Source organism: Myotis lucifugus, unplaced genomic scaffold, assembly GCF_000147115.1.
Source record: "Myotis lucifugus unplaced genomic scaffold, Myoluc2.0 scaffold_101, whole genome shotgun sequence".
NCBI lineage: Eukaryota > Metazoa > Chordata > Mammalia > Chiroptera > Vespertilionidae > Myotis > Myotis lucifugus.
In genome coordinates this window covers 3,383,420-3,453,430 of record NW_005871149.1, presented here as the reverse complement: position 1 = coordinate 3,453,430, position 70,011 = coordinate 3,383,420, and the positions used below count along the sequence as shown (strand labels likewise).

At 48.5% G+C, this 70,011-nt stretch overlaps 3 protein-coding genes and 1 non-coding gene across 4 annotated transcripts in view; 2 read left to right on the top strand and 2 right to left on the bottom strand.

Moving 5' to 3' along the window:
• Window positions 1–18,541: 18,541 nt before the first annotated feature.
• GPR61 (G protein-coupled receptor 61) lies at window positions 18,542–20,018 on the top strand. Its single transcript, XM_023757125.1, has one exon. It carries the CDS (start codon window positions 18,605–18,607, stop codon window positions 19,958–19,960), a length of 1,356 nt encoding a protein of 451 aa, XP_023612893.1. The 5' UTR covers window positions 18,542–18,604; the 3' UTR covers window positions 19,961–20,018.
• Window positions 20,019–24,270: 4,252 nt separating this feature from the next.
• Window positions 24,271–61,723, top strand: GNAI3 (G protein subunit alpha i3). The gene is made up of 9 exons (XM_006092582.3): window positions 24,271–24,506; window positions 44,093–44,135; window positions 44,251–44,392; window positions 47,044–47,201; window positions 49,831–49,959; window positions 53,968–54,097; window positions 54,524–54,677; window positions 59,358–59,570; window positions 59,658–61,723. Exons 1-8 carry the CDS (start codon window positions 24,389–24,391, stop codon window positions 59,546–59,548), a joined length of 1,065 nt encoding a protein of 354 aa, XP_006092644.1. The 5' UTR covers window positions 24,271–24,388; the 3' UTR covers window positions 59,549–59,570; window positions 59,658–61,723.
• A 4,407-nt stretch (window positions 61,724–66,130) lies between these two features.
• On the bottom strand, window positions 66,131–66,264 carry LOC111826781. Its single transcript, XR_002830180.1, has one exon. It is a non-coding gene; the product is annotated as a U11 spliceosomal RNA (small nuclear RNA).
• Window positions 66,265–67,450: 1,186 nt separating this feature from the next.
• GNAT2 (G protein subunit alpha transducin 2) overlaps window positions 67,451–70,011 on the bottom strand; it is a 7,387-nt gene continuing 4,826 nt past the window's right edge. Inside the window, exons 5-8 of the mRNA XM_006092580.3 lie at window positions 69,693–69,821; window positions 69,371–69,500; window positions 68,375–68,528; window positions 67,451–67,729 (exon numbers count right to left, since the gene is read on the bottom strand). Of these exons, the coding sequence (XP_006092642.1) occupies window positions 67,539–67,729; window positions 68,375–68,528; window positions 69,371–69,500; window positions 69,693–69,821 (604 nt within the window). The 3' untranslated portion in view covers window positions 67,451–67,538. The remainder of the gene's footprint in view (window positions 67,730–68,374; window positions 68,529–69,370; window positions 69,501–69,692; window positions 69,822–70,011) is intronic.

Genomic DNA, 70,011 nt, shown 5'->3' with positions numbered 1-70,011 from the left:
TCTCTCTCTCTTCCTTACTCTCTCTCTAAAAATCAATAAGTAAAAAAAATATTTAAAAACTTAAAACATTCTTGCATTTTGTGGAGACTCCGGTGATGTTACTAACATCAGGACAGATCTGTAGTCCCTGGAGTATCTCCACAGAGAGGGGGCTCTAGCAGGAAGCTGGTCTGGGAGGGGCCGCAGTAAAGATGAGCCCTTTGCGAAGATTTGCTTAAATCGCTGGAAGGTAAACCCTTACCATTGGATGGAGCCCTTTCTACAGAGTTCACCCGTGTTTCCATTTTTGGTTTGTCCCTGCAGGTGCTCAGTCTGGAAGATTCCTGTTGCCATTCCCCCACCCCCACCTCCATAAACCGTCACTCCCTTCCCTGACCCTTTAACATTGAACGTGCCCTTCAGCACGCTCACCCATTATTTACTCCCCAGGAGGCACATGTTTCATCTTTGGGGACAACTGACCTCTGGCACCCTGTGGGCTACTTCTGACCCCTGCCCACCTCAGCCCTGCTCACTGGACCTGCAGAAAGCGCCTGGTGTGGGTGTGAGCTGGGGCAGAGGAGGAGTCACCGCAGGGGGAGGGGTGCCATGGACACCTCTCCGTGTCCTGGGCTCTTCAGGTTTGTCAAACCGCAAGGCACCTTGTTGAATCTGCAGCTCACGTTCACGGTCGGGCTATTCTGCTTCCACAGAGGTGATCATTCCTGATGACTGAATCGTGAGCGCTTTCTTGACTTCTGACGCCCACGTATGGTCATCTCAAAGCACTCCCGCGCTGAGTCATCAGGGTGACGCGCCCTCAAAATACTGCTGACAAATGCCTGGTTCACAATGTTCTTCCAGCCTTCGGGGGCGGCTCCAACGCCACAGTCAGCCTGCAGCTGACCAGACATCCCGGGATGAAGGCTGGTTCCGAGGCCCCGCAACCAACAAGACTCCCCTGCTGCGCCCGCAGTGTGGTGTGGGCGACCAGGCTAGTTGGGATCGAATCCTGGTTGTGCGGCTCCTTTCACCAAAGGTGACTCGAGTCAGTTACTTAACCTGTAAAATGGGCGTTTCAACTGTCCTTCCAATCATGGACCTCTCTCATCTTGACGTCATGAATTCACTATCACCGGGAGCATTCAAGCTGAGGCTGGGTGGCCACTTTGTACAGATGCCCCTCCATTTGTGTGTTCATTCATTCTATCACACACACACACACACACACACACACACACACCATTCACATAGAACAAGAACTTTTCTGAGTGTTTAGGAGTGAAATGCAAACACAGACACAGGAAACTGTCTCTGTTCTCAGGTGCCATGATTTGGTGACGGAAACCGAGACACAGATCATGGCAGCGCATGTGACAGGTGACAGAGAGCCTGTGTAAAGGGCTTTGGAGGCTGGGGAGAGAAGGGAGCACACTTGTGGAGGAGCCTGTGTAGGGCTAGAGGTGGACAAGATGGCCCCCAAGTCCTCTTCCGACTTTGGTGTCCTGGGCAGTGTTGGGGCCAAGGAGTGGCTTGGGAGGCCTTTATCCAAGCCACTCCAAACAGCTGTGCCATATATATAAGAACCCCAATGGCCTGGCTGGTGTGGCCCAGTGGTTGAGCGTCGATCCAGGAACCAAGAGGTCACGGTTCCATTCCCAGTCAGGGCACCTGCCCCAGTTGGGGGCTCGATCCTTAGTAGCGGGTGTGCAGGAGGCAGGCAATCGATGATGTTCCTCTCCCATCGATGTTTCAATCTCTCTATCCCTCTCCCTTCCTGTCACTAAAAACAAAAAAACAAAACAAAACAAAAAAACAATGGACTTGCTATACTTCCAACCGCATGGCAGTCTCTTAGTTTGTTCTACTTAGAAACTCTGGGGCTGCTGCTCATGCTGAGGGTCTCTATTTTGCAAAGCTATCAAGTCACAGGTCTGAGCCCTTCCCAGAGCGTGTCCCCTGAATGGACCGCCTTCAGTCTACGATTTGGGCAGGAGAGGCGGGGTCTGCCAGTGGGGAGGGCTGGCGAGGAGGAGGAAGGGGGCAGGGGGAGCGCGTGGAGCCGTCCTCACACCCAGGGCTGTCTCCCCGTGGCTCTCCCGACAACCCTGACGTTGGAAAGCATTGCAGGTTTTCCTTGTTTTCTTTCCGGCGTCCACAGCCAGGGCACCTGCCCTCGCTCCCTCCCACCAAGGTCACCCTCAGCAGGCTGTGATAAATGTCATCTTTTTTCGAAAGTCGCCTTGGAAAAAGGCAATTTGACTGCAGTGAGGCAGAACAGGGAGCCGCAGGGCAGCCCTTTATCGACCAGAGCCCAATCCCGAGAACAAAGCCAAGAGGAGTAGGGAGCTGCCTGGGCTCCTGGTGAACGGCCACCTCCCCCTGGGACCTGTGTGCAGGCCTGGGCCCTGGGGTGGGTCTCCTCCTCCCTCTTTTCCTCTCCCTGCCCTTGTCTTCTGCTACTTGTTTCCTGGCTGGTAACTCAAGGTCCCCGAGAACCCCCACAGCTCTGGGGGTGGGAGCCCTCTCACCGTGGGCTGCTGATTAGTGCAGGGAATAAATAACAGCAAGCTAATTACCTCCTGATTGCCGCTCGCCTCACTAACGAGGCCGGGCTGGAGTGGAGATGCTGCAGCTGGTCCTACTCCAAGCATGCGTCAGGGTTCAGGGAAATTTCCATGCCTTCCCGCCCGGAGACACCTTCCCTTCCCTTCCCGCCGCCGGAGGTCCGCGTGGAGGCGTTCCCACGCCTGCTTCACTTGGGATTCAGAGACTCGCCCCAGACACTGTTGGTACCAGACCTTCGTGGGCGATGGAGCGGGCTTCTCGCAGAAGCAGGGAGAGGCTTTCCTGGAGGCTCGGGGGTAGGCCAAGGTCATGGGGAGATGGGTCCTCAGGGACCGCACTCTCGAGCACTTAGTATCCTAATTGCATCTGCTGCTCCAGCTGCCGGAGCTGAGCGGTTCCCATCACACTTGCAAGCAGAGGGGAGAAGTGAGGGCACTGGCTTTGGACTCGGCGGGTCTGGCTTCTAGTCTTACCCCGCTACCTCCGTGACCTTGACCACGCCCTTTAATCACTCTGGTCCTCGATTGCCTCTCTACGAAATGAAGGTTAAGCAAACCTTGGGCTTCACTGTCATAGAACTCACGACAAACACAGAACCTGGCTCGGTGGGCGTGGCTCAGTGGTTCAGCATCGACCTACGAACCAGGAGGTCATAGTTCTATTCCCGGTCAGGGCACATGCCTGGGGTGTGGGCTCCATCCCCAGTGTGGGGTGTGCAGGAGGCAGCCGATCCATGAGTCTCTCTCTTCATTGATGTTTCTCTTTCTCTCTCTCTCGCTCCTTCTCCTTTCCTCTCTGAAATCAATAAAAATATATTTACCACCCCGCCCCCCCCAGGACCCGGATCCTCTTGTAACGAAACAGCAGCCAAGCCCAAGTTGAGGAATATTCTGCAACGTAACTGGGCCTCCTCTTCCAAATCCCAAGACCACAGAAGCCAGGAAGGCCGAGACTGCTCCAGCTTCAGAGACTGAAAGGACAAGGCAAGTACACTCGACCCATGGTCCAGGGTTGGCTCCTGGCTCATCAGCAGTGTTATTAGAATCATCGGTGACATGTGAATGGGGTCTTTGGACTAGACGGTGGTTTTGTATCAGTGTCCGCTTCCTGATTGTCGTGTTGTTCTGTGGTTAAGTGGGAGAATGCCATGCTTTTAGGAAACACACACTGAGGTGTTAAGAGCTAATGGGGCAACCCTCCTAAATGGATCAGAAATGACACACAGTGTACATGGTGGGGGGCAGAGGGAGCGAGGGGACCGTACCAGGAGGCAAGAGTGTTCCAATCTGAAACGTAAGACATTGAGGAACTCGGTGAAAGGTGTTCTGGAGCTCGTTGGACCCTTCTTGCAGTTTTTCTCTAAATTTGAAATTATTGCAAGGGGAAAAGTTTAAAAAGGTCATAGATTGTTTAGCGTACAGAACAGCTGTGCCTTCGGACAGGGCAGGAGAGACCCGTGGTGAGAGCTGGGAGGTAAGGAGAGGCGAGAGGCCCGGAAGTGTCATGGGGAGCTCAGGGGTTGGGGCTCCGGGAAAAGGCACTCCGTCTCGAGCCTCTGATGATAGTGTGCGCCTCACCAGAGAGTCACGTGGCTCAAATCAACGCAGGTGACAGCTCCTTGTAAGTCATAAAACAGAAGCTGAATATGATCACTCGTCGTCTCTCCTTCCTCCCGGGAACTACAACGAATGATCGTGAGACGTCTCTCCCGTCCTCCATTCCTCTCCGTTCTCTAGTTCCATCCGGACGTGGTTATTCTCAGAGGTTGTTCCCTTTAAGGACTGGGAACCCCGAGGCCCCACGCCCAGGACCGGAGAGTTGATGGCAAAGCCGCCAGGACTGCCGTGGTGCGTGTCTGCGTCCCTGTGTGCATGTGTGTGTGCGCGCGTGTGCCCGAGTGTGCATGTGTGTGCTCGTGTGTGTGCGTGCATGTGTGTCCTGGAAGCCTCGATTTCAGGCGCTTCTCTGTGAGCAGAGAGACCCCTGGGGACGGATGGGTGCGGCTGCAAATCCATGACCACCTGCTGGGGGGTCTGGGTGGTCTCTTCGGGGAGGAAGGCCCTTCGTCCGTCCCTCCTGGAGCAATGCTGTGTGCGCGGCAGCACAAACCGTGGGGTCCTCGCGCCACAGAGCGCAGCCGAGCTGATAGCCAGACGGCAGGGCGAGGTCATCAAAGCCTTCGCTGCTGCTTACACCCTTTCCGAAGCCTCTCGCCGACATGCCCTCCCGGGAGCCTTAACACCACAGCAACCCCCGCTCCCGGCACCTCTCACAGCTCAGAGCAGCCTAGCGGCCAGGGAGACAGGCCTGGCCCCGTGCACAGGGCTGTGAGGTCCCCGTGGGACCCCCAGCCCGAGGCTAACAGCACTCCCACAGGAGATGGTCTGTCATCGGCACCTTGCACTTCCCTTTCCTGCCTCCAGGGGTCGCTGCTCCCGGTGCCCTGGCTTCTCAAGGGCATCCCTACTGAAGCCCCCTCTGCTGGGCTCCCTCTCCCGGTGGCCTGGCTACCACGCTCCCCCCACACTCTGCCCACACCCCCCGGGGGTCAGCCCCTGAGCCCCTGCTGCTCCAGGCTGCTCTGGAGCCAAGAGAGGGGACCGTGAGGGTGAGGCCTCCCGCCCACGGCCTGGAGGAGCTGGCCCAGGAATCATGCACGGCTTCTCTGATTCCCAGGCCCGCTGCCCTGTCACCTAGTCCGTGTGCACATTTCTTTTTTTGTTTTTGTCTTTTTTAATATGTTTTGGTTGATTTCAGAGAGGGAGAGAGAGAGAGAAACATCAATGATGAGAGAGAATCATGGATGGGCTGCCTCCTGCTCGCCCCACCCTGGGGATTGAGCTTACAACCCGGGCATGTGCCCCGACCCGGAATGGAACCGTGACCTCCTGGTTCATAGGTCGATGCTCAACCCCTGAGCCACGAGCCCATTCATCCGTTAACTCTGCCAGGGGGCCTCCTGGGGTCGGCCGCAGGGACCGCTTTCCCTGCCTCAGGTGCTGCCCAGCTGATCTGCTTCCTGGGCCAGGGAAAGGGAGAAAGAGAGTGAGAACTGTCGTCTCTTTCCTCCCTCCTTCCACCATTGGCCATGCCCCCAAGGGTTGGAGCATCCCCTACCATCTCCCCACCCTCAGGAAACCAAACCGCCCACCGCAGGGGGCAGAGCCAGGGGGCAGAGCGTGGGCTGGGGGCCAGCAGAGCAGCTGCCTTCGGTGTCATCTTGCCGTGGGGGTGGGGAGGAGCCGGCCTTGCAAGGTCTCAGCTGAGACCAGGGGGGTAACCTGAACCTCTCTGCTGTCCTAATTCCCGGAGGGAGAGGATCCTGAGGGTCTGAGTGGGCCAGGTCAGGGTCAGCTCGGGAGCCGGGCTGCCCAGGCTGCAGGGCTGAAGGAGCTGAGCTCTCCTGTGTGAACTCCAGGCGGCTGAGCACAGGGCATCCCCAGAGAGGAGGGGAGCACAGCCCACAGCCAAAGGCGGCAGCCGCCAGGCCTGCCCCACAGACAGGCGGGTATTGATCCCCCACGCCCCTCCCTCTCTCCACTTCATGGCGCAGCTAATGGCCTGGAAAAAACTGGCCAGCTGTTCCTCAGCTGTGACATAACGAGCTCAGGACGATCAATGCCCCTTCCGGTCTCTAATTAGGCCTGGGAGCTGGCTGGGGCGAGTGTGGCCTGTTCCCTGAGGGCGCCGCTTCCACTCGGTCCCCAGCTGCTGTCTGCTGGCAGCCACCTGGGCCCCTGCATCTGCGCCCTGGAGGAGGGGACAGGCCCGGAGAGCGGCCCTGGGGAGTCTTCTGACGCAGGGCCCGTCTAGGCAGCAGAAGTAGGGACTCCGTAATCATGTCACGTGGGGGCAGACAGGCTGGTGGGGAGCGCCGGGCCTGCATGCGGAGCTCTGTACCCCCAGCTTGCGGCCACCTCCTCTCTCTGCCTGGGTCTGTCACTCTGCACAGTGGCCTTCAGTCCCAAGCCTCAAATCCCGGCCCCTGAGACCCTCCCACCACTGGTCCCGGAGGCCCCAGTCCCAGGCTGCAGGGAAGGGGCTGGTAGCGAGCGCGTTTGGCTCCCAGCCCGGCCTCCCTCTGCTATTTTTACCCTCAGTCCAGGGAGGGATGGATCGGATTCTCAATGTGCTCACTGCAGAGGAGGAAGTGAGGGTGGAGAGAGATGGAGAGGGGAAGGTGTGCACTGAGCAGAGAGACAGAGGGGCCAGGGAGCAGAGGCCCAGGCAAGGAGGCTGAGACTCGGCGAGTTCTGAGACCAGGACAGGAGAGCAGATGAGAGATCAAAGGAGTGATGCCAACTAAGAGACAGGAAAAGCGAGAAATGGGGCCACCAGGGAAGAAAGAGGAGCTGGGACGCAAGGAGCAGGACATGCCCGGTGCTGGGTGGGGTCAGGCCCCAGGTGCCCGATCAGATGCCCCAGTGGGGAAGCTGAGGTGCTGGGCAGAGTCCAGAGGCCTGGGTGAGATGACAGGAGTCCGGGCAGGACGCTGCGTCACAGGCACAGGGACCGGAGCTGTGTGGAGGGACGAGGGGTGTGTGTGTGGAGTCTAGAGATGGGGAGGCCCGGCAGGGACCCTCCCTGGGATCAAGCCTCTGGGATCTGCTTTCCGAGGAGAGGGTGCCGGCTGGGAGCTGGAAGCAGGAGCCAGGGCGATGCGGGGAGAAGAGGTGACTGCTGAGGGCGCTGGAGGGAAAGGCCGGTGAGAGGGGTCTAGGCTTTCTGCAGCCTCCAACCTCGGGCAGCCCAGCCTGGCCCTGGGCCTGAAGGGGACATTCTTCGTCCTGTTACCTGGCACACGGCCTCACACAAGCCAAGCAGATGGAGCCCCTTGAAGGGGTCTTTCCGGGGCCCATCCGACCCTGGTCATCCTTCCCGGTCCTAAGACTGGATTTCTTCCTGGTTGTGGTTCCCAGAGGAAAGGCCTGGTTTGCGGCGAGCAGAGGTGCCCACTGCTGTTTCCTGCCCCCATGCCCTGCCCCCCGGGCCTGAAACTGTCAAGCTGTCAGCACCCTGGAGAGAGAAGCCACTCAAGGTGTGGCTGACTCAGACTCCAAAGCCAGAGCCGCGGAGGACCTGAGCGAGCGTCCTCGGGCCTCGTCCAGTCCAACCCTCCTTGGAGCTGGGCTCCAGGTGCTCTGCTCACATAGGCGGACGCAGCCTCTGGACTCCAAGCTCAGTGCTCATTCCGGGACGCCTGCCTGCCCCTCTCTTCCCAACCACCTCCTAGGAGTAGGAGGGATCTTCTCTTGGGAGCCTTGGCCCTGTTGCCCGGCCCTCCCAGCAGGGATGGTGGGGGGTCAGAAGGTGAAATGTTGGGGCCCACAGGACAGCAAGTCCCCCAGGAGGGACAAACCCCGGGGATTTGGAAGGAGAAGCATCCCCCTCCCCGCCCCCTCCCGCAGGTGACTCTTTGTAGCTCATTGGCCAACACTGCCCTCTTGTGGCTGCTGGTTGTCAGGGCCGCCCAGGGGCCCTGAAATGGAGCAGTTGGCTCCGCTTTCTCACCCAGGTCCTCACCATCCAGGGACCCGCCGCTGCCCAGGGCTGATGTAGACCCTCCGGGGCTACCCTTCCAGGCCAGGCCGTCCCAGAGACCGAGCCTCCATTCACCGTTCTCCAGTACGTCCTCAGGTACACGGGCGAGGGCTGGCCATCGCCCCGCTCTGCAGGGCCACTCAGGAGCCATCTCTCCATCCCTAAGGAGCGCTGGGTCTGGGAGTCTGACCCTTCCTGAGACATAGGAGCATGAGAGTTGAAGGGGGGGGGAGTGTCCCGTTTTTAGGTGGGTCAGGAATTCAGGGAGGGGGCTGTGAGGACAGGACTGTCTGGGAGAGAGGCCACAGGCCCAGATCCCTGTGTCCAGGATACGGAAGGAAGGAGAGTCAGGCTGCCCAAGGGTGCAGAGGGCTGGCCGGGCTGAGGACGGGTCATTTTGAGGGGACCGTCCCAGAGATGCAGAGCAGGGGTTTCCCCTAGAGTCGGAGACCAGGCGTGCGGGGAGCGCCCGTGTAGGGAAAGCCAGCCCAGCTTGGCTCCCAGGCTGGAGCGGGGACCTGCGGGAGCTGGTGGCCGGTGCTGGAATGAGTCCTGGGTGGTCCGGGGTGCCATGTGCCTGCGGATCAGGCTGGGCAACTTCTCGTGACACCATGAATCTAGAGGGGAGAATTCCCAGACGCTCAAATGACCACTCCGCCCTTGGCCTCCTCCCCACAGGATGGACGTGCAGGTCACTCTTGGGGACCTGAGCTGGTGCTCCGGGAGCCCCACCCCTCTGAGCCCCCCCCCCGGGGGCGTGAGCCTCCTTCGATCTCTGTGTCCGTCATCCTGGCCTCCCCTTGCCTCTGAGTCCCTCTGACCGACGCGTGTTCAGAGGCACCATCTCCGAGGTGGCCCATATGTTTGCTCCCCTCGCTCTGGGCCTGAGGGACAAGGAACACTCCCAGCCTCGCGTTCACCCCCTCACTCTGGAGCTTGTGGGTTCAGTAAATATTTATTGAAAGACGGGAGGTGAGCACATCTGTGGCCCTACATTTCCCTGCTCAAAACACGGTACTGTGCTGACCTATCAGGCTGGCTTACCAGGCCTTCTGCAGTCCAGCCAGTCTACCTCTCTGTCCTCGTGTCTGCCCTACACACAGATAATTTCTCAGTCAAATGGGACAGCTCATGGTGCCCTGGTATTCCGTGAACTTGCCTGTCTGTCTCCATGTGTTTGCTAGGCCTGCTCCTTCCACCTGGGCCACTCTCCTTCAAAGTCTCACTTACAACCCTACCCTTCCTTTAAGACCTAGGACGCCTCCTTCATGAAGCCTGCCCAGATTTCCTGAGGGGGTGGGCTCACTTTTTCCTTTGAATCTCCACAGCACGGTGACTCTCCTTTGAAGATTATAACCCACGTCGTCTCTCTTCTAGATTATAAGCACCAAAAGGGCAAGGTTTGCATTTGTTTCATCTACGTATCCCTCCCTCTTACCCCCTGTACAGAGCTTTGCATATAGTAGGTGCTCAATAAACATATCTGGAATGGGGTGGCATGGGGTCTGCATGGGTGGCATCTGGGCTGCTGGAAGCTGAAGAAGGTGGGAAGGAGGTGCCCCGAGGAGTGTGCTCAGAAAGGGGAGGCCAGTCATGTTCCGGGAGGTGAGCAGGGCGTCTGGGTCTCCTCGGAGCCTTGGCAGGAGGAGGAGCACTTTGCTGAAGAGAAGAGGCAGCCGGGAGGGCCTTGGAGATGTGGGGGTTGAAGAAGGGCACCAGCCCTGGCCGGTGTGGCTCAGTGGATAGAGCGTCAGCCTGCGGACTGAAGGGTCCTGGTTTCGATTCCAGTCAAGGGCACATGCCCAGGTTGCCAGCTCGATCCCCAGGAGGGGGCGTGCAGGAGGCAGCCAATCAATGGTCCTCTCTCATCATTGATGTTTCTATCTCTCTCTTTCCCTCTCCCTTCCTCTCTGAAAGGCAATAAAAAATATATATTAAAAAAAAGAAGGGCACCAGGTGTTGGGGGGCTACAGGTGGGCTTCAGTGTCAAGTATGATGAACCCCAACAGCCTGCATCCTTAGTGACAGGCAAAAAATGGGTAGGGATCCGGAGGCTTGGATTCTGGTCACATCCGCTTCACCCTCTAGCTGTGTAGCCTTACTCCCCCTCTCTGGGCCTATTCATTTGTAATATAAGTATCTGACCTTCTATGACCCTTTCCGCTCTGCTCTCCTGACTCCATTTTGGGGTTCAGAAGTAGAGGGGTAAAGCTCCCTGGGGATTTCACCTCCCGCCCCAGGCCTGAGCACCCGGAATGATCCCACCTAGGTCCTGGAGGTGACAGAGTTCAAGGCCATGATGGGACACGTGGCTGAGTCAGCTGTGGCTGGGCTCAGAGGATGAGGAGGGGGCTGGCAGGGGGAGACAGCACTTCCAATGCAGAGCAAGTAAAGCGCCCAGTTCTCAGGCTCCAGGGAAGGGTTTCGGAGGCCCCCTTTCCTTTGCCATTTCTTGCCCTCTTCCTTGTCCCATTCCCAGACTCAGTAAACATAGACCTGGGATTTGATCCCCGCCGATCGGCTGTGTGTCTCTGAGAAAGTCACTTAACCTCTCTGAGCCTCAGCTGTAAATGGAGTTACTGAAACGGACTCAGAAGACCCTTATAAAACTACTCATGTGAAAGTGCCCAGTCCTGTGCCTACGGCGAGGTCTCCCTGTGAGTGGGGAGGAAGACGGTTGGGACAGACCGCCTGGCAGGTCACAGGACACGTGGCTCATGGTGCCTGGAGGTGGGGTGGGCATTCAGAAGCGCAGGCCGATGGGAGGGAGGTTGGATGGGAGGATGGGCAGAGGGCATTGTCCCAGCAGCCCCTGCCGCCAGGGAGGAAGGGCGGCTCCGCTGCAGGCCTCTCCACTCTGTAGCTCTCAAGGACCCAGGAGCTCTCTGGGAGTTTTTCTTTGGGGTCCAGCCTTGAGCCCCCGCTGGTGGATGGGGGCGGGCGGGCTGGGGAAGGCTCCCTGGTCTCACAGCGGCCTGGCCTGCACATGCAGGGTGGGTGTTCCTGCCACTCTTCTGAGCCCGGTTCATCTGAGGCCCCCAGTTTCTAATCTGGTTGGGAAGGTTTATTTTTGGGTCCCTGTAACCTAGCAATGGGCTCACATGACCAGTGGCAGCTGCAGGCTGAATATACCGTTGGATCTTGGCTCCTGGCAGGGGGTGTCGGCCAGACTGTGGGGGAATAAAGGGGAAGAAACGGCTCTCACCTCTGCTTTCCTCATCTCCCCTCATCCTCAGCCCGGCCCCCAGGTGGCGGGCGGCGGGGTGGGGCCTGGGCAGCTGGGGGCTGAGCTGCAGGGGGTGGTCCCAGCTGGGAGCCTGCTCTTGGCCGGGAGGGCTGGGTGTCCGTGGAGATGGAGTGGGTGCAGGGAGGAGCCGACGTTGGCATCCTGGGGGGAGGCCAGGCTGGGGAGGAGGCGTTTGAACAGACAGTCTGGGCCGTGGAGTCTCAGGGACACCCTGGTCGGGGCCGGGATCCCAGCATTCGCTCCGCCCTTCTGCCCCCTGATCAATGCTTGATATTAAATTGTTAATATTCCTGGGAGAGAGGACACCTTAGGCTGCTCAGTGTGGACGGATGTGTCAGCCTCCTTCCTGGGAGCAGGCTCTGGCCGAGGCCGAGAGAGCGGAGGGGGGTGTGGGTGCCTCCAGCTAGCGAGGGCAGGAGGGGGGGCTGTGGGCACACAAAGGGCGTTCCATAGGTATTTACTGAACAAATGGACGCGGAAGGATGAACTTGGTCCACTTCAGGGTCTCATCTGAGGGGACGGGAAAGGGTGAGGTGTGTGTGGGGGGGGTGGACATAGCCCTGTTAGGAGGTGCTGGTGGGCAGGGGCGGGCAGGGCTGGCCAGGAGGAAGTGGGGTGGAGAGAGCAGACCTCAGCCGAGGGCTGCCACCGCCCGGGCCTGTGACGGGCGCCCACTTCCGGGCGTGCGTGCAGTGCGGGCCATGGGTCTCTGGGTGGTTCTCCGCCTTGGTCTTTCCCCCTCCTCCCTGGCGAGGCGGGGTGGGGCGGCGGGTTGTAATTTCAATAGCTCTCCAGATGGAGGTAATTTAATGAGATACAGTCGGAGGGCCTCCCCAGATTGGGCCTCCAATGACTCGTGTCACCATCATCATCATGATCATCCTCATCCTCACTGGCACCAGCTGCCTCCAGGCCAGGATGGGCAGTGTTTCCTCCCGCCAACCCCCACCCTTGAGCCACTGAGAGGACCCTCTAGGTCAGCGGTTCTCAACCTTCCTAATGCCGCGACCCTTTAATACAGTTCCTCATGTCGTGGTGACCCCCAATTTCATTGTTGCAAATTGAACATAATTAAAGCATAGTGATTAATCACAAAAACAATATGTAATTAGATATGTGTTTTCCGATGGTCTTAGGTGACCCCTGTGAAAGGGTCGTTTGACCCCCAAAGGGGTCGCGACCCACAGGTTGAGAACCGCTGCTCTAGGCGGCCTCCTGGAGCCACCTGCCTTCCCGAGGGCTCCCTGGGCGGGACCTCAGGACCTGGAGGCTTTGTCTGGCCAGGGTGCCTGTCCCAGCTCCCCAAGGCCACCTTTGTACTGCAGGGTCCCTATCCCTATTAGATTAGCTGGAGAGCGAAGACCTTTGCCCATTTTATAGATAGAAAAACTAAGACACAGATGGCCACCCACCGAGAGAGGAGATCGAGATCAGAACCAAGGTGTTTCTGTTTGTTGGTTTGCTTTTAAAATACATTTCTATTGATTTCAGAGAAGAAGGGAGAGGGAGAGACGATGGAAACATCAGTGCCTACTGGGGATCATGTGCCCTGTGCAGAATTAAACCATGACCTCTAGGTTCATAGGTCAACACTCAACCACTGAGCCACACTGGCCAGGTCAGAAGCAAGGCGTTCTGACCGGCCCAGTGCCCTTCCTCTAATCCTGTTCCGATGAGCCTGAGTCCACTCTGTCCACTCTGGTCCTGCTGGACCCTTGGGAGGGGCCCTGCCAGTCCGGGCAGATGGTGCTGATCGGTGAGAGGCTTTCCATGACCCCAGAGGGTTTGATTGACACCAAGATGATCCTGCCAGCAGACAGCACAGGGTTCGATGAAAGTCTCTGCTGTCTGCAGGGTTTAACTGGACATTTCGATTGGATTTCCCCGCGCTCAGGCGTCTCCAGTTCTGGTGGAGGCTGTGCCCTGGACGGCAGCGGCACCGCAGGGCTTCAGCCGAGCCTCATGCCAGGCCCCCCGAGAGGCCTGGGGCGCGGGGGAAGGAGCAAATGCTTTGGCTTCAAACAGACCTGGGTTCAAATCCTGACTCTGGCATCTACCGCCGTGTGATGGGGGGAAGTCTCGTACCTCAGGCACCCGATTCCTCTTCTGGAAAACAAGGCGAGGAATGGCCGCTCATGGAACCGGCATGATCACTGGATGAACCGCATGGCCAGGGCCTGGCGCTCGGGAGGGCTCAGAAAGGACGCTGGGCACGAGGAGATCCCCGTGCAGGTCGGGGCTGACAGCGGCCGCTTTGCTGTTGGCCGGGCGCCTGGGCAGCTGCCTTGCCCCCCTGAGCTCCCTAGCGATTCGTTGTTCTCTGGCTCTGTGGGTTGGTCTGGGAAGTAATTCCGATTCCCCTCCTTTTCTGGTAGAGACGGGAGGAGGCTCTGGGTGGGCATGTCGAGGGCAGAGGGCTCCGGAGTGGGCATCGTGGCGATTCCTGTCTCAGCTCATGGCTCTGCCTGTGTGGCTCCGGGCAATCTCTTCACCTCTCCGGCCTCAGAGACATGGCCGCCTTGGCCGGAGGATGCCCGGGGGGTCAGTCCTGTACTGGGGGCGCTGACCCTTTTGTTCACAGCTGGGGAGCCACACCCCTTCCTCTCGCCTCCAGAGGCTCCTCACTGGGCCTGGGGCCCTCCCGTCCTACAGACCTAGACCCATCGGAGCCTCCTGCCTGTGTGCCGGCTCTGCCTTCAGGGAGCGGCTGGCCAGCACCACAGGGGGCTCCCAGGATGTCAGCTCCCCTATCCGTCAGCTCTCGCAGCCCCGCACCAAGTAACATACATCCCGAGAAAGCCATGATAACGTGCTGGTGAGGGGCAAGCTCAGAGCTAGGATGAGGCCTTGACACCCCCGCCACGCTGCCCGCCGCTGACCCCTGCCCTCTCCACCTATTCTGCAGCTTCCGCAGGAGCCAGCCCTGGGCCGCCCTGGAGCCTGGGCCCCGCCAGCCCTGGGCCGGGCTCTGCGCTGGCGCCTGCATTGACTGGCTTGCTTACTCAGAACCACGCCAACCCAGGGCTTCAGGAGCCTCGGGGAGCATCGCTCCTGCATCCCCTTGACCAGGCAGGAGACGCAGGCCCGGAGTGGGCGATGCCCAAGGTCACAGCGCCGGTCCGTGCCGGCACCAGGCCTTCCACGCGGCTTTTCCGATGCCAAATCCTCTCTTCACCTCGTCTGGCTGACGGGGCGGTCTCCCCTGCCTCCCATCGTGCGCCACACTGGGCTTTTGAGGTGCCACCCAGCAGCCCGAGAGAGGTGGGCAGGGCAGGGCCGGCTCCTGGGTGCCCTGCGGGGGGCACTGGCGCCCGAGTGGCTGTGAGGGGCTGGGTGCGAAGTGGGAGGCCATTAGGACCCAGAAGCTCTGGGAGCATCCTCGCTGCCGCTGCCTCTCACGCTCACTGCAGTGGCTCCGGCGGCAGCAGCCTTGGAGCAGCAGCCGGGAGGAGCTATCACATGGGACCCGGAGCTGCTGGGCAAAGGTAGGAGTTGCCGACTAGGCCAGGAACGGGGCAGCCGGGGGCCTGGGGCTGGGTGCCGAGGGTTCCTACGGGAGGTGGCTCTGTGTCCCGGGGACCAGCCCCCCCTACCTCATGCCAGGGATGGCTCCCAGGTACCCCGAAGGCAGTACTGGGGTGTGGGCATCTCCGAAGCCTAGAGATGGGGCTGACCTCCTGCCAACAGGGGTGCCCACATTCCGCAGGCAGAGAGGGTTCCCCATGTCCCTCCTCCCGTGTCACAGAGACATGTCCCCACGTCCCAGGAATGGGTCCCTGGGCATCCAGGCCGATGGGCAACTCTGCATCCTGGGTGTGGGCAGCCGTGCCAGGGAGAGGGCTTGCGGGTCCCCGGAAAGCCCCGTGGCCCAGGCGGGCGTGCCTGTCTGAAGGAAGGCCGGGCTCGGTGCTGGGGAGGGCAGCTCGGGCTGGGAGACAGGTGCCTGTGAAGCCCACAGTGCCCTGTGGCCTCGGGCTGGGCACTGCTGGGCGTCTTGCACCCAGAAATGAGGATGTTTGTGACTTGACCATGTCCTTGCTCGAGGCCCAGACCTCGGCCCCGGGGGTGGCAGAGCCCTCAGGTCCTGAGGTGAGGGCGGGGGCGGGAAGGGAGCGGTGGATGAGAGCCTCCGAGAGGCAGAACGATGTGAGCGAGGAGGGGACGGAGGCCGGCCTGCCTCCCACACCGGTGCCCCCAGCCCGCTGCTCCCATCAGCATCGGCGAGCGAGTGCTGGGCAGGTCCATCGCTCCATCTGTCAGGAGGGGGGCTCCTGGGACTCAGGAGTCAGTGTGGAGACCCTGGCGAGGCCGAGGGAGCCGTGGCAAAGAGAGATGCCCGCAGCTTTCTTGTCTAGGGCTCCATTACGTCTGCACGGCGCCCACCCCCTGCCCCCATCTCCACGTGGCAACCATGTCTGCTTCCCTCCGTCCGGGACCCAGGGGGGCCCTGCTGGCAGCCCCGATGTCCGTCAGCCCCGGGGGGCCTCTCCCCTTCGGCTCCCAGGGCCTCGGAGCCACGTCTCCTGGGCCCCTCTCCCAGGTGGAAGGGCTGGGAGTCATGGCCTGGGAGGAAGGGGCAAGGATGCCCCCTATCTTTCCTTCTGCATTTTTCCGGGGAGACTGTCTTACGAGAAGCTGATGTCTCCACTTCGGGGCCCTCTCTCCCCCTTCTCTGCAGCCTCGGAATCTCTGTGGCCATTTTAGCTGTGAACTGAGCTCTCGGAGGCCCCTGGGGACAGACGCGTCCGCAGGCAGTTGTCCCAAGTTGGGGCTGCCTTGCGTCCAGGAGCCCAGGGCACCCCTTCCCAGAGCGGCTCCTGGCTGCCACACAGCTCACTGAACCTTCTTGGAGGAGGCACTGGCGGCAGGGATCCAGACGATCGATTTGAGTTTGATTCCCTCCACAGATTGCACTGCGCACCCGGTGCCTGCGCAGCGTGCTGGCCGTCGAAGGGGTGCAAGGTTGGCGGCGATGCCCCAAACCAGGGGGGTGGAAACCCAGCTGTCCCATGTGGTCCTCTTTACTACAGTCAGAGAAATGATGGTGCTGGTGGTGTTTTTTAAATATTTTCAATCCTCACCCCAGGGTATGTTTTTATTGATGTTAGAGAGGAAGGGAGAGAGATTGAGAAACATGGATGTGAGAGAGAAACATCGATCAGTTGCCTCCCGTACACGCCCCGAACCAGAGACCTGGGTACATGCCCCGACCTGGAATCGAACCTGCGGCCTCCAATGTATGGGACAATCCTCCAACCACTGAGCCACCGGCCAGGGCCCGAATGATGGTGTTTTCACACTGGGCAACACCAGGCCCGCGGCAGCCCAGGAGCTCACAGTCATCACAGTTGTCGCATGTGGGAACCTGGGAGGTCGGCTGGCCCAGTCCTCCCTTTTCACAGACGAGGAAAGTGGGACCCGGGCAACTGGTGACTTGCCCACAGAAAGCCCGCCCGACGGCATGCCCACAGGCTGCGTCTCGGCTGCACACTCAGCACACTAGACCGAGGGGTCTGGACTGCGGGAATGGCATCTGGGGAGGAAAACAATGAAACTTACATCGGGCAACTATCCCAATTGTGTGCAAACACAGCAGGGCCAGGAGCACATGGAACCGCTCTGAGCTGCCCTTGGATCCGGAGGCAGGGGAGACGCTGAAACCCCAGACTCCCTCTCCCAGTTTCTTCTCTGCTTCATGCTCACCGACCGTCACCATCTAAGTCATCTGCCCACTCTCGCACCTACCCCCTGACCCAGATGCCTGCTCCCCCTTGTCCCCCCAGGTCTGTGATGTGGTAACAGTCCCGGAACAAGAGGGCTTTGGGCCTGGGGTCCTCCGGTGGTCATCTCCAGTGACCAGAGACCTGGGGCCCCGGGGGTTGGGCGGTTAGGGACAGCGCCCCTCCCACCTGCAGGGACACAGTGGCCTTGGGGAGTGACCGAGGGGGTGGGGAGGACAGCTTCCTAGTGACTTCTGCCCTTCCAGCTTTGGGGGTAACTCAAAGAGCTGAACGCCCAGCTTCCTTTTCTTTCTTTTTTTTTAATGTATTGATTTTAGACAGAGAAGAAGAGAGGGAGGGGGAGAGAGAGAGAGGTTTGTTGCTCCACCATTTCTGCATTCTCTGGTTGACTCTCCTATGTGCCCTGACTGGAGATCAAACCTGCAACCTTGGCGTATGGGGACGATGCTCCAACCAGCTGAGCTGCCCGGCCAGGGCCTGCTGCTCCTTCTTACCCTCCCCCAGTATCCGCCCTTTGTCTTGGGGCCGTCTGTCCCCTTCGGGGATCTCCTTCCAGCCCCAGAGCAGGGAGAGACGTTTTTAGAGACGGTTCCCATCTGACAGCTACTCGCTCAATGCCCACACGTTCCGGCCGCCGTGGAGGCACCACTGAACTCGGCGTGGCACCCGGCCTTGCCACGCGCTCCCTGTGTGACCTTCGGTGAGTCACCGACCCTCTCCAGGCCTCATGCCATCGACTGCAGAACGGAGATCAGAGTGACACCTCCCGGACAGGGTTGCGTGAGGAGCCACTCTACAGAGTGCTCAGCACAGGCCTGGCGGGCGGAAAGCCTCTTAGAACGTCATTGCTCATTCTCAGTCTTCTTATTACCGAAGCTCAGGGGCCTCGGGACACGGTTGTGACGTCGGTGTGATCCCTTCCTTTGCAGATGCCTTGACGAGGAGACCGAAGTTCGGAAGAGTCACTGCGTTAGCCGTTCCCAGACCTTGTGTTCTTTCTGCCCCCAACTGCACCTGCCGCTGCGAGGAGACGAGAAATCAGGAAACGTGTGTGAACAGCCTTAAACCCGGGCCATGGTCCCGGAGCGCAGCGGGACCCTGGGAACGGGGCACGGATCTCTCGGGATAAGGCGTCCTTGAAGCGTCTGGGCCACAGAGGAAAGCAGGTGGTGACGAAGGAGCCGGAGACCAGTCAGCGGGTGGAGTGTGGAGTGGGCGAGGCTCCCCCGTCCCTCACGTCTGTCTCCGCCGAGGTCATGGTCACCGAGGCAGACCCCGAGCTACCTCCTGGCGGAGAGATGAGCTCCTGAGCCTGTTACCGGCCCGGGGCTCCGCACAGCCGCCCGCCCCCCTCCAAGGCTGGCCCCCGGAGCGTGTCTGAGAGACTCCCGCAGGAGGGGCCCTCTCCCGCCACCCCCACTCACCGCGCTGGGAAGCCTGGGCCTGGGCTGGCCATCCCAGGGTCACTGGACTAGGATGGGGGATGGGCCTGTGACAGGAGGTGCCCTGGGTGTCCTCTTCCGGCCCCATGGAGTCCTCACCCATCCCCCAGTCATCAGGGAACTCTTCCGCCCTGGGGAGGGCTCCCCAGACCCCCGGCCCCTCTACCGCCAGCGGGGCCCCGGAGGTGGGGCTGCGGGACGTGGCCTCGGAGTCCGTGGCCCTCTTCTTCATGCTCCTGCTGGACCTGACCGCCGTGGCCGGCAATGCCGCCGTGATGGCCGTCATCGCCAAGACCCCCGCCCTCCGCAAATTCGTCTTCGTCTTCCACCTCTGCCTGGTGGACCTGCTGGCCGCCCTGACCCTCATGCCCCTGGCCATGCTCTCCAGCTCCGCCCTCTTTGACCATGACCTCTTCGGGGAGGTCGCCTGCCGCCTCTACGTGTTCCTGAGCGTGTGCTTTGTCAGCCTGGCCATTCTCTCCGTGTCGGCCATCAACGTGGAGCGCTACTATTACGTGGTCCACCCCATGCGCTACGAGGTGCGCATGACGCTGGGGCTGGTGGCCTCCGTGCTGGTGGGGGTGTGGGTGAAGGCCTTGGCCATGGCCGCCATGCCCGTGTTGGGGAGGGTCTCCCGGGAGGAGGGGGTGCCCAGCATCCCGCCAGGCTGCTCCCTCCAATGGAGCCGCAGTGCCTACTGCCAGCTGTTCGTGGTGGTCTTCGCTGTCCTCTACTTCCTGCTGCCCCTGCTCCTCATCCTGGTGGTCTACTGCAGCATGTTCCGGGTGGCCCGCGTGGCCGCCATGCAGCGCGGGCCGCTGCCCACGTGGATGGAGACGCCCCGGCAGCGCTCGGAGTCTCTCAGCAGCCGCTCCACCATGGTCACCAGCTCGGGGGCCCACCAGACCACCCCGCACCGGACGTTCGGCGGCGGGAAGGCGGCCGTGGTCCTCCTGGCCGTGGGGGGCCAGTTCCTGCTCTGCTGGTTGCCCTACTTTTCTTTCCACCTCTACGCGGCCCTGAGTGCTCAGCCCACGTCCACGCGGCAGGTGGAGAACGTGGTGACTTGGATCGGCTACTTCTGCTTCACTTCCAACCCCTTCTTCTACGGATGTCTCAACCGGCAGATCCGGGGGGAGCTCAGCAAGCAGTTCGTCTGCTTCTTCAAGCAGGCCCCCGAGGAGGAGCTGAGGCTGCCCAGCCGGGAGGGCTCCATCGAGGAGAACTTCCTGCAGTTCCTGCAGGGGACCGGCTGCTCCACGGAGTCCTGGGTGGCCCGGCCCCTCCCCAGCCCCAAGCAGGAGGCCGCGGCTGTGGACTTTCGAATCCCAGGCCAGATAGCTGAGGAGACCTCTGAGTTCCTGGAGCAGCAACTCACCAGCGACATCATCATGTCAGACAGCTACCTCCGTCCGGCCCCCTCGCCTCGACCTGAATCCTGATGGGCTGCTGGACTCGCGGAGGGAGGTGGGGCCGGGCCGGTCAGGACTGCGAGGAGCGCCTGGTGGCTCACCTCTCCCCAGCCGGCGGGGGCTGCGGGGGCTCCGCACACGGCCTCTGCTTCGTGTTTTCTGGGTCGGGAACAGAGCCAACAGGATGGACATGTTTGCCTTGGACATGGCTGTGATCCTTGACTACTGGGGGAGGGGACCTGGTGAGATGGTGACGAGAGTCAAGGGTCACGAAGGTGAGAAGGTTGATGTCTCTCCACCAGTGAACTTTCCCCGCCTCAGGAAGCAGGGATGCTGTGAGGGTAGGAGCGGGAGGAGGGGGGGCGGCAGGCCGGGTTTGGAGTAGTCCTGGGGACCCTTTAGGACATTTCATTTTTCAGGCTAACTGTCCAGGGCAGTAACTGTCCAAGCAAGGTAAGAAAATGACCCACGTGGTCTCCTCTCCTGGCTAGGTTTCAAAAGAACTCTCTCAGCCCCGTGTTTCGATGTGAGTAAATAGACCTTTTTCTAGTTTTAGGCCTGCGGTTTCCTTAAGGTGAGAGGACCAGCTGGGCATGACCCTTCCCTGCCAGAAGCAAAGGGAAACAGCAGTCGGGGTGCTGCTCTCTCCTGCCCTCTGGGAACAGCCCTTCTGTCCTGTTGCTCCGTCTCTCTCCCGCACGTGGGGCATCAAGCTGGGGCTTATCTCTGCAGAAGCAAGAACAGGACAGGATGGCTCTTCCTCCTTGTCTTTTAGGACGAAGAAGTGGAAAGATTGGGGGTTGGATGGCTGAAGGTGGGGGTTAGTATTTGAATTGCTAAGGTGGTTGGGTACAGAGAAGCTAGGTAATCTAATACCATAAATCTTTTTCCCCCCCTAGGACTGGCCTCCCTGATCTCTCTCCTCATGGCCGTGACCCACCTCCAGCCCCTGGACCATCGGGTACAGAGACTAAGGTTGGGAATGGGTTGGTCGGGTGGGGTTTCCGTGGTCCATTAAACGCCTCCCTGCTCCCATTCATCGCTCTCAAAATTAGCTTCAGTAACAAAGACTTAAATCTCTCTCCTATCGGCAGCCCTGGGTTGGAGAGAGGGCACAGGAGTGGGGCTCAGCTGTTCGCTGGTTGAGACTGTAGGAACGGTGTTGGTTGGCATTGGTGGCGGTATTCTCACGGGCGGGGGAAATCATTGCAGACTGGACAGGGCATCCACCTGGGACTACTTGTCCATCCACTTCCCTCAGCCGAATCAGGTAACATTACAGGGTTGAGGCAGGACCAAGGGGGTGGTGTGGTCTGTATTTGAACAAATGCCTGGCTCACTGAGCATCAAAGGGGAAGGTGGCCTGGTGGGAGTGGGACAGTTTCCCCTTTGAACAGCCAATAAATACTTTTTATTACAAAAGTTATACTGATATCAACATTGACTCCTTTGGTTGGATTCAGTGCATCGTAGTTGAATACCCACAGAGAGGATGTGAAGACACGGTTTTCAAGGAGTTCATAGTCTAATTTGACCAAGTACCTTGTATTTTTTTAAAATATATTTTATTGATGTTTTACAGAATGGAAGGGAGAGAGAGTTAGAAACATCGATGAGAGAGAAACATCGATCAGCTGTCTCCTACACACCCCCTATTGGGGATGTGCCTGCAACCAAGGTACATGCCCTTGACCGGAATCAAACCTGAGACCCTTCAGTCCGCAGGCTGACGCTCTATTCACTGAGCCAAACCGGTTAGGGCAGTACCTTGTATTTTTAAAGACCATTTACCATCTGGTAAAGCCTTATAGAGTTCTGTGAAAAATATACTGGAGGCTAGATGAACATGGTTCTAACTTCTGAAAGTTCTGTCCGTTGCAGCAAGATACTGGCACAGAGGTTTCCTGCCGATTATGGAAAGTGTGTGGGTTGTAAATGAAAACTTAGTTGAAAAAAAAAATAATTGATTAAATGAAAATGGGCAAACAGCTTTCCCCCTTTAGATCTAGGAAAATTTCCAGGTTTTTGTCTTCCTAGTCTAGCGCCTATTACATTGAAGAAATCCCTTAGATACTATATACACCCAGGAGTCTTTTGTGATTGCAAAACATATCCTCCTCTCCCTTCCCTTTTAAGATAAACTCCTAAGGGTGGAATCTCGTTCCTAGGTGAGGGAAAACCTCTTCCAACATCATGATCTGCAGTAGGCCCTGAGCACTGCCAGCAGGTGGCAGTGTGAGCCAGTGGAAATAGGAAAGGTGCCTCTGTGTGTGGCGGGGTGGGAGGGGGTGGTGCAGGGCCCAGGAGGGGGGCATTAAACATTGTCTGGGAGCCATCTTGTTCAATTATTTTGCCTTTTTCTTTGACTTTGCCCAGCAACCCTTCCTCCCCATACATCAAAGGAGAAAATTTTAAGTGCAAGGATGACTCTAATTCAGGCTGAAATTTCCTGACACCTGTGATCTCGCTGGCGTTTATTACAGACTTTGACATACAGACTTTGACATATGCTGGTTCGTTTGCCTTTTATTTTTCCCCAAGTGAATCATGAAGGAGATAAACATTTCTCTTCTCTTATGCTAAGAACTTTCCCAACAGTTTTTTGCCATGACCACCTTCCAGGAGTTTTCTCGTCGCCAGGATTGCTTGGCCAAGTTCCATATGTAATCCTTAGCTGGGAAAGTTGTTCCTGGAAACATTTGGCCCCTAATCCCCTGAGAATCAGCAGGTTGAGACAACCCTTCTGTCGCTGCTTTTTCCTGCACCCTGGTGGTGCTGGGGTAACTCTCGAGCCTAGATGAAGGCCTTCTGTTGTCAGGTGTCCCCAGGTAACACCTTACAGCGGCGTGAGAGAAAAGGGGTGAATCTGGGAGTCACACAGACCTACGTACTCACTGTGTGAACTTGGGAAAGATGCTTAACTTCTCTGAGCCTATTTCCTCATCTGCAAAAGTGGGGACAACATTACCTACCTCACAGGGTTGTTGTGAGGATTAAGAGATGACATATGGAAGCACCTAGCCATACCTGGCAAGTAGGTACTCAATAAATACTGGTTTTTCTTCCCTTTCCTCTTGCCCCTTTTCCCCATTAGTACTGATTATGGGAAAACATGTCCCTTTTATTCTAACAGTCATTAGGGAATGAATAGGAGTCTTGTCAAATTTCGAAAAAACTGGTATAAAGTTATGGGGGTGGAGGCTGTCTAAGGTGGCTCTCGTGGAACCTTTCTAATTATTGAATCATCACCATATAAACCTGTCTTATATTCTAAGGCTTAGGTTATGTTAGGGAAATAATTTTTAACCACAGGAAAAAGCTTTTGGGGCTACAAGAGTTCCCCTCCCTAGACTGTATGGTGGAGAGTAGGTGTGGGGCTCTTGGGAGAAGAGGTAATGTAGGGTCACCTTCGAGGTAGTACCCAGGATTATGAGTGGAAAAGGCTATCAGCCTGGGACTTTCATAGGGGATTTATTAATTTTCAAGTGATCCTAGAACTGAAAGGCCAGTTTTACTAGAACTTCCCTTTTTGTGTGGCACCGCAACAGGAAATTTTAGGAGATTCACAGGGTGCACTGGTTTGTTTCGGGTGTGGGGCTGAGGTTGACTAGTCCGGGTAGAAGTGCTAAGGCCCCTAGCTGCGGGGCGACGACGGGCTCATCCCGGGAAAGGCAGCTATGGAGGAACCACCCGCTTACCTTCCAGGGAGAGTCTGCCAGCGATTTCAAGGAGCCCTTTGCCAACAACGCAGTAGCTGGACAGTTCTCAGGTCCACACAAACCTGCACGTAACGGCCCAAGGACCAGGATCAGGAGGCGGCGGACGGAGGGGGAGAAAGGGATCGCTCAGGTCCCAGGCACGGTCGGCCTGACAGATCGCAGCGGTGAAGCGTGGCCAGGACCCGGCTCTGAAGTCTGCTCCCATCCCGTAGACCTGGCTGCGCAGACCCAGGTGGAGAACGTGTCCTACACTTGGCCAGGGACCCCGGGTTTGACCAGTGAGAAATTCCCAGGCGGGTTACAGGTTCTTATCAGGAGTCCACCCCCCAACCCTCATCCAAAGCGGGGATGTGCCCTGGGGAGGGCGCCAGGAACTGAAGCCAGTCCCCGGTTTTTCTGCATTTATTTAAAAATGACAACCGAAAACATGCAAAGGGACTAAGGCGAGTTCCACGGGACCGGGACAGCCTGCAGAACCATCGCCGGGATTCGCCATCCCCCACCCGTACTTCCGCTTCCGGTTGCTCCTCCAGTTTCCCCAGCAGGAACAGTTCTAGCCGTAACGACCGCGGGGCGTTTCCGGAAGTGTCGTAAACGCCGGATATCCGGTTTCTCCGGGCGCTCCTGGAGCTGACCGAGAGGGCCGCCGCCCAGCAGCAGACGCCGACTCGGCCGGCCGACCCGCAGTCTCCGCGGTGCGTGAGTGAGCCCGGGCCTGGTCCCCTCTCCCGCCGCCGCCATGGGCTGCACGTTGAGCGCCGAGGACAAGGCGGCGGTGGAGCGGAGCAAGATGATCGACCGCAACTTGCGTGAGGACGGGGAGAAAGCGGCGAAAGAAGTGAAGCTGCTGCTCCTCGGTGAGGGCCTGTGGGCGGGGCCGGCGGGGCTTGCGGGGAGTCCTGGGCACTTGGGGGCCGTGAGGGGCGTCCGGCCGGGCTGGCGGGGAGGACCCCGAAGCGGGCGGAGGGCGTAGCGGGCAGGGGCTCGGGGGTGGGGTCGGCGGCTGAGCCTCCGCCGGGCGGGGTGCGGGAATCGGGCTGGCGAGGGTGTGACTCCGAGCTGGGCTGCCTTTGGCGGAGAGTTGGGAGCGCGGGGAAATAGGACGGTCTTGGGTGCAGAGGAAAGGCTCCTACCGGAAGGGAAGGGGCTGGGGAAGGCTTGGCACGGGGGTTGGAAGGTGTGGGTAGCCAGGAGGACGGGGCACGGTGTGGGGGGCTTGCGAGTTCGGAGCGAGGTGATATACTTGATGGCGGGGCAGAGCCGGGGGGCTTGAGTGGTGAATGTAAATGGAGGGGCTGGGCCAGAGCGGTCGCAGCTGGCCCCGCGGGTGACAGAGAGGGGCCTCTGAGCAGCAGGGCAGGTGGAAGGCTTACCCAGTCAGCGAAGGTGTGCGGTCCAGCTAACTGACAAGTTCTCGGCATAAAGGGAGAGTTTGGTTGCAGAGGCTGTCTATGTTTTTCCACCCTTTTTACCCTCCTAAGGTTTTATCACCCCTTCCCTTGGTTTTGCAAAGGGGAGATGGTGTGAGCCGAGGAAGTGTAAGGGCTGCCTGGCCTGAGGTTGGTGTCCAAGGACGTGGTGGACAGTCCAGCCCGCGTTGGCGGGGCTGGTAGTGGGTAGGGATGTGGGTTATCTTAGGGTCCATTCAGGAGCCAGACACATTTACTGTCCAGACTGGGACAGACTTCTGGTGAGCCGTTTTCTCTCTCTCTCTCTCTCTCTCTCTCTCTCTCTCTCTCTCTCTCTTTCTCTTTTGGTCCCTTCAAACTAAAAACATTGATTTCAGGACTTCCTGTTTATTTTACCCCCACATTCGTTTTAAGTGGCTTTTAGGTACAGATGCATTTTACTCAGCGTGATTAGTTTAAAAAATGTCGGAGAGGCTGGCTTCTAGAGGTTCAGTAAACCCTATAAAGAACCCTAGCGTCAGCTTGTCAATAAATCAAGCCAGTTGTTTCTTTATAAGTATTTTCTAGGGATCTGTTGGAGAAGAAGTAGGAGTCGTGGTTTCTGTAAGCGGTAGAACTTTATTTTTTTAAAACAATTGATTTTTGAGGAAAAGAAGTTGTTTTAAGAGAGGTGCTCCACCATCACCTAATTCTGTGCTCCAGGCTGTGCTGGGTGCCCCGTTCCTCTCCTCCTGTTAACCTGTTTGGTGGTTTGTAGGTTGAGAAGCCCTGGTAACAGCTTTCTGGATGGTGGGGGCAAGTTACACATGAGAGCTTGAGCTTCCAGACTGCTGACCTGATCTTTCAGAAAGCATGAATTCACGTTGTAGTTCTAGACAGCCGCTCTCTGTCTAACAAGTATCGTTTGGGAATGAGCATGGTCCCTGGCACATGCTCTTTACATACTATTAATACTGGGCAGACCTTGCTACGTGGGGCTTTTCAGGTGTTTGATATAAATCACAATACTCAGGGCATTAGCATGGTCTGTATTGATCAGCTGGTTGTAAAATTAAAGGTGTCTCTCGTCTTCTGGGCGTGTTTTGATTTATATTGCCCATCAGAGATCCCCTCAGGGCATTAGCCTATTGTAATACAGTTGCAAACTGGGAGGCTTTCCTCCAAGTGGCTGGATTTGACAGGTGGAACTTGTCCAAATGTCTACAGAAATCTTTATTCAGGACCTTTAAATAGTGCATTTAATTAAGAACAAATTGAAACCTATGATGACTTAGGGAACCTCAAAAGCTGTAAGTAAAAATCGAAGTACTAAAGCATTTGCTTTCAATTTTTATCAATTTCATTGTTTTAAGTGAGATTTTTTAATATTCTTGAGCAAGTTTAATCAACCACTTCAAGTAGGTGACAGATACAGATGCTCTTGCTGGAACCATATCATGACGCACATATGAAATGCCAGTTTTCTCCCTTGCTGTTTCTATAAGCAAAATGCACCCATCACAGTATACAAAGGATTTTCCTTGTGCTGTAGAATACCTCCTGGATGTCCATGTAAGTCGTTTTTACTTCACTGTGAAGCTGTCAAGTGTAGTCTAAGTTGCGCTCTATTTACTTGCCCTTGTCTCTCCTGGCACATAATAGGTGTTCATTAAATATTACTGTATTTTCTTCCTCGCAGGGATATAGTTTAGCACAGTGATTAACAACATGGGCTCTGCAGTCAGGCTGTTTCATATTCTAATTCTCATTCACCAGCTCTAACCTTGGGAAAGTTTTTTACGCAATTCTCTCTCAGCTTCCCCATCTTTTAAAATGGAGAAAATAGAGGTATTTCATAGTATTGCTGTGAGGATTAAATATCGTAATAATGTGAAGTAGAACACAGCTTGGTACACTGTATTAGCTCAATGAATATTAGTTATTTTTGTTTTTAAGTCAAAATGAATGTTACAGATTACAGGTACTATGAAATTCAGATTAAGAAACTAGTGTGGGCTGAATTAGTTAAGGAACACTTCCGTGTTATAATTTTTTTTATTACCTTTTATTTGAATTTCCTTTAGATGTATTATTGGAAGGATCTTGATATGCCAGATGAGTGTTTAATCATAATATTCTATAGAAAGACAAAATTATATTTTGCAAAGCTTTCCAATCAGAGTGCAGTACATAGGATGGCAAACAGGTGTGCTGTTTGCAAACTTTTAAAATAGTTTTGAAATTTTAAATCATTTTTATAATTTTTCATTACAACAGTTGAAATGGTAATTTTGGTATGATTTCCTCTGTAAATTTTCTGAATTTGGTATTGAAAATATTTCATTTGGAAGATTTATACTAATTAGTATTTAATATCATCTGTAATACTTTGTGTTTGATTTTTCATGTCATAATTTTATGATATATAAAAAACATACCCAGCTTACCTCAATAAGCCTCACAAATATTATCATTTTCAGTGTGTGCCATGAGGTGGCACAGTTGGGACGCACTGGTATAATGGACAAGAGCACTGCTTTTGGAGTCACGTAAAACCAAACTCAATTCCCACCTCCATTTATTAGCTGTGAGACCCAGAGCATGTAACTTAACCATGTGTGTCTTAATTTTCACACATGTAAAGTGGGAATGATGATGTCTATTTTATAATATGAAATGAGATGATGTATGTAAAATGCTCAGCAAACAAATTTCAGTAAATGGTGACCTCTGTTATTACAGTGTGAAGCTTATCATTTTAGCTACTTTTTTCAAAGGTGTTTCAGGCAGATATCGAATTATTTTTCAAATATTAATATACCCTTTTTAAAGGTCTCCAAGGAAATTTAATAAATATCAATCCTTTATGGTGAAGAAATTAAATATTATCACTTAGTTTTGTAAGTTCTTGCCTGATCTACTCCTGTGCTATCTCCAGATTTTCATTTCTTGTAGTTCCTCTTAGCAGATCTTGAGCAAACATACAAAGTGAGGGTGATGCTTTATTCTTTAGGATTCTGCCAGTGGTGGCATGGCAGAAATTAAGTTGCATGCAGATAGTTGGAATCATCTAATTCACTTAAACCCGTGTTATACAATCGATGATTCACATTTAAATATCTGCGTATCACTGGCTGAATCTGCTCATTAAAACTTAGGCAGTCCTTTGATAAGTACCATATTACATTATGTCCTCATAGGATGATATCCTTTGCAGAGTTTGCCAATTTTTGGCATAAGATTCATAGACAGTTGTTAAATTTCTTGTGAGGATGCATCTTGTTTCTGAGAAAGAAAAAAAAACTGGCATAAAAAGTAGAAATTCACATTATAAAAATAGGTTTGTTTTTTTATAAGCACTTACTGTTCTTTGTGTCTTTTATTTAAATGCACTCATCATTCTGCAGTCTGACAATGAGGTCCTTTTTAGGAATTACAAGATTGTAATCTTCCCTGAAGAGGCTAATTCTGTAGTGATGACAGAGAGCAGGGTGCTTAGTACTTATTAGAATTTATAGGGTATGTAACCTTTTAATCAGGGCTGCATCTGTGTTGTTTTAAAAAGAATGTTTAGCCTATTAAACTTATGTGCAGTATTACCAAGAAGTCTTTTAGTTTTGTGGCAGTTGTCTCTATGAAAGTGGTTCCTCTTTTGGAGAAGGTTGTTGAAACCCGAAGACCTGTGTTCCTTACTCAGTTCCTCCCCATGGTGCTGAGCCTCATCCCCAGTTGCTGGGAAAGGAAAAAGGAGTGGATGGGTCTTGGCAGGTACTTCCTCTTTTCCCCCAACCCTCTCTTTTCCTTTCTGGTTTCTTCCATGGCATGCTTTAACAAACAAACAAACAAACAAACCTGGGGTTATATGATTTTCCTGGGGAGAGGAGCCATGGATTCGATCACAATACTTGTTCTTTTCCCACAATACTGTCTGCCCTCCATTCTTTAAAGTCCCTCATTGGGACCAGGAGAATCAGTAGCTGTGCAAAAATGGAAAGTTGAAAACGCAAAAGAAAAAACCTAGACACTGTGAAGAGTCTTTAGTTCCTCTTTTAGAGGACAGTTTTTTACTTGGAATTTTGAGAAATCTCTTTCCTGTACTTCAGATGGCTTGTCTTTCTCCTGTTCCCCCAATGAATTCGTTACCTACAGGCCACCGCTTCCCTCAGGTTGATAAACCCCATATAGAACTTACCTCCCCACGTCCCTTCTCTCCCCAAGTCCACCTGTTGGGAACTTGCCTGTTCTGGCATCATCGTTCTCAAGTCTTCTTGGCTGAAAACAGATCTAGATTTTTAACTCTCCTCTTGCTCTCATCCTCATAACCAGTCAATCACCAAGTCCTATGACTCATTTGTTAACCAGATATTGGAGTTACTGGACTGTAAAATGTTGTTGTTACTGACTGACTTAGGGTCTCATCATTTTCTTTTTCTTAGTAAATGCATTTTAAAAATATCCCAAAGTTCCATCTGTTATGATTACTATGCAGTTCCCTTTCCTCCATGAAACCTTTTTGATGTTCTGTCCATCTCTTTGAAATATCATAGTACTTTTTATGTCTCTTACAGTCTGTCTTCCTAATATTATGATTATTTTTATACTTACCTGCTCCTAACTACATGGTCCTTGAGGGCCAACAGGACTAGGTATTTCTCATCTTTATATTATAAATAATGCTAAGGTGTTTTGCCTGTAAGGAACAGGAACTTTCTCACACTTGTCCCAATCAAGGAGGAGTTTATTGAAAGGATACAGTGGGCAACTTCATAGGCATCAGACATCCAAAGATGGACAAGAAATGAATAGAGCCAGGTCCCGTGTGTAAGGATTGTGATGCGTGCTCTCTCCCTGATTTCTCCTAGGACAGAATAGTCATTTGTTCTCTTTTGTTGGTAAGTCACCTCTTCAGATCAGCTTTCTCTGCTCACTTATGACTTCTTTGGCCCTGCCCATCCCCACCCCCAATTTTCAGCTTTGGCTTACTCTGACACCTCTGGCTCACACACTGCCTGACCTGGTGGTTAAGTGCTTCATGTCATCCGAGTCAGGTTCCCATGATCCCCATTTCAGGTTCCTGGGAAAGAATGTCAGATTGGCTCAGCCATGTCAGGTGCCCACCACTGTCTAGCCAGCGGTAGTGGGAATATGGCAGGATTGATGAAGTATTATGAGTTCCGTAAGTCTTACCCTTTCCAAGACTGGGGGGGTCAATTTCTCTATTAAAAAGGCACTAGGGGCCCAGCGCAAAATTGCGGGAGACCCAGGACCCAGAGTCCTGCAGCTTGGTGGGACCCAGAAACCCGCCCTCGCCTCCGATCAAGTCCTCTAGAGTCGAGTCCCGCCCACCTGTGCCCACCCCGCGCGCACAGCCTCCTGCTGACTGCTCCTTATGGCGTGATGACCACAGGCTTTTTATATAATAGTTGGATAGAGAGTTAATGATTAATAGATGACAATCCTACGATGTAGTAGACACTCATTAAATACAAGTTGGAATGAGATGAAATATTGAAGAACTAACTGTATCCCTGCTTTAGCCCTAGCTGGTTGCCGAGTGGTTAGAGCATCAGCCCACAGACTAAAGGGTCGTGGGTTTGATTCTGGTCTAGGGCACATACCTCAATTGCAGGCTTGATCCCTGGCCTTGGTCAGGGTGTGTCCAGGAGGCAACCAGTTGATGTTTCTCTCTATCTCTACTCCTCCCTTCCACTCTCTCCCAAAATCAATGGAAAAAATATCCTGTTTTTCATTAATTCACAAGAACATGCCTGCTAATTCTCAATATTAAGTTGTCATTTTGTATGGTTGGCAGATGTAATTAAATTCAACTTGAGGTAGGGTGCAGGATTTTAAACTCCCATTATCAACACATCCAACTCAGAATAGTTATTTAATTACTATTAAATAACCGAATTCACCTTGATTTAATTACTTTCTATTTTAATTCAGGAGCTAATTTTTTAATGTGTATAATCAGTACAGGATCTGTGCTTCATCATCCCTGCTTTTTCCTTACTTTTTTCCCTACTATTTTTATGAGCACCAGAAAATTGTCCAAAACTAAGGGAAGAGGTAAAACAGACTATTTTGCTCCTTGTTAATAATCTTGCTTATAGGTTTTTTGTTTGTTTGTTTGTTTGTTTGTTTAGGGAGTAGGTAAAAACATGGCAGGGCAGATTGCTCATAGATTTGAGCCATCATGCTCTGTCTTATGTTTTGTTGGCTTAGTGTAGTTTTGTTTTATTAGGGATTGGGATTTGTCGGGGAAAGTGGGGAAGGGAAGAAGAGATGCTTTAAGTACCCAGGAGCGAGAATGTTAGCCACAGAGACAGATGTCTAGAGCAGTGGACTCTAAATTTGTTCAGATCACTGGAGTTTGTTTTAAAATTTAAACAGAATACAGAAATAAAGAGACTGAAAACTGGGAGCTCAGTCCTAATCGCTGAGCTTCAGTTTCCTTGTTCTGCATGAGGTCTGATCTCAGGGTCCTTTGTCTGTGGAGTTAATATTATCAACCAGGTGGGGTATTTTAGCAAATTATAAAGAGGGCTGTTTTTGCGTTGCTAGTTCTCTTATTCTTGAGTTTGATCAAACTTAGTTTAACATAAAGCTGTTTAGGAAGACAGTTAAAAACTGAGGTTAAAAACCTGAAAGACATAAATTACATAAAGTGCCCATAGTTTAAATGTTCAAGAGAATGTAAAGAAAAGAAATTGTTCTAGTATTTGATTTTAACCTCCAGTTTTTAAACTGTCTTACTTTTTGGTATATTTCTTTTTCAGTGTTTAGCAAGTTAGAGTTAGTTATCTTTAAGCATTTATCTATCCAGGCTATCCTGTTACCTGCTTAGCAATCATCTGTATCATTTCTGTAATTCAAGCTACTTGAACTGAGTAACATTGTGTTAGGATCCCTGTTTAATCATTCTGGTTTTGATACAGTGCTCTGTGTAAATGAAATATCCTATTTTCCATGATTTGCTATTAAGTTGTAACAGAAATGAATATATCTAATATGAACTAATCAAAGAAGGATTCCAAAAAGACCAAGTTTGTTTGACATGTCTATGAAAAATGGCCTAATGATCTTAGACAAGTTTCAGGAGGATGTAGACTTCAGACATGAATTCCCTTTGATTTCCAAGTTAGACTTGGAAGATACTTAAAAGTTTAAGAAAGATTGTTCAAGATTAGCTGAGGTATTAGTGTTTATTGTTTGCTTCTTTTTGTCACCAAGTCTATTCAAATGGTTAATGTTTTTAATATTCATACGAAAGTCTTAGGTTTTTGTTTTTTTAAGTGATGTTAGTATTTTACATCTCAGAATTGCTTAACTTAAAAGTAGACAGTGCTTTAAATTTTTTCTAGCTGCTCATGGTAACCTACAGCTGTAGAGTCAGGCATGTCTCACCATGATCAAAACATACACTCTATTTATATATTTAAATTGTGCTTGTATCTTCTGCTTTGTTCAGGTGGCCTGAGGTTGACACGTACTATACTGGTGATATAGGAACCTTTACATCAGAGTTCTTTAAAATTAGTGGGGTAGCTTGATTCTTGTCATCTTATAATGAATCTTTCTGTAATGGTTGGGTTTAAAACTAAAACAGTATTCCATTGAATTCCAAAAACTTATGATGGAAATGTTGCACTGTCCGTGGCTTTCGTTTTAGTCATGTATTGATATCCCTAGTTTTAATTTTTTTTTCTTATTAAATGGATAGTGTTGTATGGAAATGGATTTTGCCTGGGACCTTGGAAATTACATTTTACAAATTACCCTAAGTTATAGAAAGATGGTTTCAGAGTAACATACTTTTAGTAGAGCATGTTCCCTCTGTTTCCTGAAGTTAAAACATGGGAATCATTAACTTCAAAACAGGGCTCTGTTTGAGGCAATGCTGTAATTGCTACCATGATTTACATAGTTAATGTAGTTCTGATGTCTGCGATTGATAGTGCAGCCTTAAACACTCCATGGAAGTGATTTCAGTGTTGAGGTACGCATTTTGGGAAATAAAATATTGAACTCCTTCAGTTTAATGATGGAAATCTCTTACCATTTTGCAGCATTAATATAGCCTCACATATTTTAGTTCATTTTGGGTTGTTAAAAAATAATTTCGTTTCTTCCTCTACTTCTAAGAGAAGTATATTTCTTATTCTTTTAGTATTTGTGTTATGATGGTTGTAATTAAAATCCACATTCATGCCCTAACCGGTTTGGCTCAGTGGATAAAGCGTCGGCCTGCGGAGTCAAGGGTCCCAGGTTCGATTCCGGTCAAGGGCGTGTACCTTGGTTGTGGGCACATACCCAGTAGAGGGTGTGCAGGAGGCAGCTGATCGATGTCTCTCTCTCATCGATGTTTCCAACTCTCTATTCCTCTCCCTTCCTCTCTTTAAAAAGTCAATAAAATATATTAAAAAAAAATAAAATAAAATCCACATTCATGTCCTCATCAGTAATTGTAGTTCTTTCAACTTTTTCTAGACTACTTAAAAGTTTTTTTTAATACACTTTTTATTTTGGAATAATTTTAGATTTATAGAAAAGCCACAAGACGGTGCATAGAGTTCCCGTAGACTGTTCACCTGGTTTCCCTTAATGTTGACATCTTAACACAGCAGTGGTACGTTTGTCAACACTGAACTTCACACTTGATTGGGACTTTAGCAGTTTTCCACTAATGTTTTTTTTCTGCCCCAGGATCCAGTCCAGAGCACCGCATCGCACTTGTCAGGGCTGCTTTCCGTTGAGCTTTTTGGCTTTCGGTGTGGCACTGTCCAAAGGAGGCTTGTTTGTTAAGCTACTTATGATCAGCTATCTCTGATCGTCTTATATGTGCTCAGGTACTTTCCTAGCCTGGAGATTACAAATAACCGAGAAATAGAGCTCTGAAGCAATTCGAGCTGTGGAGATACACAGTAAACAGTGATAATACATGTGGAATGTGGTTACAGAAGGAGTAGCCAAGGTCTGGAAGGAGGTGGGGAAGAGACATATCAGGAAAGTCCTCCCAGAGGAGGCGATGTTCGAGATGGACCGTGAAGGGTAAATAGGAGCTCTTAAGGCAGAGACTGGAGAGAAGCGCACCCAGACAGAGGGGTAATAGTGCGCACAAAAGCTCAGTGATATCTGTGAGCCAATGACTAGGTTTGCCTGGAATGAAGGGTTGGTGTAAGAACGGAGGAGGTGAGGCTGGAGAGGTATGCAGGGATTAGAAGGGTGCTCATTTGAGTATTTTACTTTCCTATCTCACAAGAAAATTTTGAGGCGGGGCTAGTAAGAAATGTACCTTCGCAAAATTAGTGTTCAGTGATGTATGTGTACAAACCATATAATTTAGGGTTAACATCAAATGGCTTTTTGTTGACCTGCTTTCAAAGAAGTGAAAGGAAACTTACTCACCAGAAGCCAAAATTAGAATACTGAGGCAGCCAGAGGTTAATCCCCTCCTTGCTCACAAGCGCCTGCTCCCTCCAGCATTCTCTTTATATTCCGCAGAAGTGAGGAGGAACCACACTTGTCCCACTCACATGGCCAGTTGCCCAAGGAGAACACCGGATCTTTAGCAGCACTCAAGTTACTCGTTCATGTTCTCAAGTGATAGTGTTTTGAGGAGAGCTATTCGGCTAAGTGAGCTGCCTCTTTTTCTCTCTTAATCAAACCAACATCTTCCTTAGGTGATTTATGAACATTAAAGTGGCTGTTAGCTTTCTGCTTTATAGTTTACTAGTGGCCCGGTGCATGGATTCGTGCACATTGGAAGGAAATTAATTAGAAGGTGGCCAGCGGGGGGCCAGGCTAGCAGGGGCCAGACACACCCTGGAACCAACCTCCCACGGTCCCTCCCCCACCAGATTTGGGCAACAGTGCCCAGCAACAACATAACTCATGACCAAAGGTGGAATCGTGCGGCCCTGCGAGGAATCGGGCTCCCTCCTCTCTGGTTCCGGGTGCGTCACCACCACAGCTGCCAAGTCACTGCAGCTCCTGCGTTGAGCGCCTGCCCCCTGGTGGTCGTGTGCGTCATACCTACCGGACAGTTGGACAGTCGCTTAGCCTTTTATATATATAGATAAGGCTTGTAAAATGATAGGATTGTCCATGTAATTGGAGAAAGATGTGAAACTGTACAAACCATATACTGTTGTGTAAGGCAGGCATATTTTGGTTGTTAGGGTTTTGTTTTTTTTTAATGTCCTCCCCTCCCTTATTGCATATTCACCTTCTAGAAATATTTCATGGAAAAGTAATTGATGATAGGAAGAGACCCAGGTGAGTTCAGAGATGACTGGGCATCTTTAATGTTTTATGCTGGGTGATAGCTGCACAGATGTTTGTTTTGTTACACATATGTCACAATTATTCCCTTTTATGTATTCAATATTTAATCAAACCAACTTAAGATTTTTTTAAAGGCCAAAAAAAGGTAATTGATTCTAATTAACTTAAAGCTACTTCCATTCAGTTTTTATTTATTTGTATGTTTTGTTTTGCTCACAAGAAATAGAAAACGGATTGAAGCCAGCTCAGAGAGTTGGGAGGGAACTGTTAGACTGGAGAGAGGTTTTCCGGGAAAGCAGGAAGAACGGAAGAGTCGGGCCGTGGGAACTGAGGCAGCGCTGGCATTGGCCAGGCTCCTGTTGTCTTCCCTCTTTCGGCTTCTTGTGGCCTTCTTGTCTCTTCCTCTCCCTTCTGTCTCCTTGGTCCCATCCATTCTCTTTCCCCACCTTCTGTCTCTTCTCTTGTGTGCCCTCTCTCCTCTCTCGTGGCGCCTGTACGGCTCTCTGCACATCTGTCTATTCGCTTTTCTCTAGGCCAGCTTCCCGAGGCCCTTCCCTTCCTGACGCTGATGTGCATGAAGGCCCCCTAATGGCAGCCTGGGTTTTTCACACATTGCAGCCTAGTAGTTCAGGATTCCTTTTTCTCCATTTCCTTGTACAGCGTCCTCAGTTAATCTGACTGGGGGTCCTACTCATCTTTTGGAGCGAGGTCCAGCAGGGTGCAGGTCCTTGTCAGCTTTGCCTGGGTGACTCCTGCTTCAGGTATTCACTTCCTGATCAATCACAGGGAGGGAGTGGCCCAGATCATGTCGGCCATTGCAAGTTTTATCAGAGATTTCTTATATACACTTCAAACCTTTTGGGCAATTGTTTTCTAGAAAAATCTTTTCAGAGAAGAGACCGTTTTCTCTGCCCCAGTCACACTCACTGCCATCTTTTACCCTTAAGCATTCATTCATTTACTCATTCACTGCACAGATATTTAATGAGGACTCACTGTGTTTCGTGCCCTCTCTTGGGTGTTGGGATACGGGGTGGACAGGACAGATTCAGAGCAGCTTCACTGAAGTGGATGGTGGGTGCGCGGGAGCTGGGATAGACCTAGAGTGAGATGTAGAGGGAAATAGGGGAAATAGGAGAGGGTTGTGAGTGAGTCCAAATTTATTGTCAGGTATAATTGCGGGTGAGAGGTGAGGGCATAGCCAGGAATGGGTGTGGGGCTGAGTAAAAATAGCAGAGGAATGGAAATCTGTTTCTGTTAGCTGCCCACATTGAAAATTCCATCCATTGCAACTGGCATTTGCAAAATGTGATTAGGTAACCATTGAGTCTCATGGAAACTCAAGCCATTCATCATGCCCGCAGTTATGTGCCTACCTGTCCTAGATGGAGGCTAGATACGGGGGGTGGGGGTGGGGGCGGGGGGTGTGCAGGGACACACAAAAAGAAGGCACTAAGTTGTGCTTTGTAAGAGCGCTTTTGAGCATAGGACTACTGGAGACCTAAATAAGTACAAACCCAATTCATTACATTAATTTGACCAAATAATTAGTGTGACATCGATGAGAGAGAAACATCGACCAGCTGCCTCTTGCACACCGCCTACTGGGGATGTGCCCGCAACCAAGGTACATGCCCTTGACCGGAATCGAACCTGGGACCTTTCAGTCCACAGGCCAACGCTCTATCCACTGAGCCAAACCGGTTTGGCTGCAAGGATATTTATGTGCAAAGGCTGGGCAGGCTTAGAGGGACAGTGGGCTGGGTGGAACAAGGCATTCTGACACTTTAGGCCAGTGATGGCGAACCTATGACACACGTGTCAGAGGTGACACGTGAACTCATTTTTTTGGTTGATTTTTCTTTGTTAAATGGCATTTAAATATACAAAATAAATATCAAAAATATAAGTCTTTGTTTTACTATGGTTGCAAATATCAAAAAATTTCTATATGTGACACGGCACCAGAGTTAAGTTAGGGTTTTTCAAAATGCTGACACGCCGAGCTCAAAAGGTTCGCCATCACTGCTTTAGGCTAAGGAAACTTGCTAATTTCACACGAAAAGCAGTTTCTAACTTCTCCCACGAGGTCATAAGTTCCTAAGCTTATCTGTATTTGAGGTCTCTGCCCAGCAGTTTCTGACACATACAAGAAATGCTTGTGAGGGGGAAAAAGACTGAGAAACAATTTTTATTTGCTCCGTGACATTTTTCGCATCTGTAATTCTGCTAACCTTTTCTTTTACTGAATTAGGAAGTGACTGGTTGTTGTATTAAGAATGATACCTTGAAAAGCATTCTGAATGAAATGTCATTTTCACCTTAATCTGAATTTTTACTGTTAGCTACTCTATGCCTGTCAATAGAAAGGCATTCTGAATGAAATGTCATTTTCACCTTAATCTGAATTTTTACTGTTAGCTACTCTATGCCTGTCAATAGAAAGGAATCAGTGGGAGCCATCGATCATCGAACGAGCATGGCCTGTGGTCCTGAGATCCTTAGTTAAGGATATTCATTCTTTAAAGAACAGCAGCTAACTTGAATATTCTGCCAGTTGGAGATTATGTCATTACAGAGCCCCCTTGAGCAGGAATAGAGGTTTGCTGCCAGACACCCTTTCCTCCATGTTCTGCGCTGTCTGATGCTTTCTGTTCTCTGTCCCTTCTTGATCAGGAGTGCCTGTTGGAGACATGCTGATCACTGGATTATGGTCACTATTGTAAATGGTTGGGTTAATAGGATGATGTGACCCATGGTCTGATTTCAAGCCTACGTGTGTCAGAATTAGAGATTGAGTCTGCTGGTAGCTTTATCGAGTCATTATAACTATAGTGTTAGAGTGCAACCACGGAGCACCTAGGCCACAGCCCTTCACAGTTGCTATATAAGGAGACAGTGAGGCCAGGTGGCTTGCCAAAGGTCCTGCTGTTAGTCATGGCCGAGCTAGGACCGAAGTCTACTCTTTCACAGCGTTTATTATGCCATGGTATCGTTCACTAAAAAAATATTTTTAAGTGCCTGAGTTGTAAATGAAAGGTGAGGATAAGTTAGAAAGAAAAATCAAATTTATTTGCTGGTCAAGTTTTCAACCTTCCGTGGTACAGAAGTCAGGTGTTCCCTTTGTCTGATAATGGGGCCTGCAGAGACCAAGAGAGTGTCTTGGTCCAGCACAGGCTGGTCACCCACACACAGTGCCCTGTCGGACTTAGCTCCAGACCTCCCGAAGAGGGCAGTGCTCTAGCTAGAATCCCAGGCTTTTAGACACTGCAAGATTTCTCCATGGAAACAGATACTTAACAGGAAGGAGACAGAGATGTTCCAGGTGCCACAAGAATCGCCACTAGTACACGAGGTAGTGGGACAAGGACAAAACACAAGGAAACGCCCGAGAGGTACTGATGGGTGAGAGGTGTGGGAGAGAAGGTAATAGGCGGAGAGGTACTGATGGGTGAGAGGTGTGGGAGAGAAGGTAATAGGCGGAGAGGTACTGATGGGTGAGAGGTGTGGGAGAGAAGGTAGTAGGCGGAGAGGTACTGATGGGTGAGAGGTGTGGGAGAGAAGGTAGTAGGCGGAGAGGTACTGATGGGTGAGAGGTGTGGGAGAGAAGGTAGTAGGCGGAGAGGTACTGATGGGTGAGAGGTGTGGGAGAGAAGGTAGTAGGCGTATCTAGAGCCGAAAGTATATTTAAGGAAGAGAGGTTTTTTTGTTGTTGTTGTTCCTCTGGGTGGGGTGGAGAAAATGACTCATGCTTTGTCATAGTTTGCTGTAGCTTTTAGGTTATAAGTTGCTGTTTAAGAGTGTGAATCCACGTTCCATCTAGGATTTGATTGTTGGGAAACAGCTGCTACTGGGATTTTGAGCCAACATCAGTGTCCAAGGAGTTTTTATTAAATTACATTCTTTGGGCCCTAACGTTACTTGGTGGTATTCTGACAGTGGAAACAGCATTCACAGTGATGGCTGGTTAATATTTACTGAATACTATCTATCGTGTGTCAGGCACTGTTCTAAGCATCATCAGTTGACGGTTCCCCAGGTAAGTAAATCTTATCCCTGAGGGCACAGCAGTGTAAAGGAGCAGAATACGCTCATGCACCCTCTGTGGACTGGCTTGACGTTTCCTTCTAGTCAAAATGAAAGAGGAAAAAAGAGAAGGCGTCAGGTGACACTGTTTTTCGAGGATCAGCCCTCTTTCAGGGTTTAAAATCAGTGTGTATATAAGCTAAACATGTTTATTTATGTGATAATTATTTATATATATTTGCAATTCCCTGGACTTAAAGGGGAGTCATTGGTGGGGGAAGGGGACATCTGTAATACTTCAAACAATAAAGATAAATAAAAGAAAAAAGAGAAATCATCAGCATTTCTTATCTTCTATCCCCATAATGTAGTGTGTGTTGTGGGAAGAAGTGGGTGGGGCGTGTAATATGGTGTCTCCTCTCAAGGAGCTCCTTAAAAACAAAACATAGAATGCATTTCGGTAAATACGATGATTCTAGAACAGAGCGTGTGCTGGTAAGTTGTTTTTCATCTAACTGTCGGTGATTATGCTAACCTGTACACACACTGCTTGTTCTGTTTGATTGTTTCTAAGCTGATTTTCTAAACCAATTCTACCCCTTTGTTTGCTGCACATTGCCTTCTTGTATTGAGAGCAAGACCATCTAACTTAGCTTCTTCTGCCCTTTTTCTTTCAGAAATCCCTTAGCTTTAGCCCTCGTCCTTTCTTCCTATTGATAAGATGACCTTTAGCTATATGTCTTTTCAAGGCTAAATCTTCTAAGTCAAACTGATCCCATTCTCTCCTGTCTCTGGGACCTTTCGGACTTTGCTCTTCTATACACCCTACCCCCTGCCCAGTTCCATCCCTTCTGCTACAGAGTCATCTTCAGTTCTTCTCTCTAAGCCATGGATTCCGTCATTGCACTCCCTCTGTACGGATCCCATTCTTTACATCCTTATGATTACCGCCCTGGTAGATTGAAGATGGGCAGGTGAGTCTCCCCTTAAATTTGGTGAATTTTGAAGGAAGGTAGGTAAAAGGATGTAGATAAAATTAGGAAGTACCAAACACCATATCTGTATTGGGAGGGGAAGGTGAGACATGGGGAGCATGTGGGGAAAACCTAAGAGAGATGTTACTAGAGGGGGACTCACTACTGCAGCAACAGAGCACAGAGGATTGAGGTAAAATGAAGAGTCCAGCCCTAATAAAGGGTTACAGAAGATGCTAGAATTTGGATAATTGTTAGATAAACTGGTGCCTTTTTAGTGGTGTCATTTGGAAAGAATGAGAAGGAAGGGGGGCTTTGAGCTATAAGTTTGAGAAAGTTACAGCAATATAATAGGTGTAGCATCAGGCTGAGATGTGAGTAGAAAGGATTAACTTGAGAAATGCATAAGGAGGAAGAAGATTTGGTTACAGCCTGATGTAAGGAGAGAAGAGTGAGTGAGTTCCAGGTGACTCTTCGATTTCATACTTGGAAGAAAGGTAAGCTGCTGGCACTTTTCATGGTGATCTAGAAGCCGAATGGGTCCAAGCCTTTCGGTAGAAAGCAAATCAGTCTGTATTTGTATAAAATGCCCTGAAATGCCCACCCAATTCTGTGGTCAGTAAGAGGTGCCTTCTTTTAAGAGACGGAACTGGGTACCTAATAAAAGCTTGGGTGAAAAAAATACATATACAAATACATACATTTACATATAGTGTCATAATGAAGAGAAGGACAAACGGACATTTTATCCGGTAGCCTTGGAAAAGCACAGAGGTAGGGCAACATATAGCTGGTATGCTTTTTTATTTTCTTCCCCAGAATTGAAATCGAATCATTAGGTTGTGTGTGTTTTTTAAGGTATGCAAGGGAGAAATCACTTCTTTCTTACAGTGTCCTTAGAAAGTTCTCTGCGTGCTACTTGTATATTAACTATTTTAGTGCTACCCCTGATAATTGATTAGGTGATAAGAACAAAGACAATGTCACAGGTAAAAATCCTGTTTGATTCTGTAAAAATGTAGATGTCTGAAATGTTTAAGTTACTTGAATTTCATTTTCACTAACATTTTTGGTTGATAGAGTTGAGAAATATTTAGTAAAGGATCATACATATTAAACATTAGTCATTTATCTGTTCAGCTGTATTTATTTGCATGACCAACTTATGTTAGGTTTAGTTTTAGGTCCTGGGAATACAGGGATGCATAAACCATCATGGAGCTTATATTTTAGTGGAGAAGACATGAAGTGAACACGTCTGTAATGTGAAGAAGTGACAGGTGCTTCAAGAAAATACAACACAGAGTGAGGGGAGAGAGGGCGAATGGGATGGAGCTTTTTAGGTAGATTAGTCAGGGAATGCTGTTCTGAAGGAAGAAGAAGATTTTGTAAAAACGTGTTCCAGGCAGAGGGAATAGTGATTGCAGAGACCATGAGTCAGGATCAAGCTCACTGAGAACCTGTTTGGTATGTTTCCTGACTGACAAGAGCAGAGAGAACAAAATGGAGAATGACGGGAGTCAACGATGAAGAGGTGGACGGGCCAGAGCGCAGTGGGCCTTCCTGCCCCGGGATTTTACTTTGAATGTAATTGGCGGCGGAGGAGAGTTTGAGGTGGAGTTGTGACATGATCTGATTTTCATTTTACAGATTTCATTCCTGCCACTGAGGAGAGCACTGACCATAGGAAAGGCAAGGTCTGAAGCGTTTAGGAAGTCTTTGCAGTAATCACCTGTGGTTTCCAGTGTACTCATCATGATCCATTGTTGGGCAAGAAGAACCTGTTAGAACTACATATTTAGTTATTTAAAAATTAGACTTTCCTAATATTTAATATACATATTGGTACTGGCACCCACATTTCATCTGTATGTTAATTATATGTCACCATTTTTAGCTTGAGTGACTGAGTCAGTGCTACTGTCATTTACTGAGATAAGGAAACGGGATGGGGCGGGCTTTGGTGGGAAGGTAGGGAAGCAGTAACTCAGTTTGGGGCATTGTAAGTTTGTGATGTCTAATAGGAAGCTAATGAGATAGATATACCAGTAGGTAGTTTCCCTAGATGAGGCTGGAGCCAAGGTTAGAAGCCAAGATGAAAGATCTAAATTTGTAAATCATTAGCATAGAGGCAGTATACAACAACTTTGGAGCCAAACTGTGTGAGTGCACATTTTTAGCTCTGCTGCTTACTGACTGTAATTGTGGACAAGTTAACATTTCTCTGCTGTATGTACGTCATCTGGGGATAATAATATCTACCACACAGGGTATTGTATTCATTGGGTTAATACAAGCAAAGTGCATGGAATTGTGTCTGGCACTCAGTACTCACTAGCTGTTAACTATTATTATCACTTTATGACTGGTGTTTAAAACACCAGTTAGACGAGGTGGCCTAGAGAATGAATGCAGACAGAGAAAAGGGCCAAGGAAATAACCTTTAGAATTCAGACAGGAGGATGTGGGCTCCAGAAAATATTTCAAGGGGAGAAGTTATCAATGTGGACAAGTTCTGTTTAAGAGGTTGAATAAGATGAGGAACAAGAATTGGCCATTGGCTTTGTTAACATGGAAGTTGTGAGACCTGGGGAAGTGGGTTCAGTCGAGTGGTGGGCGTGGACATCTGCCTGGAGTGGGTTAGGAGAGAATGGGAGGCACAGAACTGGAGAACATGAGTATAGACAACTCAGGTGTTTTGGTATAAAGAGGAAGAAAAAATGAAGGGGTGGCTAGAGGAAGATACGTGGAGTCGGAAGGTAGGAGGCGGGGTATGTGTTGATTTTAAGATGGAAGATAATCGAGTAACTTTGTATACTGATGAGAGTGGCCCAGTAGGAAGAGAAACCTCGATATTTGAGTGACATGGGGTAATTGTAGCAGCCAAGACCTTGAGTAGGTATAATGCGGTGGGTAAGTGCACAGTTGAAGAGATTAGCCTCAGACATTGGCAGAGACAGTTCATTGATGAAGGTAGAGGGTATTCATGGAGGTACACGTAGATGGGTAGATTTGGTTATGGGAAAATGTGTGCATGTTTTTCTTTTAGTTCTTTAATTTTTCCAGTAAAAGAGAGGCTGAGAGTCAGAAGTGGGAACGGGTTTGTAAGGATTGAGGGAGGGTCAGTGTTAAACAGGCATCTTGGAAGGTGGGAAAATGCATTGGCTGGGGAAATGCAGGTGGAATGAATCTCAAGGAGTTCAGCGGGGCCCCCTGACACTTGTGGTCATTAAAGTGGTTCTCACTGGATGAGGAAGGGACCGTGGGGGTGGGGTATAGAGTGGAAAAGTGCTGGGGACAGTGCCTCCTCTGCTTCTATGTTGAACTCTAGTCCCATGGCTGAGAGGATTGCCCTTGGAACATTCCTCAGGTCCCTGGGGGTTGACAGAGGAATTAATCAACGTGATTAGGCCAACCATGAATCATTTCATTTTTGCCTGTGTTCAGTGTCTGTATCCTGTTTCTTGTAGAGGGTGAGTTCCTAGAGGTGTTGGCTTGTCTCCTGGAGAAGGCCTGCTTTTCACAAGTGGTATGCAGTAGGCCCTGGGACACTGTCAATGAATTTTACTTGGTTGCTGAGTTATGTAAAGAAAGTATAAAAAAAACTCTAATGGAGAAGCTCACCGGTTTTTCCTGATAGAAGCCTGACCAAAGTTTTCCCCAGGACCTGTGGTTTCCATTAATCTGGAATTACCACTCTTGTTGATTTCATGCTTTTGTGTTTGATTCCAGATGAGTTCAACATTTGGTTTCCCTTTCTTTCAGGTGCTGGAGAATCTGGTAAAAGCACCATTGTGAAACAGATGAAGTAAGTTGAGACATGGCCTTTTGTAAGACTGCATTTCCTCACAATGCATGAAAGTTCACAGGGTCTTTCCATCTTAGGTCCATCGTAATGATTTGTGGTTTTCTTCTTTTCCAAGAATCATTCATGAGGACGGCTATTCGGAGGAAGAATGTAAACAGTATAGAGTAGTTGTCTACAGCAACACGATACAGTCCATTATTGCCATCATACGAGCCATGGGACGGCTAAAGATCGACTTTGGGGAAGCAGCCAGAGCAGTAAGTGCCTTTCATTTCCTCTCCCCTTGCTCTTTATCAGTAGATGCAGTTAAGCAAAATTTGCTTCGTGTTTTAGGGAAATGAATTTAAGCAACAAGGTAAGATGTAGCAAAGTACTATGTGCTCATTTGAGAAGTGTTAGCAATCTGTTTGGAAGGTATTAGCTTGTCAGGTCTTTAGGAAATGGGATAGACTAGGGTTCTGGGATAGCTTCTATCCACTTCTTTTACAGCACTGTGTATTATCTTAGAGTAGCAAGTGAGAGTCAGTTGATGGGATGTAACAGAGGCTGCCTGGACATGTAGCTCTGCTTTCTGAGGTGCAGAGACTTAAGGCAGCTATCGCTCCCCCAGAATGTACTTGGTAAGGACTGAACACCACATCTAAATTTTAGAGGCAGTTTTCAGTATTCAAGGATACTGTGACCCTGTACTACACTGAACTATAGAATCGAAGTTTCTCTTTTTTATGTGTAAGAATTTATTATCTTAGAGTAGCAAGTGAGAGCCAGTTGATGGGATGTAACAGAGGCTGCCTGGACATGTAGCTCTGCTTTCTGAGGTGCAGAGACTTAAGGCAGATATCGCTCCCCCAGAATATACTTGGTAAGGACTGAATCGATGTTTCTAACTCTCTCTATCTCTCTCCCTTCCTCTCTGTAAAAAATCAATAAAATATATTTTAAAAAAAACAAAAAAAAACAATGTGTAAGAATTTATATTTATAGCTCCTCTACTGTCCTAGTTATTTATGGTTGGTTAGAGAGTGAATGGGAAAGAATAGAGCTGGGTGTGGGGCAGGTGGTTTTTCATGTCTGCTTAGGGTGAAGGTATGAAGTTCATTGCAGAGAGGGGCCTCTTTACAGACCTTTATTAAGAAGGTCTATTGTGGGGAAGCAGGATTGGCCAGTGGAAGAGATTAAGTGGTAGGGGAAAGTGTTGCCTCCTGAAACAGTGTTTACAAAGTCAGGACAGCAAAATTATGATACAGTAGCTCTCTCTCTTTTCAAGTTTCTAAAATTAGAACCATGGCATTAAATTTTAAAAGTAATGCTTATTGAGGTGTTTTTAATATCTGCATGAGTATGGGTCAGATTTCAGAACCAGGGGACTATAAAGTCTTCAAATGTTAAATAAAGACTATACCATCTCTGTAGAAGGGCCTGCTCACTGTTGGGTATTCGCCAGTTTATGTAATTTTGCAGCTTTTCTCAGTCATTCACTCCTTTATGTTAAATACTTATCTCTGGAAAGAAAGGAGGGCAGCCCTAGCCGGTTTGGCTCAGTGGATAGAGGGTCAGCCTGTGGACTGAAGGGTCCCGGGTTCGATTCCGGTCAAGGGCACATGCCTGGGTTGTGGGCTCGATCCCCAGTAGGGGATGTGCAGGAGGCAGCCAATCAATGATTCTCTCTCATCATTGATGTTTCTATCTCTCTCTCCCTCTCCCTTCCTCTCTGAAGTCAATAAAAATATATTTAAAAAAAAAAAAAAGGAGGGCAATGTGGATGTTAGATAAAGTTTCGTAGAGAGGATTGGGCCTAAAAATACAGTAAAGAAACAGGAAAGGATCTTACAGGAGGAGGAGTACTCGGCAAACACCATGAAGGCCGAAGACCCCGAGTTAGGCAGAATTAATGGGATGCACTCAGGTTAGTTTTGTGTTGCTTCGCTTTCGCAGGTGGATTCACACATCTTCGGAGGTTGGGGCTGTGATTGCCCCTGTGGTTGGAAATGCTCTCTGCTGGCCACTGTGATACAATTGATTGCTCCCCTCCCCCCTTTTTCTTTACCAAGAATATGCTTCTTTCGTTTCTGTGTTTGTAGAGTCATTTGGAAATCTCCTGAGGCAGGTATTAGATTTGAGTGGGGAATCGTCCCATGAGACTGGTGTTCTTTTTTATACCATCTGACAATTGGGGCTGAGAAGAGTAAAGCAAAACAGTCACAGTTCTCCCAGCCCCTTTCGGTCCTCTCCCCCCACTCCCGCATTGGAGGTTTGTACAGCTAGGTCCCTGACTCAGGAAGTTTGAATCGAATCTCTCTTTGTAGCTACTTTTCCTTTTGCTGCCTTTCCCCCTGTCTTATTAGAGGGTTATTACTGCGCTGCGGAAATCCAGAGACTGCATTTGCCCTGGGGGATTTGTGTCTCCCACTAGGCTTCCAGACTTCCAAAATGCCTCCTGCTCCTGTCTGACCTGAAGGGGGAAGAAGAGAACACTTTCTCCTTAAACTGATTCTACTTCCTTGGACGTGTGCAGGCTTCACCTCTTACATGCTAGTCTTCATTCCTATTTTTATTGGAGACTTCCTTGAACAGAATGCAAATGAGTTACATATGTCTGTCTCACAGGCCAGGTTTTGTTCCTGCCAAAATGTATGCGTTACCTGGATGGAGATTAGTAGGCCAGTCAGAAGGAGATCTTTGCAGGGGATGGTGGTCTGTGAAGGAAGTGGGGTAGGGGTAGGGGCGTGAAACCATTCCTCGGTTCAGCTCTGCACTTGTGACTGTAGTAGAGAAGGGGTGAGACTCAGTGCCTCTTTAGAAATAATATAACATATGATGCGTGTGTGTGTGTGTGTGTGTGTGTGTGTGTAAGTAAGAGACTCGTCACATCTTTAAGAACTGGAGGACCATCTGTCTCTCTCTCCAGGATGATGCCCGGCAGTTATTTGTCTTAGCTGGCAGTGCCGAGGAAGGAGTCATGACCCCGGAACTGGCAGGAGTGATTAGACGGCTGTGGCAAGATGGTGGTGTGCAGGCTTGCTTCTGCAGATCCAGGGAGTACCAGCTCAACGATTCTGCCTCATAGTAAGTCATTTCCCTCTATCACAGAAAACAGCTCAGTTCACTGCCCATCCTTACGGAAATGGGGAAGGAGCAGACACTCTTGAAGTCTATGGATTCCTTATAGAGAAGGTTTCAGTTCAGTTGGAGAGCCCTTGGTCATTTTGTATGACCTGGAGAACAACGTTTCCTCTTGGAATGTAGGTGGGAGACTTGGCACCATGAAAGGAGCTCTATGGTAGTTGGTGATCAGCAGGGGAAAGTGGTGAGACATCTCCTGCAGCTGGCTCCTGCTTCTCTCCCAGCTCAGGGATCCCTCTGTGCACCAGGGCTTTGCATCGATTGCCAGCAAGCGAGGGAGTTTAGGATTGTGACTCCCTTTCTATGCATCCACTCTGTGGCTGGTTGCAGTATGGATTTCCCGGGGACTAGTCACCACTGATAAATCTTTTGCCAGATAACGCAATAGCAGACTTTACATAGAAGGAGATGTTGAGTCTTGGAACGAAATTGAAGCATCTGTTTGTCAAGGAAATTCTCTTGGTTTATGTGCTTTTAGGAAATTTGTAATGAATACTTATATTAAGCTATAATGTGCTATCCTGTTTTGCTTCTTTTACATTTTTACTTATCATACCTATATTCAGAATGTTGTTTTTTTTAACATGCATTTTGGGGGCTTGGTGAGTTCTTGTTACTTGTATTCATTTTTTTTCTAAATGAAGACACTTTTAAACATGAAGGTATTTTCTCCAGTATTATATTGTCCTCCTTTCCCCATTCTCATGCCAATGTAAGTTGTTATAGAAGAAATTAAATGATATTTGAAAAACTTATTCTTCAAGAGAAAATTTGACTTGTGAACCATTTCAAGATTCTTTCCCATCTTTTTTTAATATTTTTAAATTGCAGCTATTGGTAGTTTAAATAATTCTCCCAGTAGTCATCAAAGCTAGATTGTAGTTGTTTCTTCCATCATACATTCAGTAATCTCTAAATCCTCCAGCTACACCTGAAGACGTGTGATTTATAGAGGTGCTGTTTTTGTGGGGTTTTTTTCATAATTGTTGATTTAAGCTTGACTGGCTCCTTATTAATGACTAGGGGCCCAGTGCACGAATTCGTGCACCTTGAAAGGAACTGTGGGCTGCAAGGCTGCAGTGGGCACAGGGGTGGGTCTTGGCCCATGCTGTGCGCCCCCGCCTGGCCCCTCCCACCATGGCCTGGGTCCCCTCTCTGCTGGCAGCCCCGCTGCCACTCCCATGCACTGATGCTGATGGTGCGAGTGGCGGCTGCTGCCCCGATCACCCCTCAGGAGAAGGGGGAGGTGGAGAAGCCCTCCCCCTTCCTGCGGGTGATTGGGGCCAGCAGCCGTCACTCGCACCCGCTGACGGCGCCAAGTGATTGGGACCAGCGCCAGGCACCAGCAGTGGGTGCGAGCGGGGCCATCACTGGCAGCAGATGTGAGAGGCAGCTGTGGGTCCCGATCGCCCCTCAGGAATAGGGGGAGGTGGAAAAGCCTTGAGGGGCGATCGAGGCTGGCAGGCACCGCTCGCACCTGCTGACAGCGCCGAGCGATGGGGGCTGACGCCAGGCGCCGGCAGCAGGGACGAGTGGCGGCTCCAGTGCTGGCAGTGGGTATGAGCGGGGCCAGCGCACAGGAGCAAAGAATTTTCAGTAGCCACCAGAGGTTCACCCCAATGACAGTGACCGGTGCCCCGCTTGGTCTGGTGCCCCCACTCACCTGCTCCACCATCCCGACATGTTCCATGCTCTGCTGCCTGCTGCTGATGTCCACCATGGTCTGTGCACGCCCCCTGGTGGTCAGCGCACATCATAGCAACCGGTTGTTCGGTTGTTCCACCATTTGGTCTACAGTGGGGCCTTGACTTACGAGTGTCCCGACTAATGAGTTTTTTGAGATACGAGCCGTCTCTTGGCCGATTTTTTGCTTTGAGTTGCAAGCTAAAATTCGGGTTATGAGCCAGCTTCAGATACCCCACCGCTAGTTGGCGCAGCGAATGTCACAGTGAACGCCACAACATCAGCCCAGTATCACGTGTCTCACTCGTTCACTTTTTGACTTGACATACGAGTAATTTGAGTTACGGGCTCCGTCACGGAACAAATTAAACTCGTAAGTCAAGGCCCCACTGTATTTGCATATTAGCCTTTTATTAAATAAGATTCTCTTACAGTGGTGCCACCTGTTCTTCATGTCAGGCCACAAATCTTTAGAAACCCTGAAATCATGAAAAATTTAATTTAGCTGTGAATCAGTCTCTTAATTATTTTATGACAAATTAAATTTCTTTGAAGGTATTTATAGTTTGTTTTTGGCTTAGATTTAAAAAAACCCACAACTTTCAGTTTCATAAATAAAAACAGGAACTACTCATTCTTATTGAGCATAGTTCTCTTTTTAGTAATTCAAACACTATTCTTTAAAGTCCTATCAGTTTTGTGTGGTGTTTATAGAACCTACTCTGTCCTCTGCTAGGCTCACATTTTCTTATTTCTGTGATAGGGAGATGTGATTCTGTTTGGCCACTTTAGCTCAGGATCTACTTTTGGCAGGAACTAGTTTAGTCTGTTGACTTGCTGTGCACATGGTTGGCTTCACCAGGTAAACATAAACGTGTATTTTATTTAGTTACCTAAATGATTTGGAAAGAATATCCCAAACCAACTACATTCCAACTCAGCAAGATGTCCTGCGGACAAGAGTGAAGACCACAGGCATTGTGGAAACGCATTTCACCTTCAAAGAACTGTACTTCAAGTAAGTCACCAACACAAACATCATTCTTCACTTAGTCTCTCTCAGTCAGAGTGAAAGTTCTCTAGGCAGGAGCTCTTGGTTTAGAAACTTACCGTATTCATCAGCCTGTATTTGAATGTTTCAACTATGGAAGTCCAAGCATTTCTTTTTTCTCCAAGTAGCATAAATACTTTTGTCCATTTTGAGGAACTAAAATCAAAATTAAGTTATAACTTGGGTGTCAGTAGAAGTAATCATATGGCTACTACTGTGTGTTTTTTATTTTTTATTTTTGTTGATTTCAGAGAGGAAGGGAGAGGAAGAGAGAGATAGAAACATCAATGAGAGAATCATTGATCGGCTGCCTCCTGCATACCCCCTACTGGGGATCAAACCCACACCCGGGCATGTGCCCTGACCAGGAATCAAACCAGTGACCTCCTGGTTCATAGGTCAGTGCTCAACCACTGAGCCATGCCAGCTGGGTACAGTGTGTTTTGTTTTTAATTTTATTATTTTCAGCTGCTTTTTGTTGGAACCACCAGAACAGGTATTGGGTGTTTATTGTTTAGAAGGGTAACAACAATTCTAAAAGGGCAGGAAACCAGGTATGTGGCTTTGTTCGGCCGTTTTGGCATTAAAATGAAAATGCTTTTCTCACCAGTGTCAGTCCTCTCTTCCTGGTTGCATATTCCTTTAAGTTTAGTGGAATGGAGCTAATGTAGTTAGGACTCATGGACTGATCCGTGCACAGTATACACACAACTGAGTTTTTAATACAGTGCAGAGTGGGAAATATTTCTGGGGATAAAGATATTTGGAGAGGTACGATGACATATAAACAGTGGTTGTTTCAGAGAAAATTCTAGTATTTCAATACAAAGAATTTTCTCATCAGCATTAGTAATTCTAAAATAGGTTCATCTCTGTGTTACTGGTCTTTTGTAAATACTAGAACTGTCGTTGGTTTCTGTTTTCTGCTTTTGTGACCTTTGAGATTAGAAGTAGACTTTCCCCCTTCAATGTCTGATGTTCTTTTTAGCTACCTCTTTATGCTTGTATGCAGGATGTAATAGTGAGCATTGTTGCATACAAATGTAACTTTTAGCTCAGAACTTCTGTTTTCTTTTCTCTGAAAAAAAAATTAATTTAGAGGATTTGTGAAATCCACAGTTTAAGTATTGGGTTCCAGTTGAGGCCTTGAAATTTTAGTATACCTATTTGTAACCTGGAAATACAGGAAATAGCAGTCCAGCTGAATATTTATAGAAGAGTTCTTTTTTTTTTTTAATATATTTTATTGATTTTTTACAGAGAGGAGGGGAGAGGGATAGAGAGCTAGAAACATCGATGAGAGAGAAACACCGATCAGCTGCCTCTTGCACGCCCCCCACTGGAGATGTGCCCGCAACCAAGGTACATGCCCTTGACTGGAATCGAACCTGGGACCCTTGAGTCCGCAGGCCGACGCACTATCTGCTGAGCCAAACCGGCCAGGGCATATAGAAGAGTTCTTATCTTTAGAACTGGTGAACTTATTTAACAAGAGTGTCAGAGGCCCTGGCCAGTGTTGCTCAGTGAGTTGGATCATAGTGTCATACACTGAAGGGTCACAGGTTTGATTCCTAGTCAGGGTAGTTGCCCAGGTTGCAGGTTCGATCCCCGGTTAGGGCACATATGGGAGGCAACCGATCGATGTTTCTGTTTCTCCCTCCCTCTTCCCCTCCCCCTCCCTCTCTCCCTTTCCCTTCCTCTCTTTTTTAAAAATAAATAAAAACACATCCTCAGGTGAGAGTAAAAAAAAAAAGAGTAACAGAGGCCACTTGGATTATCACCCATGAAACCATGTGTCTTTGTGTACTATAAGATTAGTAATCCATTTATAATTAAATGTCATGACCTTTATTTATTTATTTTTAAAAATATATTTCTTTATTGATTTCACAGAAGAAGGGAGAAGGAGAGAGAGATAGAAACATCAATGATGAGAGAGAATCATTGATCGGCTGCTTCCTGCACGCCCCCTACTGGGGATTGAGCCCGCAACCCAGGCATGTGCTCTTGGCCGGAATCGAACCTAGGACCCATTGGTCCGCAGGCTGATGCTCTATCCACTGAGCCAAGCGGCTAGGGCTCATGACCTTTATTTATTTAGTGTGGGAACTTTCTTGTTGATGTTGGCATAGACTGTTCTCTAGTTAGGTAAATCCTACTAGTCTTCCAATGTCAGGATCAGTAGCCAGATCTAATTAAGGTGCTGTACCCACTGTATTGTTGGCATGTAGACATCTTGTTATGAAGTACTATCATTTCTTCCTTTTCCTCTTCTCTCTAGGCAAAACCACTATCCATTTATTCAAACATTTATTGAACATCTACTATATGCAAGGCATTGTGTAATTGCTTACTTGCCTCTCAGTTATGAGGTAATGTTTATAAAATGTCGATCTGTTAGTGAATGATATTGTTAATGTTAACATGTGCTAAAAGTCCACATTGGGAGCGTCATAGTGTTCCACTAGTTTTATGAACTTTTTAGAAGAAAATGGAGGAGTAAACCAAAATTATTGGAGTACCAGTGTATGTCTCCCCTTGAAAGACGTCCCTGGTGAAATATATGATGTTAGAGCTCCTAAAACCTATAGTATGACCTGTATTAAAGCCAACTTGTGATTGCATCATTATCGGCAACATGACCAAAGTTCGGAAAAAACCACTATGAGATCAATCAGAAGAAAAAGTTGGTCACGAAGAGATAAATGACCGTTTTCTTCAAACTCACATTGAGAAATTACTCAACTGCCTCAATGTCTTCAGGGAAAAAATCTCTGGAACTAGGTCCCTAGCCACTGTAGATCCGATAAACTAAACCAGCTTGGCAGAGTTTTAACCTTTAAACATTTTGTTGCCATCATCAAACATACATCTTCAGGATGTCTGACCTTTTGTCTGCCGACCTCCTCCGACCCTAGTACCAGCTGAGACACAGCTGTGCGGGTGCTTCTTGTACTGTAGGAGGTGGATGAGGACATTGTTGACAGTTCAGCAGGTGACGCAGGATATAAGTGAGCCCCCAGAAGGGAGCAGTGGACTAAAACTAACCGGGATGGAACATGAAGTATGTCAACACTTGAGGCTTTGTTAGTACTAATTAAGTTCAAATAAGACTGGGGTCGAGAAGCATTAGTTTTGTTTTTAGATACTGACTTGTTAAGCGTCCTACCAAAAAAACATAATTCCCCTTTTTCCATAATTAATCTCTAACATATTTTTCTGTAAGAAAAATGTATCTCAATTATACCTAAATTTTTTTTAAAAGAAAAGAAAACAAACTTATGAATCAGTAGGGAGAGGTTATGGAGAGAATGCAAGTTGGGGGTTTATATTTATTAAGTTCGCAAAAGAGGTAAACCATTTGAGAGGTTGCAGTGTTTGTGGATAAGAGCCTGGGCGCTGGGGTCAGAGTGCCTGGGTTCAGATCCTCGGTCCCCATTTGTTAGTTGTGTGTCGTTGGGCAAATTAGTTAACACATCTGTGCCTCAATTTCTTCATCTGTAAAATGGGGATACTTTAGGAGTCAGGAGTGCGATGAGGGTTAAATCAGTTAATGCACTTAAGATGATTAGGATGGTGTCTGGCATCATGGTAAACACGCAATAAATATTAGGTATCGTTATTATCTTAAGTTGTATTATTCAGCTCTTTATTTTCCCTGTTCTTTTTCCTCCCCTTCCTTTTATCCATTTCAGTGCTTACTCTGCTGGCTTGGCACATCTGGTACAAGCTGATAGAGAGGAGGCTCACTATCTCTAAAATGAGAATTTTTATTATTCCAGAGATTTATTTTCTCATGTTTTGTTTTAATTTAACCACAGATAATTATTTTGACTACACTTTATCTGCTCCTTTGTCTGTTTTTTTTCCATTACACATGGGGTTTGGAATATGCAATAGTGGGAAATCCCTCGCCATTTCAGTTCAGGGAGGGGTGTGTGATCTTGCTGAATTTGTGCTTTCCCCCGTCCTCAGGATGTTTGATGTAGGCGGCCAAAGATCAGAACGAAAAAAGTGGATTCACTGTTTTGAAGGAGTGACAGCCATCATCTTCTGTGTGGCCCTCAGTGACTATGACCTTGTTCTGGCTGAGGATGAGGAGATGGTATGTTGGAGCCTCCATAAAAAGCCTGTCTTGTGCATCCAGGAAATGGAAACTAACTTTTAGGAAGACTTTGTGCATCCATGTGCTCATTGAATCAAAACTTACATCCCTAACTTTTTTCCTTGTCAGTGAAATTCGATTTTCAAAACATTCATTCATGCCCTATTGACTCTTAAGAGATATGACCATGGCAGCACATTGAGTGTGTGGGCAGGATTCAGTCCTCTTGTCAGCCAGTCCTTCTTCCCACCTCCTAATCTTCCAAGAATTACAGAAATGAGGACTGGCCCAGGCCTTTTGTTATCAGTGTCTGACTTAATTCCACGGTTGCCATTCAGTGCTTTTAAAACTTGGTCTGTTTTTTCATGAACAGTTGTCCACCTTTGCTTTTTGTGACTGACCTATCATCCTTTATTTCTTTCTTAGAACCGAATGCATGAAAGCATGAAACTGTTTGACAGCATTTGTAACAACAAATGGTTTACAGACACTTCAATCATTCTCTTCCTCAACAAGAAAGATCTTTTTGAGGAAAAAATAAAGAGGAGTCCATTAACTATCTGTTATCCAGAATACACGGGTAAGTGGTCATGAAAGATTTTGTTGGAAGTACCCACCTGAGATCAACACTTAGTGACATTCCTACAACTGCCTTTTGTTTGGAACAAAGCCTGTTATCCTTATGGGGAGTGTTTGCCGGTAGTGGAATCAACATAAGTATGTGATTAGACCCCTCGAGTCTAAAGTGCTGTTCCCGACACAGATGAGTTTACAAGTGTGTTTTATATTTCTGTTCTTATTTTCTGAGGGATATAGAGAAAGAAAAAAATCAAAATTTGGCATAAATACATTCAAGAAAGTGCAAGGATAAGGTGCAATCTTTGCACTCAAGAAACTGACAGTCGTTGTAGCGAGAGATACACATGCCCACACGAAGGATTTCATTGTGGTATGAAATGTTGATGAAAGAAGAACAGAAGCAGTGGTTACCTCGATGGGGTCAGTGCAGTCTTGTCTCGAGGAAATGACACTTAGAGTGAGACAGGAAGAGGATGAATTAGATACCGCCAAGCGGACGGGGAATTTTAGGAAGAGGGAATAGCATGTACGGAGGTAAAAAGGGACGTGATTTGTTCCGGAACCAGGGAGGAATTTGTTATGGCTGAGCGTTAAGTGGGGGGAAGGACTGGTTGGAGAGATGGGATGCTCCTGCAGGGCCTAGTTTCTCATGTTGAGACTGTGGGGAAGGAACTATTAAAGGATCTTAATTGGGAACATGAAATCGTAGGATCTGTGCTTCAAAATGGCAATAAAGATAGATAGTAGGGGAGTTGAATTAGTAAGGACTCTCTTTGGGTGCAAATAAAAACTTTTGGTGAAGATATGGGGATATACCATAGACGTCAAGGGCAAGAGTGCAGGCATGTCTTAACAGTGCAGTTAGAACGAGGAATAGAAAGCTGTCACGAATCCCTATTTCTTTTCTCTCCTCTCTGTTTCCCACCCCGCCCCTGTGTGTTTTCTTCATTCTTCTCTCTTCACCAACTTCTTCTGCTGCTCAATTTATGTGATAAAAGATGGTTCTGCCACTGTTTCTGTATTTCTTCCATTTAAAAGACCAGGCTAGACTGAGTTCAAATTCCCCAGGTTCACATTCCTAGGAGAGACATGGCTGCCAGGGCTGCACCACTATGACTTTTAGATCAGAATCGGGCATTTCCGGGGAAGGGGACTCTTCGCTGAGCAGACACTGTAAATGCCTTCTATGATAAGGCGAGGATAGGGACGTGGGGAGAAGCAGAGCTACTCCCCGAGTTCTGTCTTGATTGGGTGCTGGTGCTGTGCTCTGAATTCGTATTTAGGAATGTGGGTTTTGAAGTGTCTGGAACACCCAGATGGAGATATCTAATAGGCAGTTATTGTGTATGTGGCCTTGGAGCTTGGGGAGAGGTTGAGGGTTAAGGTATATTGATTGGGGATACAGTGTGGGAATGAAAATGATGACTCAGTGGATATTATAGAAAGAGGAGAGAAAAGGACCATGGATGGGATAGGAGAGTATCAGCCTCTCTTGGCAGGAGAGAAAGAAGGGTTTGTAGAGGATCCAAAAGGAAGAACCAGAAGAGCCAAAATATCACAAACTAAGAGGAGCGTTTAAGAAGTGAGGAGTGGGCAACAGTGTTGTATGCAGAACAATGAGATACACATTGGAGTGACCTCTGGTGTTGGCCATAACCGAGAGCAGTAAGAGGAGTGATAAAAGTGGAGGATGTTTGTGGGCGTAGAGGTAAGAGCCTACAGCAAGAGAAAAGTTATAAAGAGTGGATGTGATGGATGGAGCGAGATTTGCAAGCGGGCAGGAAAAAAGGGAATCAAGAGTCTAGGTAGGGCCCTGGCCGATGTGGCTCAGTTGGTTGAGCGTTCCCATGCACCAAAGAATCGCTGGTTCAGTACCCAGTCAGGGCACATATCCAGGTTGTGGGTTTGCTCACTAGTCGGGATGTATGCAGGGAGGCAAACGATTGATGTTTCTCACATCGATGTGTGTCTCTCTCTCCCTCTCCCCCTCTCCTCCTCTCCTCCTCTTCCGCTTTCCTCCCCCTTGCTCCCTTCCTTCTTCTCTCCCACCCTTCCTCTCTCCCTTCCTCTGTCTCTCTAAAATTAATAAAAAACATAAAAGAGTCTAGATAGGATGAGTGGATGAACAAAGAATGGCATGTTCATGGAGCATTATTCAGCCATAAAAAGGATGCTACAGCTGGGATGAGCTCCATAAACATTATGCTAAGTGAAAGAAGCCAAATACAAAAGGTCACAATTGTGTGGTTCCTTTTATATGATGCATCCAAAATGGGCACATGCACAGAGACGGAAAGCAGATGGCTGGGTGGCTATCAGGAGATGGTGGGGGAGTGGGATGTTTTTCTGGGGTTAACAAGCTTTGAAACTAGAGAGAGGTGGTGGTGGCCTCACATTGTGAACACAGGAAATGCCACGTATTGTACACTTTGAAATGGTTTGTTATACGTTACGTGAATTTTACCTCAACTTTATAAAAGGAGTTTAGGTAGAGCAACTGAATTTGGAACCAGAGAGGAGACATCTCTAAGACCAAAGGTACAAAAATAAATGCAGATAGCAGTAACTTTTTAAGCGAGGTGTTGAGCTAAAAGGTTAAGATAATAGTTTAAGCCCCATGGCCTCTGTTTCTCAGGGAAGTTGGAAATGTGGTCCTCTGTTCAGAGTGAGGCGGGAGGTGAGAGCTGGGTGAGTCTATATAGAAAGTAGGAGGTTGGAGGGGGGGGAGGAATCTTTCTTAAAGTTTCTTAGTACATATTTTTATTGATTTCAGAGAGGAAGAGAGAGGGGGAGAGAAACATCAATGATGAGAGGGAATCATTGATGGCTGCCTCCCGCACACTCCCTACTGGGGATCGAGCCTGCAACCCAGGCATGTGCCCTGACCGGGAATTGAACCATGACCTCCTGGTTCATAGCTTGGCGCTCGACCACTAAGCCATGCTGGCTGGAGAGCTTCCTTAAGACAAGTAAAAGGATTGACATTAATGTTCAGTTGGGAGTCTTCTTCACACATAGCAAAGAGCCCTGGATGTCACCACTGTGTGTGTGTGTGTGTGTGTGTGTGTGCGCGCGCGCGCGAGTATGAACTTCCAAGCCTTTTTTCTGTTTATTGTGTCCTTCTGAAGGATTCCCAGTCCTTATTTCCCAAGTACCAATATCTATTCCTACCAGTCAGACATGTTTTTCAGTCCTCTATCGCCTTTAAATTACACAAGCCCCACAGATCTGTGGGAAACCATTTCAAGCCCCTACCAAGCTATCTTCCTTCAGTTCTTTAAACATTCTGCTGATGAAATAACACCCTTTTCTTTGCTATTTCGTGTTTATGTGCTCAGTGCTGGTATTTTTTGTTATGCTTGATGTTGGTGACAGTAGCTGCTGGTTCACAGGAATCAGTTTCTGTTGCCTTTCTCTGGCTCTGCAGCCATTTCCGAGGCTACTCTAAAGGCTCACAGGTAGAGAAGATGTGTAGGAAGCAGTTGATTAAGGGTGTTAATTACAAATGTTGACAATGGGATTTGGTCCTCCCTCCCCCACCCACCTCCACCTTTAAAAAAATTACAGCATTATTGAGGTATAATTCACATACCATAAAATTGACTACTTAAAGGTGTACAATTCAGGGCCCTTTCCATTTGCATCTGTTAGTGTACCTTTGGTTCTTTAAATTATTGCATCAAGGCTCTGAGGCTAAGCCCCTTAACACTGGAATGATTTTGAAAAGAAGCATGACTTACCCTTTTGAATTATTTCACACTAGAGGCCCGGTGCACAACATTCGTGCACTCGGGGGTAGTGGGGTCCTCAACCCAGCCTGTGCCCTTTCACAGTCTGGGAGCCCTTGGGGGAAGTCCAACTGACGGCTTAGGCTGATGCGGAGGTGGGAGAGGCTCCCAACACCACCACTACACTTGCCAGCCGTCAGCCCGGCTTCTGGCTGAGCAGCGCTCCCCCTGTGGAAGCGCATTGACCACCAGGGGACACCTCCTGCATTGAACATCTGCCTCCTGGTGGTCAGTGTACATCATAGCGACTGGTCATTCCGTTGTTTGGTCAGTTTGCATATTACCCTTTTATTATATAGGATCTCCTCAAGGAGTACAGGCTTTGTGACCTTCTAAACCAGCGGTTCTCAACCTGTGGGTCGCGACCCCTTTGAGGGTCAAACGACCCTTTCACAGAGGTCACCTAAGACCATCGGAAAACACATATATAATTATATATTGTTTTTGTGATTAATCACTATGCTTTAATTATGTTCAATTTGTAACAATGAAATTGGGGGTCACCACAACATGAGGAACTGTATTAAAGGGTCGCGGCATTAGGAAGGTTGAGAACCACTGTTCTAAACAATTGTGTTCTAGAAATATATGCTCCTACTCTCCTAGTTTCCTTTTATACTTCATAGGGTTTTTTTAGCCAAAAAGTCTAAATGAAAGGGGAAAGAGAAACTTACAGTTTGTTTTTCTGGATCTTTGTGTGTGATGATTTTGTTCAGTTTATAATGATATGAGTCCGCTCTGAAGAAAAACCTAATGATGATGATAGAAATACAGAAATGTCTGTATTCCATTGGCCTGCGTGCCCTCTCTTTGTCGGTAAATGAGGAGGCTCGACGTAGCTGAGTTCGGGCAGCTATTTAATTTGAACTGAGGATGTGGGGTGTCTGCCTCAGGTTCCAACACGTATGAAGAGGCAGCTGCTTACATCCAGTGCCAGTTTGAAGACCTGAACAGAAGGAAGGACACCAAGGAGATCTACACCCACTTCACCTGTGCCACCGACACCAAGAACGTGCAGTTTGTTTTTGACGCTGTCACGGATGTCATCATTAAGCACAACTTGAAGGAGTGTGGGCTTTACTGAAGCGAGTGGGTGTGAACCAAAGGTAAACTTGGGGCAGTGGTTCCCAGCGCTGCGGCCATGTCTCTCGACTCAGTAAACGTTCTCTAATGGAGAATGTTTTCTTTTCCAGTTTTTACATGTGGAGTGTTGAGACCAGACCTCTCCTGCTGTCTCCTGGGCAGCAGCGAGCATGACCGGGACCAGGGATGGCGGCAGCATGCAGAACTCTAGCGCTCTTTAGCACAATCTTCTGTAGTAGGGACTCTTAATTGACACGAGATGCTCAAGTCAAACATGGAATTGGACAGCCGTAAAGTATGAATCAAGACATCACTTGGATTTCAAAATCTCAAATGTTAGAGCAGATGTGAAGTTGAGGTGCTGCATTCCAGAACTTCAATATGTAGCTTTTTTTTTCCCTTGTTAACAGACCATCAGTAGTTTATTTTTTCAGGTTTTTTTTCCCATCAAGAATACAAAATTTTATTTCTTTGTTTGCAAAAGAATCTTTATTAAAACACACACAGTCTTAACTATGCACAAGATATGAGCAGATCATCTTGAAAATATTCCTCTTAGTAGGAACTCTTTGTTTTTTAACTCTTGGTATGGTCAGAATATAATATTTCTGTAATTGTGTAATTCTTCAGTTATTGGAACTATAATTACAGCTTTTTTGGATGAAACGTATGTTACTCTTCTGTTGAAAGTACCATAATGATTTCTAAATGGTAATTATAGTGGAGAGTTCTATCTAGCTCTCTCTTTTTTTTTAAGCTTAGGGTGAGGGTTTACTGGGTTTATGCTGATTACCAAATTACTAAATAAATGCTTCTGTAGTATGATAAAGTCAACTTCTTGGATACAGACATACCTAGGGCAGCTGCCAATCAAATGCAAATTGCTAAATTTTATCTCTTTTTTTTAATTGCTAAATTTTAAGCAGAACCAGTGACTTTGCTGCTACGTCCCTACTAAATTGACCGCTCTGATCCTTGATTGTCTGTCTCGGTCAAAGGGAGTTTTGTCAACGATGCCCCTTGTTTTTCATCTCCTATGGCCTTTTTTCTGTTGGGAAACATCTAAAGTGTATGAACAGTGCATGCTTTTACTTTGTAAATGTGGTGCCAAAGCCGTTTGCCATTGTTTTTATTGTAGCAATGTTAATTGTAATAATCCTTAGGACGTTCTTTTGCCGAAACCATTGCATTTGGGGACCTTTTTCCACGTTGTCATGTGTACAGATTTTAATCTGTTATAGTGGCAGCAGTATTAAAATGATGAGTAAAGAGTCCAGGTCTGTTCCTGTTTGTCACTAGTCCTTTCTGGAAGTATTTTCTTTTGTTTCTTTTTGCCCCTGCTGAGTGTGCTTTGGCCTTTGTCTGAGAGTGGGTTTAGGTAAGGAGGTTCCCTGAAGGCTAGTCTTTTGGTGTAATTGTATTGTTGAATCCTGGCCAGCCTGAGGGTCTTATGTCCCATCTGTGTAAGTGACAGGCCGTCACAGTCCATTTCCCAGATTGACATTTTGGTCGTGTGGGGAGCTGTAGTTGCCTCTGCCTGCAGGTCCTTTTGTACAATGTACAGCAAATGTCATTAAATAGTGAACGGTCCATTGCGGAGGCAGATGAAGAGAATGCATTTTGAGCAGTCCATGTCACTGGTTTAAGCAGTGCCTTTTGGGGTCCAATCTTTTAGGATTGGATTCTGTTTCATCTTTTGATGTGATCTTTCACTAGTTTAAAAAGAAAAAAAAAAAAGTTTGGTGGTCATCGAAGCTGGTTCCAAAAGTAAGCCACAGTAGTTCAGTGCCTTTATTGGTAGTTTTTGTTGTTGTTTTTCTTTCTTATTCTTTTTGGAAAAGTATTACTATGCAGATGGTGAACTGTGTTATCTAACAATTTTATTTCAGTGTTGTGAAAACGACCTAAAAGAAAGAAAACTATCAGCTTTAATTGGTGATTGACTTATGCCCACAATGTAAATAGGGATGATAGTTCTTGTTTGTTTTGAATATATCTTTTCCTTATTGTATTTTGTAAATAGAATCATCTGGAAATGAGAATTGCTCCAGTGTTATTTTAACTGTAGTGTTTCTATAGTCTGGGCTGATGGGATGGTGTTGTTGATAGCCCATAATAACAGATAACCCCAAAAAGTTCATTATACTTTGAAATGCATTTTGTATTTTCATTTGAATATGTCTGTGTTCATTTTTAGTCCTTTTGTTAGTGAAAAGTAGTAGTTCTCCACTTTTCTGCCTCTCACACCATTTACACTTGTTCTGTGTTTACATGAAGATCAACCCCCACCCCTCCCCCATCCCAAATAACTTACCTGAATGTACATTCCTTGGCAGACACAGGGACACAGTTGAAGTCAGTGGTTTTCAAATATGCCTTAAGCCCAAATCACCTGGATCCATATCAGAGTTTGACTCCTGGCCAGCTGGCTAGCAATCCATAACTTTAAAAGGGTTATTCTGATCACCAGGCTCGCAGATCACTATTGTATCTTGAAATACAAGATTTTTTCTTATAGCTAGAATGTAGGGCTAAAACATCCTATCTACTAGCCTGGAGAAAAGATTTGATATTTGTAATTAAAGAAACAAAAAGTTGCCTGTGTCTGGGGGTGAAGAATGCTGGAGAGTTGTGATGGATCATGTTTCAGAATCCAGGTGGCCAGGCTCTGGACCATCCAAGAAATCAGCACATCTAAGAAAATTAAATTGTAATAAATAAAGAACAGTATTTACTAGACCCCAGCCAGAAGGACTGCAGTAATAGCTTCTTTTTGTTGACAGTCATATCTTTCTCGCCTGATTTAAACCTTAGACTCTATATAAAGAGGAATCATTCTGCTTCCTGGCCAGTCTCCTCTACCTTATTAATTCAGCCTTGCAACAGATCTCACCTCCTGGCATGAAAATTCCGAAGACATTTACAGTTTTTTGTAAGTGGATCTTGAGATGCCATCTTTATTTTGGACAGTTAGATTTCTAAGTGTAGTTCAGTGTATCGTTTTATTATTTCCACTGATGGATTGTTCTTTTTCACAAAGTGCTGCATTCTAAGAATAGATGGACCACATTTTTAAAAACTGCTCTCTTGTCTTATTTCTTCTTCTATCTATTGGTTTTATTACATGCGTATTTTAGAGTATTTAAAAATAATCATTGGTTCTTCCAATTCTTTTGCTCACCTTAATTGTGTACATCCAGGCCATGGTTCTCCTTTTCATGGCTGTGACTCGCTGTGGACATTGTTTGCCTGACCTGGCGAAGTACTCCGTCTGCTTATCTGTTTGCTTAGCACAGCTCTGGAGTTTCCTGTTGCGGAGCTCCTTGCTGTCTGGCAGTCACATAGACGCTAAAGTTAGTCTCATTCCAGTTAAACCCTGCCTTTGGTTGATTTTTCCCTTCCAAATGCTCAAAAAATCACAGTCAGTCCTCTACTCATTTATAAAACCTAAAACTGCATTTACTCCCCTCTTATCACCTGCGAAACCTTTTAGATGTGATACTGATGTGACTTAGTTGTTTTTTTTTAATGTTTTTATTGACTTTTAGAAGAAGGGAGAGGAAGAGAGATAGAAATATCGATGAGAGAAACATCATCGATCAGCTGCCTCTTGTATGCCCCCTACTGGGGATCAAGCTAACCCGGGCATGTGCCCTGACGGGAATCAAACTATGACCTCTTGGTTCCTGGGTCGATGTCCACCACTGAACCACACCGGCTGGGTGTGGTTCCGACTTTAAGAACAAAGTTGTCTCAGTTTCCCAGTGTTCTTCTCCAGGCTTCATAATAAAATGAGAGATGTGACCTTGATCAGCCACAGCTCTCTGCGTGGCTTCATGGCCATCCACACACAAGAGACAGCCAGATGTTGATCTTGCTGTCTGTAGCTATTGGGAAGTAAAAGAAAGATGCGAGGCCCTTGAAGAACTGCCTTCCAGGATGGTCAAGATCTTTGTTTAGGTTTTAACCCCTGCCCCCACACACACCTGCAATTTTCTCATAACCTTTTATGAGTTACTTCTACTGAGGAACACATACTTCTGAACAAGTCCGGGCAGGGCAGGGCAGTTTTCCTGGTTCTGCGTCAAGCCGGGGTCAGGCCTGTCTTCTCAGGACTAAGGTAGTGAGGAATGTTACACAGGAGTAGGTAGCGGAGAGCCACGGTGAACATGGGGCCGTTCCTTGGCCAGGCTACTTTTTATTTGCCAGTAAGAAGCACTTTTTGTACATGACTTAAAGTATCTACTTTTTACACAAAATTAAGACAAAACAAGAAACTGGGACTTGTAAACATTTATTTCACTGCATTTATTTATGCGTTGGAAATGGAAAGATTCACACACCACACTAAAAACAAAATCCTGTGACAGAGCTAACTGTAAATGTAATGCCATGAATCTAGCGTTCATGGAAGAAGAGCACAGCTAGCCTAAGCTGGAGTGAAAGTCTTTTCTGAGGCGCCTGGGACAGGGTGGGTACGGGGAGTGATGGAGGAGTCCAGTAGTAAAGGCTTTGTGCCCGGTGCCAATGTTTGCCTGAAGTCTAGTGGGAATCAGCAAGGTAGCAGCGATCATAAAATCATTAGCAAGGACACAGCTGGGACACACCATCTCCGTGTACGAGCATTCACTAAGCTGTGAGGTTTGAGAGCTGGATCATTAAATTTTGTACAATTGGATTTTTCTATCTCCTAACTTCTATTATCCTCCATTGTGTACCCATATTCCATGTATGAGAGATTCCCCCAGGAGACATAACAAGTCACAAGAAATTACCTGTCCTAATTGTTCATTCTTGCTCATGTAGGATGAAGGTCCTGAGGCCCCAGAATCTGAGGAGGTTGGAGAGTTGTTCTGTGTGCTGGGTTCTGTTTTCCCCCCGTTTCCAACCAGCTATGAAATCTTTCGGTCTTATATCCCTATTCTGTGAACTAAAAGTGGGCTTAGTTATATCTCCCAACTATGATGTTCCACGGTTCTCATCACATAGAAATGACATTGAAAGGTGCTTTGTAAATATTCGTGATACTCAAGACTACACTGCAGAGTCTGTAGCTGCTCGTCTTGTCTCAGCATCTCAGTGTCCCATAATCATTTTAAAGACCTGAAATGAAGTTCAACTATATGCGGAGCAGGTGAAAGGTCTGTTTTTTGTGTGTTATTTTAAAATATATTTTTATTGATTTCAGAGAGGAAGGGAGAGGGAGAGAAAGATAGAAACATCAATGATGAGAGAGAATCATCGATCAGCTGCCTCCTGCACCCAGGCATGTGCCCTGACCGGGAATTGAACCATGACCTCCTTGTTGTAGGTTGATGTTCAATGAAAGGTCTTTGTTTTATTTTCTTTTCACACCATTGCTTACTGTTTCATGACCAGAGGGCACCAAAAGGTTGTCAGTTCAATTCTTGGTCAGGATACGTGCCAGGGTTGCAGGCTCAGTCCCCAGTTCAGGGAGCATGCAGGAGGCGGCTGATGGATGTTTTGCTCTCACAGTGATGTTTCTGTCTCACTCTTTCAAAAAAATCAGTAAAAAATCTTTGTTTAAAAATATTCTACTGCCGAAACCGGTTTGGCTCAGTGGATAGAGCGTCGGCCTGCGGACTGAAAGGTCCCAGGTTCGATTCCGGTCAAGGGCATGTACCTGGGTTGCGGGCACATCCCCAGTAGGAGATGTGCAGGAGGCAGCTGATCGATGTTTCTCTCTCATCGATGTTTCTAACTCTCTATCTCTCTCCCTTCCTCTCTGTAAAAAATCAATAAAATATATTTAAAAAAAAAAAATAAAAATATTCTACCATGTGGTATGATTGGGGGGAAGTGGGTCCTCCCTATTTGAAGATGGATTAAATGGGATACATTTGCATGGGAGGCCTGTGTGACAGGTCATAGCTGCAGTGAGGATTCTAACCCGGTGCTTCAGAGCTGCAAAGATAGACCTGTACTCTGTGTGTTGGCTTCCTTTGTAAATCTCCGAACTTACTTAATGCCATTTAAATATTCTGAGAAGGGCCCATAGGACTCATTAGACTGCCAGAGGGATCCATATCCTATATAATAAAGAGCTAATATGCTAATTAGACTGGACGGTGGGCCGACCTTCCGGAACAACCAGTAGGCAGGGGCCGCGAGGCAGCCGAGCTGCAAGGGCCGAGCCCCTTGCACAAATTTCGTGCATTGGGCCTCTAGTACAAAAAATGAAAAACCCAAAAAACCACAACAAAAACCTCAGAACCCCTGTATGTAGAATTAAAGCAAACAGGTAAGTCATGGTTGGAGCAAGCCATTTAGAAAAGTCCCTGAAGAGCTCTTGGATACAAGAAGTCTTACCCAGATTTTTTCTTGGACTTGAGTTTCGGTTTGTTTCCTTTTTAAAAAATACTTTTTTATTGATTTGGGAGAGAGACAGAAACATCAATGATGAGAGAGAATCTTTGATCGGCTGCCAGTGTGGGGGATCGAGCCTGCACCTGGGCATGTGCTCTGACCCGGAATCAAACCGTGACCTCCGGGTTCATAGATGGACGCTCAGCCACTGAGCCACGCCAGCCAGGCTTTGGCTTAAGTTTGTTTTTGTTTTTTTGTGGGCGCCAGGACCAACGATCACCAGCTGCCCAAGTACCAAAAAATTATGCTTCCGAAATCTCTCAATGTCGATTCCGCGCGTAGAGCAATCAGGCTGCTCTACGTGTGCCACTCACGACAAAAGCCCTTTTTTTTTGGCTTAAGTTTTTAAGTGGCAGTAGGCAGAGTAGTTTTCCTTCATTCCCCCAAGTTGGTTTCTTTTCAAGGATTCAGACTAGTGAATGAATCCAATTTTAACAGCTGCAGTGTCGTCTTCAGTGTGTTTCAAGCTCATATGGTTCCCTAGTATCAACATTGCTGGTAGCAGCCTCAGTGTGAATGTGTGCTTCTGGCAAAGGGTGTATTTTCATTTTAATTGACACGTTCTCCTAGATACTAAATCTTGCTGCCAAGAGCCGTCCTCACTGGTAGTTGTAAAAATGCTAAGTCCATCCTTCACCGCCCCTGTCAACATAAATGCAAGCTTCGCCTCCCCTCAGAGGAGTTCAGAGGAATAATTTGCTTAGTGGTCTGTTTGGGAAGATGTTTTCAGCCAGACGTTACATGGACCCACCCAACTGCAAAGATGTTTATTGTCTAAAGCAAGATCCGCTGCCTGTTTTATTATGAAACAAATAGCAGTTGAAATGAGAATTTTAGGATTGCTCACTTGTTGTAGATTCTATGGTAGAGGAGTAGCAGCAATAAAATCATTAATACTCCAAGCTTACTTAGAAAGTGTCCTGTATAGCTGAGAAACAGTTACCTATAGATAAAGGGAACTCGGTCTTTTGGGGGGCAGAGGGGTAGTCTGCTTAATAAAATGATTGTTCTATATGTGCCTTCAAAACTAACACCTCTATTCAGTGATCTGGATGTCTGAGCTAAGGCACATAGAGAGAGGTCTGCTAGTAAAAAGGGGCGGTAGGGTTATCAGGGTTTTGTTTTTAATTGATTTTTGCTGTTTTGCTTGGGCTAGTTCATCAAAAAACCTGGTATTGATTGTCATGAATGGCAGCGTTCACATAGGATTTCTTTCTGTGACTCTAACCACAGAGCCTTTCTGTGCCTTCCCTGCAGTTAGGTCTGTGATCATCAGGAGAGCCCCGTGAAGTAGTAGAGGAGTTCCCTTCACTTTACAGGTGAGGGACTGAGGCCTGAGAAATGAAATGTTTACGTTTTACAGTGAGTTGCAGAACCGGTCCTGAAGCCTGGGTCTTCTGGCTCCTGGCCTCGGGCTCTTTAAACTCACTGGCTACCCTGCTTTGAAAAGAATGTGAGAGAGACCGTCCAGGCATGTATACCTCACCTCCCAGGGAGCACGCATTCATTCCCCATCTCATGGTGTCGTGACCGGACATTTTCTGCTCAAAATCGCCCAGATTCCAAGCCTGTTCGTGGAAGATACACGTGGGAAATGATGGAGATTAGAAGAGCCCGCAGTCCTTGAGGTTTTCTTTGATGATAATATCTGTAACTGCGTCAAAGACAAATTTGACGTTTTGCGTGTCCGTAGCGCAGGTCATGTGACTGTAGATTTCTTTGACATCTTTTCGCATGTTGAGGTCAAGGAACTGGCTCTTGATATAATTCCCTGCATCCTCATAGGAGTTGTTCCCTGGTTTTCCAGAAAAACAGTGAAGAAATGGGATAAATTAACCCTTAGTTGCTCACTTACTTTTTAGGTGACTGACCCTCAGAGTGTTACGAGTGAAAACAAACGCCGTTTTGAAGGGAAGGCCCCTCCTGTACTGCACTCCAGTGTTTCTCACTTGAGTTGAGCAAAGAAATCGAGGTGAGAGGTGCCTATGTCTCCACCCTTGGTTTCTGGTAGATTCCGTTGGAATAGGCAGTCGGTGGCTCTCCTGCATCTGACATCTGCTCTGTTCCAGAGACACCTGAATGTAAACCTAGCTCTATCCACTGAGCTAACCAGCTAGGGCGACGATTCTTTCTCGTCATTGAGGTTTCTAACCCTCCCTTCCTCTCCCTTCCTCTCTCAAAGCAGTAAAAAATAAACTTGAACAACCTGGAACTGGATGCCCAAGTTTCTCAGCTGAGACAGCCAAGTGTCACTTGGACATCACAGAGCTCCCAAGAGGAAGGGAGAGCTAAGGGAGAAGGAGTCATCAACTTGGCACAAGCAGCGGGGTTTACTGAGTGCTCCTCAGAGACAAGTTCCTTCCTGTCTCCTTGGTGTGGGGAATGGCACCACCAGTCATCACTGAGAAAGCCTTACCCTGTCCCCAGCCCTGACACTTACCATCATACTCTGGGAAGCAAATGCTGAGATGCACCTTCTTGATTTTTTCCTCAAAGAGGTCCTTCTTGTTGAGAAAGAGGACAATGGACGTGGCCGCGAAGAACTTGTGGTTGCAGATGCTGTTGAACAGGTGCAAGGACTCATGCATACGATTCTAGGGGAGGAAATACAGCAGAGACACCAGGCTGGGCTTATGGGATGGGTGTGTGCCTCCTGCTCTGGGAGACACGAGTGCCAAAGGCCAAAAGCAAGATAGGGAACAGCTTCTCTCTCTAGAACAGCCAACAGACTCTGGCTTCCTCCTGCTCTTATCATCACGCTTTTCTGGGTCTGTCTATCTCGTAGGGTTATTACACAGGTTAAATGAGGTCATGTATGGAACGTGCCCGTGATCGTGAAGGCCATGAATGTCACACAGGTCTTTGGGAGCCAGGGCACTCTAAGGATTGTGACATCCGCACGCGCTACTGACCCAGGGTTGAGACTGGGCCCTTGTTAGCATGTGCCCATTTGCGTCTCCAGGATGGTTTTGATGGGCTTCTGTGATGGGGTCCCGGGTCTCAGTTTGGGCAGAAATGTAAATGGTGCCGAACGCTGAGGGCGGGAGAGCCCGGTGCCACACCACAAGCACTTAATGCCATTTCCTTCTCTGAGTGCCACTTTGAGCGAGGAGAACGGGGGCTGTGTATCTGCAGAGCCCAGAGGGGGCCCGGGCCAGCCTGGTCTCGGGGAGCAGGCCATTGGGGTTTTGAAGGATGCTCTTAGCTAAATTGGCTCCATCTTTTCATCTAATGAGAAAGAAAACAAACGTAACGTGCAGCCTTTTGTCATTGCTAAGACTCCTGCAAAACCCTGTCAGACCTCGTAGACTTGAAGAGGTCTTGGGAAATGAGCGGCCCCGTGAGACGTTTCGCTAGAAGGTATCTAGGGTGCCCGGATGGAACGTGATCTAAGGAGAAGGGAGAGAACCTGGAGCAGGGCTAAGAGGCCACTCACCACCTCATCATCTTCCACCAGCACCATGTCGTAGGCGCTGAGGGCCGCACAGAAAATGATGCACGTGACTCCCTCAAAGCAGTGGATCCACTTCTTCCTCTCCGACCTCTGCCCTCCCACATCGAACATCCTGAGGGCGGAAAGCTGTCCTCCAGGCATGTGCGGGGGTGGCCCCCAGGTCTGGTGTCCACCCCCAGGGAGGCGGCAGGTGGCAGTGAGAGGGCCAGGGAAGGACACTGATTCAGGTGGGCTTTAGTGAAGGTCAGGACGCCCGCCCGTGCCCTCTGATGTCAGAGGTGCTTTCAGGGTACCACGTTCTCACCTGAAGTTCAAGTCTTTGACGGAAAACTTGGTCTCGATGATGCCTGTGGTTTTGACTCTGGATCGTAGCACATCTTGCTCATTGGGGAGGTAGTCGGGGGCCGTAATCCGGTCTAATTGGTTCAGGTAGCTAGAGAAAAGTGGTTGGCATCGGTGACATTACATTTTCACAGCGAAAGCCAAGAAAGGTCAAGAATCTTACCCAAAGGCATACAACTGACTTGGCGGTAGAACCAGGACTAGAATCCAGTTGTTAAAGCCAGGGTTCTTCCCTTCAGGTCCTCGGGTCTCCTCACAAGAGACAGTGTGGCGTGGGCTGG

Coding starts and splice junctions, on each gene's coding strand:
- GPR61 (XM_023757125.1), top strand. CDS start 18,605: ATGGAGTCCTCACCCATCCCCCAGTCATCAGGGAACTCTTCCGCCCTG.
- GNAI3 (XM_006092582.3), top strand. CDS start 24,389: ATGGGCTGCACGTTGAGCGCCGAGGACAAGGCGGCGGTGGAGCGGAGC. Junction 44,136..44,250: donor ACCATTGTGAAACAGATGAA/GTAAGTTGAGAC, acceptor TTCTTTTCCAAG/AATCATTCATGAGGACGGCT. Junction 54,098..54,523: donor TGGCTGAGGATGAGGAGATG/GTATGTTGGAGC, acceptor TTTCTTTCTTAG/AACCGAATGCATGAAAGCAT.